The following is a 59334-nucleotide window of genomic DNA, read 5'->3' as shown; positions in this document are numbered from 1 at the left end:
CATATGTTGCATTCATATTAAACGTTAATTTGTCTGTGAAATGTGACTCATTGGAAACTCCATATTTTGATCTTGATGTTAAAATTTGGTCTCCTTTTCATTATCATGTCTCATTCCATAATCAAAAAAGTATACAGGTACAAATCTTAACGTTGGTGCTTGTTAAACGCCATCTGCACATGAGTTATTTTCAGCATCATTATCATTTGTTGGTGTAGCTAAATTGATTATTATTTTATTGGACATATCTAAATCAGCGGACATGTGTTGCAGCTCCATTCTACTTCTGCTGTGATCACTAAAGAAGTTAGTTGATGTTCTTGAAACTGTCTCAGAACTACTGGCGGCTGATATGTCAATAGATGAATGGTCAATAGATGAATGGTCAATAGATGCTGAAGGAAAATACAGTTTAAATAGCACTGTATATTCACCAGTTGTAGGTTCATAATGTTTAACCCAACACGAGATTAATAACACCCTCGTGCGCTATCCAAATGCAGTTTCATTTCATAGGTTTTTTAATTGAACTGATGAGTCTTGATTAATGAATTTAACCCCGGTAGTGTCATCTTCATCTCTGAACTGTCCACTTTTGTTCATGACGTGTGCAAATGTGTTTTTCAAATCTGTACTACCAGTAGACTAATTCACTATGTCATTAACATACTTCTGATGATAGGTAGTCATTAGTGTATCATTATTGTTGATAGTTGTATTGAAAAAATTAGCATAAGCAGGATGTGTGCTTTCATGTGGTTCTGTCTATTTGGCATTACTTATACTTCTGTTGTTCATTTTCAAATTATCAGTCATCACTCTTAGTACTTTGTCGGTTTGCGTAAACACGGTTTTTCAGTTTTTCTTGCTTACGAAGCGCGAAATTTAATTATACTCGGATTGAACAGTCGAGTCGAATGGGAGAAATTGACGAGCGTGTGCGACTATTTCCACTCACCCTTGTTTTTTTTTTTTTAACTCCTTTCGTTGAATTGAAATACGGAAAGAGAATGATACCCATGAAACTACATGAATTAACGACGCGCGAGGCTTCGGACGTTATTACCAGGTTTAAGTCACACGCTAGAGGAAGGAGAATATGAACCTTTTTGTGCACATCGGGAACAGAATCTTATTCACGCAGCGCGAAATTTAAATACACGTACATTAAACAATCGAGCAAATGACGATAGTCTTCTACATGATTCGACAGCGTGGTAGGCTTCGGACGTTAATGCCAGGTTACACATGCTCCATTACCTTTGCATCGCGCAGTGAGCCTCTAATTGAATATATCTTTCGCCAGTTTTAAGCAATATAGAGGAAAAACGGTGACATCTCTTTACTTCAGATACGAAAGCTACAGTCGCCCTACCATCCACCCCACCGTGACTATTTGCATGCTAAAAAATCTACCAGAATCACCCCCACGGGGAGGATTTGTCTTATCATCAGTTTTGCCGATGGTTTAAATCTGCCGCTCGTATGATAATCGGAAATTTTGAAAAATCCCGCGTGTATTTTAAAGCTGTTTCCGCCATTGTTCCAAATTAGCCATATATGGTCATTGTTAATCGTTAAACAAAGCCTGCTTAACTTTAAGCTGATCCGCTTTTCTTAATATGTAGTACTTCGAATGCTGTACCACTGAGCTCTAGGAGACTTGAGGCAAGCTAGCTAGGCCATTTAACAAGATCCGTGGCGACGAACTCCTTGCATTCTGCTTCTTCGTAAGTCAAGTGTGTTACAAATAAGTTGTTATTACGTAAAACAAAAATTCATCCGCAAAACAATATGCAGGTCATGTAAAAAGTTTTATTTGTTTAAAATTATTAGTCGGGTGACCGACTATAGGTTTACCCTCGGGTTTCTCCACAAAGCTCAGTCACGTGCAATGGGGAATACTGCAGACACGTAACGGAGGCCCAACCTTCTTTCCACCATGTCGAACACGGTGAATTTGTCGAATATCTTAACGAATGGTGTCATCTTTTCTACACTCAAGCTTACAGACCCACGCACCGTTCGCGGTAGACCCATTTTAAAAGATGGCTTGTGTAATAAGCGTATAGTTCGAAACGGGTTGTTCCGCGAACTCAAAATAGGAAAAGAATCAAATGATTTAGCGAAGGTCTTACTAGAATTTATAAAAGCGGGAATCTTTAAAACGGGGAATCTTTGAAAGCAGGAATCTTTAAAACGGGGAATCTCTAAAGGCAGGAATCTTCGAAATGGGGAATCTTTGAAAGCGGGAATCTTTAAAACGTAATAATTTGTTTGGCATATGGCAGTGTCACTCGATTATCATTTCTCTTATCAGCCTGAAAGATAAGTCAGTTATCAGCCCAGTAAGCAATCATGATTGAATACTCTGATCTACATCGTTTTCCGGTATTATCTTCAGGGTTCAAAATAAGAGCCGGCTGCCGTTTTAAAAGCTTTCTGGAAACGTAAACAAATAAAAACTTTCGAAATTTTTTGTTTACGGTATTCAGCTTTTACTTACTTTTTTTTTAAACACCACTGCTCCTAGTGCTTGAAGTCTGCTGGGCTAGCTTCTCTACAGAGCTATGTGCTTTGTTTAAGTCCCCCCTTCCCCCTTCCCGTGGAAATGTTTAAATTAGAGGGCTTTAATTAGAAGACGTTTTGAGGCACAATATTAGGTCATAATTTTCTTTGGAAATGTTGCTCAGATACCTTACAGGCACTTCTTAAAATCACGGCCACATATTTTAAAGGTATTCCTCTGTAGAAATATCGTGAGTTAGTTCATCACTCCAGGATTCATTTCTTGTTTATCAAAACGTTAAAAAAATATTTTGACTTTACTTAGTTCTAATTGAATTAAAGATTACTGTGCAACTGAATTGAATGGACAATTTTAAATTCCTTATGGTTACAAGAGAAACTTAAGAAACCTCAAACAAAATAGCTGCATAAAGCTTTCCATAAGAGTAACTCAAAGCGTGCAGGCATAGTGTTTAGGGACATTGAACCGAAATGATTTAATTAGCTTCCGGGTGAGAGTGGACCACCCACTTGATTGAATGGGCACATGCATGAGATTATAGTCTCTTGGCATGTGCTATTTTTGTGTGTTGTGAGAACCTAATGTTGGGTCGAACGAAGGTCTCAGTGACCTGTAGTTATCTGTGAAAGTTCTCAAACACATAGCAAGCATTAAAGTATTCTTGTTCCTCACTCTTTGTGTCTTGTTGGAGATGTTTTCGCAGAAAATGTAAAATCTTTGGCCAGCAGTTTTCTTGTGCTCTGGTATGTGCAACAGTCTCCCCTCCCCAAGCTAGTTACGGGTAATCACACCATTCTTTAGTAGATTTGCTGAAAGAAAAATCACAAAGAGGAGAGTAGGGTGGTTCGATGAGATGTCCTGCTTGGGGATAACGCAAGTTTGTGCACAAATGTTCTTTTCCATTCTCCTTCAAGCGGTCAATTATGAACTTTACTGTAAAATCGGTGGGGTTGTTCAAGTCATCAGTTCTAGAAACCAGCATGACAGGGCAATTGATGTTCTCAACTGGTGTAATAGCTGAGTATTTGGAGACTGTTGTTGGATTCATGTAATCGATGTCAGTTGGTTGGGCGAAACGCCAGATGCTGCCCTTTTCTGAAGACACCACTCTGCTGTTATGAAGGGGTATCATGTCTGAGACTCTCCCTTTTAATTGGAAAGGGAGAAGGAAGGCGATGACCAGGGGTGAAATAACTACAACGGCCTTTATTGGTGCGATCTGATAGCTTGCCATCAACAGCGCAATCCATGACCCATAGCATATAGCGTGCATGCCGATACCATGTGGAAGCACTTTAGGGTGACTTATAAGCCAGTTAACAGCTTCTTCAAAATAATCCAAGTTTATTGAAGATGGACACAATGGTCGATCTTCATAGCCCAAGTAGGCCAAAGCAAGAGTAGCGAATCCATGAGATGCTAAAAGTGAAGCCTTGAATTCCACTATTCCGCCTGCAGCACCAAACAGATCTATGACTCCTGTAAAGATAACATTGACTGATTGAGTGCAAGATATGTCTTACATTTGCAGCAGAGATCGTATGATAAAATAACACGTCAAAGGCGGCTGTAATTAACTATGCAACATGTGAATAACCTTAAACATTTTTGGACCACTCAAAATGGCAGACATATGACGACAAAATCCTTCGCGAGTTTCCTTGTAACACATTTAAAAGGGCTTGTGTTGGTTGCTTTGTAACTTATCAGATTAAAGTTTGTTCCTGTATTACCAGCCAGAAATCAGCCGTAAGCAAACGCTTAACGAGTATCTTAGAAAGAAGTTAAAATGCTCAGTACAGTCCTCGATCTATTTATGGATCGCTCAGTTTTGTTAAGGACTAGATTTTTTAAAAGGATTGTCCGATCACCGCAGGATTCTCTATAATTTACAATCACGAGGAAGTTAGACATATATATTGAAGCTGGAAAATATTAGAACCATGTCTTTTGGCTAAAAATTAAACTGATAGCTTTGTTCATCGGAAATTATTTATTTGGATTGATCCACCGTAAAATACATGACTTGTAATTTTGTTTTGCAGGCGATATTTCACATCATCGATCAGTCGAGATCAATTGGTCAAAATGGCAACGATGCAATCCATCTGCTTTATCTGTTCAATGAAAAGAATGCGCTCCGCCTCGTTTTCTTTGTGGAGCAGTCGTTGCAAGAGGAAAGGAGCGTTCCGCCATTTTCTGAATAAATCTTGATAACCATTACAATTTCCTCAAATATGAATGGTGCATTAGCTGCTTTATTCCTCATTAGTCATTCTATTCAGTTGTAATCGGACAGTTTGCTGTAATCGGACACCTGTAATTGGACAGTTGAAGCAGTCATACTAAGTCCACTGAGCTAAATCCACCAGTCACGGTATTGATCACAATAACCATAGCAATAACGACTTATCCAGAAAAAAAAAAACAAAAAAAAAACTGGGGAATTTCCAAATTGGAGAAGATTTTTCACGTTAGACATTGTTTCTACCGACTGCCATCATGCTGAGGTCCAACGTGGGTAGCTCGGAGATCGCCAGTGAAGCAAGCCTCAGAAATTACACCGACCGCCCTTCGAATGAACAACTAAGAGCTTGCTCTGATGTCATTTCCGATGCGTTGAGTGGTGAAGGCCACATCAGTCACTGCAACCGAGTTTTACGGCTCTGTCATCCCGAGTAATCTTCATGTTCCGGTGATTTCGGCTGTCGTTCTTTCGTAAAACTCGCCTTGAGCAGTTTGTTTACTATTTGTTATGTGGAAAAACTTGTGTGCTTTTGTGAGCCACAATTCGGCCGGATTTCACTGAACATTTCACCTCCACATTGTGTAATAGAGACTAAAAAAAGTTCAAGCAAAAGTGTTGGATTCGATCTGCCAAACTATTTAAGTTTGCAAACAATTGCTGCAGAATGTGAACTTTGATGGTTTGACATTTTTGACAGCTTTAGTCTTGTACAGCCAATCAGATTATTTGAAGTATTAGAACAACGATGATGATTGGCTTATTGTGGCGTGCTTTATGAGAGTATAGAGCATGCTGACAACACTGTGGTTCGCTTTTGAATTAAAATTTATCACTGAGATACCTGTGGTAGCCCAGTCATAAAATGCCTTCGTATTTTTTTTGTCTTTTTTTTTTTCCTCCGCCACAAAATGGGAAAATTGCGCAATAGTACCCAGTGGTCATTGGGCCCTCAACACCATGACAACTAACTGTGTGATCCAATGAGGTGTTCACATGCTAATCACGCGTGTTATCTTGATGATGATTGGCGTTGTCATGCACGGACAGGGCCGAGTCACATGATGAACCACGAGATTTTGCTTATAAAACTCTTTTGTCAGTCGTTTTGTATTTCAACGTGTTTGGATTACGATCACCTGGAACATTATGGCGCAAACGCTCAAAATACTTACAGACGCACACACAAGTCGTATTGGTCGCGGCCAATTCACACTAAAACATGTTATTGAGCGGTAATTTTGGAACGGATCGAGTCGCGAACGCTTGAAAGCCATGAAAGCATTGAATGCCTTGTATGTCTTGTATGCCAAGTATGCCAATGTCTTAGTTGAAGAACGTACACTTTTTGTAAAAGGCAAAATCTGAAATCTGAAACCAAACTGCATATACTCTATGCAATCTATTGAACAACACTCCTACTGTGAGACTGAAGAACAAAACTCTAGCGGATGAAAACTGCTTGTGAAGAAAGGCGCCATGTTGGATTCACTTGATGCCAGGGAACGCGTCACGCGTTGTGTGACTCGGTGTTAAGTTACGAGAGGAACCGTTAAAAATTTGAACACGTTATAAGAAATAGTACAGGGAACGAAATATGGTCGATTTACAATGATAGATATTTCGAAATATTAACATTTTTCTCGTAAAATCAATAAAACTTACTCATACCCTGTGTATCCGTTGTAGTTTCTGGCGATTTCTGCCGTTTTCACTGTTATTCACGTCATCTACTTTGATTACGTTGGTAAAATCTTTACAGACATCACACCAACCAACTCGCGCGCAAAGTAAGAAGACTATATTGAAGGCTTGAAATTATATTACGATCGATTTTCATCAAGAAATGGGCCAGGAATTTTCCACAATAGTGCAAATAATCGTGAAGGCTAATCGCGGAAAAGCGACTGCGTGACGCTCGGTAAGCTGTAAGATGACATGTTATTATATACATGACGTTTAAACTCTTCAGATTCTTAGTCTACATTTTGTACCTACTCTGCTGTCTATATTTTGTATCCGGTCTGCAGTCTGCTGTCTGTATTTTGCACTAACAGGTATCCGTGGCACCAATACAGTTTATTTTTGGTTACATTTATTCGCACAACACACATAATCTACCACAAAATACCTGTGTGTGAGGTAATTCGACATTTTCGTTCTTTTCTGCGTTAATACTCGTCTTTCCTTTTGTAAGAATGTAGACCACTTACAATGTTTCAAGTAAGTCACTCACCTTACAAAAAATAACTCTTGCATGCATAGCATGCCCATGTTTTGAAATAGGTGTATGCCCTTGGCCAGACTTGAGCTCACTATTTCAGTATACTAGTACTAGACACCCGTAGTATCACTACACTACGTCTCGTGTTTCTCCTTTACATTTCCCGCGTGCTCGAACCGCTTCCTGCGTGCTTTGTATAGGTAATCGCATGATTTTGAGTGCAATTTGGAATAAATAAGCACGAGTAAATTTTTTTAAAGACTAACAAAATTCATTAATTTGAAAAAATTAACAAGTGCTTGTTTATTCCAAATTGCACGAGAAAAATCATGTGATTACGTGTTAATAATATAACTGAAAAAATACGAGATGGCTTATCGTAATTAAGCATAAACAAAGCGCGCGCATCAAGTGAAAAAATAATTTATTCAAACCGTGCGTTCGGTCAAAACAACTGCGTTCGATCAAAACAATAATATGCGATGATATCTTACATCTTTAAAGCGCAAAGAAGTTCAGAGTCCGGCTAAACAGTTCAAGGAATTGTTCGGTCTGTGTCCGAATCATTTGCGATGAAATGGAATCGTCGTTTCCGAGGTTTAACCATGTTTGTTTTTAATTTCGGCGTTGGATGGCTCGAGCAAAGTGTTAAGCTGGGTCGGCTCGTAATTTTCCATTTCCTTTGCAATTCCCTTCTCTAAACACCACTTTTTCCGAACCGACAACCAAAAAACAGTGCTTTTGACAGTGTTTTCGTTGTTTGAGCAGTTTTTCAGCTGCGGTGGCGAAAGAAAATCTACTTAAAACGCGGCCATTGTTTCGCTCACAAATTTTCAAATTTTCAAATTTTGTTGCGACATCCAAGGCTCGCGTTTGATTGGCTATCTGTGAGTTTATTTGATTATATATATATATATATATATTAGACGAAATGAGATCATTTTGTTTTGTGCAATTTGGAATAAATAAACACTTGTAAATTTTTTCAAAGACCATAAATTGCACGAGCCACTCAAAATAAATTTTCTCAAAGACCTCAAATTGCACGAGCCGCTTCATGCGTGCTTAACAACAGAACAGAGCTCAGTCATTTGTTAGATGATGAGCTATCTCGTATTTTCATTTTTTTGTCCAATACTGTCAATCGTCCGATTTTGTTAATCACTCGTATGATCACAGACCGAAATGGAGTCCACTTGGTCCCATTACCATTATGTTTAACTGAAGTTGATCCTTTCTTCTTCCACACAAAGCTTTGTACATTTTTCCATGATTTGATAAAATCTCTTTCGCTTTACATCCATCGCGGACCACAAAGGCCACAAATTGCACGAGCCAATTGGTCCAAGTGCTTCATATCTAGATGAATGCACAGCTGACGTATGAACCAATTATTTTATAACATTTTCAACGCGATGGAAATTTTTTTTCTTGAGGGATTTATTTGCTGACGTCATGAGCGAGCACAATAGGAATTTATATAATAAGCTCAGTTATGCACGCGTTCTGATTGGTTCTCACTTATGATCTATTGGAGGACAGACGTATCATTAAAACTTTTTTAATCCTTTATTTTATAACATACGTCATCATTAAAACTTTTTTTAATCCTTTATTATATAAAACAAATAGATTCCAAGTTGCCGTGCGTCTGTTCAGTAATAGATCACAGAGGACGTGAGACGGAAGAACATGAGTGACACACTCGGCTGCGCCTCGTGTGCCACATTTTTGTTCTTACCACATTTTGACGTCATCTGTGATCTATTTCTGAACAGACGCACGGCTACTTGAAATCTATTTCTTTAATGAAGCACGCTCGCGCAATTGAATTTGATCAGACAAATTTACTAGCTATGTTATAATAGTCTTAGAAAAAATTTACTCGTGCTTATTTATTTCAAATTACACTCGAAATCATGTGATTACCTATACAAACTAAATACCTCATAACAAAACAATTTTACCAGTGTTACTTCATGACTTAAAATTAACTTATTAAGCTTAAAATAAAATACTGCTGGAGGCTACGACGCATCTAAACAATAAACTCTAGTGATATTGGAGATTATTATTCTTTCATGTCTTTTACTTCAGCAGGTTTATTGTTTTGTTTACCTAAGTTGTAACTCTTGCATTAAAATAGTAGGTTTTTGGATAAAAATAGTTTTAGATGCCAGATATTGACTCTCCTTTCCAGAAGAATGCCAAAACGTCAGACAGCGTATAAAATTAAATGGTGCGCAAACACCATCCCAAATTGCGAAATAAGCTATACCCAGTGCAAAGAACTCATTTTGATAGTCAATTTTTCCTTATGACCATTATTTTAACTTAACTTCATGTTTGCTGTTATAAATGAGTATTTTAGTATTGGATTATCGAACGGAAACTGCGATGTTGGTCCAAAACCTACACAACCCCAGACAACCTACACAACCCTACACAAGCGAGAGAGATCATTAAGTTCTTTTCCTGGAGTAATTAAAGCCTGAAATTGCAAGATTGCAATTGCAATTAAGATGTTCTAGGAGTACTTGCATTAATGAAAATGGTTTAAACCATTAATAAAACCACATCTCACATCCCTTTATTCTTTCAAGATCACCTTGCAGCATGGAAAGATGGGGTTGGGGTTTCCAGACAAACGTTTGCGGCGTGCGGTAAATGAAATTAATCTTTGCTGATCTGTTGAAGTAGCAGAACAGTAAACTGAAGAAAAGTAATATTTTTTGAATAACGACCCGTAGCATGACAGAGGTGATCAACCCAAAAAGTGACCCTAACCCTAACCCTAACCCTAAAACCTGAACTGTATGTCTAACGCTGTTGTCACTTTAAAGAGATTATGACACATATGGAAAGTTCAATAGCGGATTATGGTTCTTTTCTAATCTTTAACATTAGTATTCTACTCTTGACTAGCAGTATTTTTAAGATAAACGTCAAACTTTTGCTACTCACCAGAAAAAGGTCCATCACCCGGAGGAAGAAAAAGAGTTCCACGGATTCTTCTTTCTCTCACAGGAATTCTCTTTACTCCATCCGTCATGTACTCCTTCTCAAACGTATTGCTAGACAAAGGCTGCAAAGAACTTGATTCCTGCGGATCCGTATGGCCATCAAAACAGTCCAGGACGACTTTGTAAGGTTTAGTGACATCAGATTTCGTCAGTCGAATTCCTTTTCTCTGCCCAGGTGATGGTTTCATGCTCCATAAGAGTCCCATAGCTGAAACTCCGCGATAAGATCCACCAACAGATGGTTCACAACAAACATCAACTCGGCCATGTCTGGTAGCGGTGAAGTGAGCGTGTGACTCGAACACTTGCCCGCTATCTCCAACAACTCGTGCCCCGAGTGTAATCTTCTGCAGTGGTTTCAGTCGAAATACGTTAATCTTAGTTATTTTGTCGATGAGTGAGAATTTTGGCCACAAGGTAAGCATCTTCTTTGAAATTAACGACAAACCAGCCCGAGATTAAGTCAACGAGTCAACGCCTATTGAGTCAACGACCTATTGCGTAAATCATCTCTTCTTGCATAAGTCCTTAACATTCTTGTCAGTGATGCATTGTTCCCGGAAGGGTGGACAATGATTGGTCGCAATTAAAAGAGGTGAGGCAAAAGGGCCTCCTTAAATATTCAAAACACTGACGTCAGACGACTCGGCAACTATTCAATATGGCGGCCGAAAATTACTGCAGTCGATTTCCTCGTTCATTTTAAATCTATATTCTTCTGCAAAGAGTTACCATTCTGTAAGGAAGGTTTGAAGTTTCCATAAATGTTTGCTTTCATATGTTCGTAACGTGTGAAGGTTTTGTCGTGCATATCGTTCAAACAAAGATCTTTTGCCGTCGCTTATAGGGGTCCCTATGAGTCATCCCTTGGTCCTCTTGAGACATCCCGGTATAGAATATGGATTAATTTCTGGAGAAGCATTTTAATATCACATCTGAAGTTTTTGTGACAAAAGTCCTTTTGAGATTAAGCTTTTTCCCTCGTATTTTTCCTACAGTAAACTTCACATATTTTGAAGAGGTCATACACACACGGAGCTATAAAGCTGTTTTTTTTCATTTTTTTATATTAAGCAATGGAATTATCTAGCAACCTTTATGGCATTGCAGGTGTAAAGTTATGGAATCCCTAATGAAAGGGTTTCCAAATCTCCACAAAAATGGTGGGTTAATTAGGGGAAAGGAAGTGTGCGTGTAGAAAGTGTAGTAAGTGTAAAATGATGAAAAATAATACGTACCATTTGGCAGTGTAAAAATAAAAGGCTTAGTCGATGAAAAACACTAATCTTAAGGGACCAACAAATAGCAAGGCAGCTACGTCAACCACAAGGTAGCGTAAAAATAAAAATCATTAGTTGTTAAATTGTGTACTATAGAGTTGAGGGACCAACAGACTGTTAGGTAACCACGTCAACCACAAGGCAGTACAAACATTAATGATAATGATAAGGATGGTTAGAATGAAATGTTTTGAGGTAGTCATAATTGGAGGAAATGAAATGAGGGGATGATTAATAGTACGGTTAGTAGGTGTTAAAAGTAGCAGGTGGGAGTTGGTGTATAGGGGGCTTACAAAATTTTTATGAAAACCATTCCTGGATTGACTATTTTTATTCAGATAAGGGGGGGTTCGTTTTGGGTGGATTGCTTTAAGGCGCTTTCGATAAACAAATGATTTGAGGTTAATGATTGATCAAAGTTTTTGGTATCTACCTTAAATTTGATGGGCAATAAAATAGATACAAAAGTAAATGCCAAAATAATCTAATGCTATAAAAACTTAACCAAGTTATTGTAACGATACATTCAATATTGTAAAATATAAACCAAAGAGAAATTCTTTCTCTCTAATATCATCTTATTAAAAATAATAAAAGTTTACCTGTTGTTAAATTGACAATTATACGTTGTGAAAGGATAGGTATTCAATGGTTCGATATAAAATAAGTGTAGTTGAAGATTGCTTGTGTTCTTAACTTGTCCATTCAAAAAGAGCCATTTTCCTTGGTGTAAATCAAAATAAAACCAAATGTGTGATTCAGAGTCAATATTGTTCATGAAGAAATCTTAATAAAAAACTTGTCTTGCTAGTTTTTCTCCTTTCTTTGCAGTTTCCCAATTTTGTGAAGTGAGGATCCATTTTGTTATAAAATGTAGAGAATAACTATCGCCAAGGCAAAATAACATTAATTAGGAGGTGTCTTGATCGCTTATCGGTTTTTTCCAGAATTTGAGTCGTATGTCATTCAGCCAGGAGGAAAGTGGGTAAAAGGCATTGCCATTGATTAAGGTAACTAAGCTCCTTTCTTTTTCGATCAGTCGTGGTCCTGACAGGTGTCGTATATTAGTGTTGAAGATGTTGATTGCTGAGAAGTTGTTCATGGTAGAGAAGCTGATATCATCGATAGTATTTGTATAAGAAGTGGAAGGTATAATATATTTACTTGGAAAAAAAGTATATCAAGAAAAAGAGTGGCAAGTAGTTCAAAAGTGTAGAATAGGAAATAAACTAAACATCGAAGACATGAATCAGATGCTTAAAATATATCTTTTGTGGTTCAATTTTGCAAAAAAATTGTTTTATTTCGTCAGAAAAAAAAATAATAAAAAAATACACTTTTTCTTTAGTAAAAATAAAAATTAAAAATAGATCAAACCAACTTAAGCATAGTACATTATTACTATAAATTTTATTATGAATCACTTAACATTTTTGTTGTTCAAAATTTGTATTAGTCCAAATTAGCATTGTTTTGTAATAATATTCAGAATTTCCTTATTTAAGCCGAAAAAAAAACCTGATTTAAAAACTGTTTCACATTAAAAAAGGAGATGAGAAATTGGAATAAATAAAAATTATATTAACCATTTGACGTAAAGTAGTTATGAAAGAGAGCTTAAAAGAGAGAGAGAGAGAGAGAGAGAGAGAGAGAGAGATCTAGACGAAAAGGCACTTTTGTAACGTTGATGTGGCACTTTCGCAACGTTAAGTGGTACTTTTGCACCCCTCAAGTGACACTTTTGTAACTAGTGGCACAATTCTAACGTACCTTATGGCACTTTTCTAACTTCACGTAGCACTTTGTTAACCTTGCATGGCACTTTTGTACCATTGTGGCACTTTGGCACCTTTATGGCACTTTGGCAACTTTCATGTGCCACTTTGGGAAAGTCAGGGTTACATGTTATTATTTTTGTTATTATTTTCAGAACCTAACCTTCATAGTGTTGTCAAATCTGCAACCTCTTTTCATGGTTTACACACTTTATAAATAATACACGGTAGGAATATCACAAAATGCTCAAATATAGAGTAAAACACAAGGTGCAGGAGAGAGGTTTGAATACCAAGAATTGGCATCATTTGTATGGCAATTTCACAACTCGTTATCGTTTTTATAACGCACGCACCAGTGTCGTTTATCGGCGCTCTATTAACTTTGATAGTTGACTTGGGCCTTCTTCCCTTGTCAACTATCCTCTTTTTTTGCCGGAACATAAGATAAAGCTTTGAAGCAGTAACAACATTTAACGACTCGATTTCTGGAATACAATAATCAGGCTTCGGATCGGATTCGAAATTCGGATCAATGGTCGTTTCTGGGAAACTGCCCACCTACCCCTCCCCTAACCTAACATTAAAACTTACTTCTTTCTTTGGGCAAAATGGTAGGTTTGGGGAGGGGTAGGTGGGCAGTTTCCCAGAAACGACCATTAATCCAGAAATTCTCTGTCTCTTTTTGTTATTGGGAGATGTTGTCACGATTGCATTTTCTTGCGCCCTTACGGATAGAAAATGCCCAGCAAATTTCCTAGTTCCAATTACCTCAGGCCCTCACGATTCACGTTGGGGAACGTTTTAGTTTGATTGTCATCAGTCGTCAATTTAACTCACGCTATTTCGTTCAGTCGTTATTGAAAACACTGCCTTCGGCAGACAGGCTCAGTCTCAACTCAACATGCAGCACATTCAGTCGTTCGTATATTTTATTTCCCGCGCCTGTTTGATTGACGTCTTTAATTTTGCAACGCAGCATATTACATGTCAACGGGAGCATTAGTTTTTAGTCGCGGATTGTATGTCATTGTTATTTCTGCTTTTAATTTCTCCCTCTTTTCTTCCCCTCAACGTCTTAGCCTTGAAATCCTACCCCCGCCACCCTGTAAATCTTCTTTGGGCATCTTTCTGATCGATTTCTCAGTTTGGCTCCTCTCGTGTTCTCGATCCGCCCTTTCGCTTGTTCACTAAGATGGCCGGATTCTCTGGCTTTTGATTCAATCTGTCGAGGTGCAAGGGAGGAATATAAGGGGAGTAATTAAAGGAGCTACGTCACGGAAATTTTGTGGATAGTTGGTCTAAACTGCTCTGAAATTATTGGTAGACTACTTAACCCAGAAAAACATCCAGAGAAAAATAATAAAAAATAAACAAATTTGCGGAAAGAAATAAGACCCCTACTATTAATTTCGATTTTTTGATGGCCCGAGGAAACAACTTGAAAAGTTTAGCCCAAATTTTTCACGTTGTAATTCATTTCCATCCAAGCCATTCGCAGCCGAAGACAGTTGTAAGCTGTTTCAAAAAAAAAATGGTTATTAGAAAATTGAACTTCTTTTTTTAAGCTCGACGTCATTACTTTGTCGGTAAAAAGAAACAAAAAACGAGCAAAAGCAACAGCCAAAATAATTAGACCTATAGGTAAGCTGAAAACATCTGACTTCTTTTAATTCTGAAGACGTTGTGCAATTTTCTATGCTCGATGAAAAATTCCTTGCCGCCCTTGCCTCTCTGACACAAGTTGTATTATTTTCAGTCTTCAAAGGAATAAAAATTCAGTGAGATTACCTCAAACATTTTAACTACGGCACATTCATGCGAGTGTGCTGACTAATTCGTGCATTTTTCTCTTAAGTGAGGAATTTTATCACGGAACGGAGCTTTTCTGCAGTAGAGATGCCTAGAGGTCATTAACTATTTAACATTCGCTAAAAACCGAATAACTGCCTGTTTTATTATAACAAGCAAACTTAACTGAAGTTTGAACCCCTTACTTCCCCCGCTCATCTTTCTTTCGCTAAAAATAAGCGGCCGATTTCCCGGAGTTTTATACCAGCTCATGGAAATTGGACGACTGGGTATTTTATCATGCTATAAAGTCAGTAGAATTCTAATATTATCAAGTACAAAATATGGTGTTTAAAACTTCCCCTTGACAACAAAATCAGTCGAAACACCAAAAGCATGTGTATGGAGGATGAGCAGGTTTTACCTCTAACTACAGGAATGGGTTATAAGCTGCTAGCTTGGAATTACTAGCAGAACAAGATATATACAAAGAGAGGTTATGTACAAAAGGATTTGAAATCAGGCGCTGTGCAAGGTCATTTCTCCCTTTGTCGCAATTCCTAGCTCAATGTTACCAAATGTGGCACTTTTGCAACGCGGCTTCGCAACAACACATGGTTCCAAAAAAGTGGCTGTAATTGCAAAACAACGCAAGCTGAAAAGCTGTAACTTGGTGAACATAATGCTAAGTAGACAAGGTCAAACATAACGTTTCAGACTTTTTCCTCAAATGCCTTGACTGCAGTAAAACATTCAAGTTCAAAGAGTAAACTTTAGGCCTTTTTCGAAACGGTAAACTTGAATGTAGATGAAAGTTTATACTATTACACCCGACTTTCTTCCAATCTCTTCAATACCCTGTTTAAAATTGGCGGGGTGGTCGGGGGAATATACCAGCGTTTATTAGTCTCTCATCTATCTATTTATTCAACATAAAATTGGATTTTTCTCTTCTTTTGTTTGCGAAACCCCGATCACTGGCACTTTTGTACCTTTTTTGATGTAAAAAGCCATCTAAGATAAAAGCATTTTAAGTTGTGGACGTAAAACTCTGGACAAACATGCACAGTACTCTGCTATTGTAACTCCTAGAGTTTCATTGAAAAGGGCAAGATTTTGAAGAAGTTCTAACAAGGGAGAAAAAAGGTGACTAAAGTGCCACACTTTTCGTCTAGAGAGAGAGAGAGAGATCCTTTTTTCATTTTTACTGACACCACGATTGCGTGATCTCATGACGTAATAGTTTACGTTTTGTTGCCAGCAAGAAAAAAAAATCGTAAAATCCTTCCCCACCCGAAAAAAATGAAACTTTTTTAGTTTTACTGACGCCACGATTGCGTGATCTCATGACGTAATAGTTTACGTTTTCGCGATGACTTCTTACAGCATTTAAACAACCAGCAGCCTTCCATCCGCTTCACCATGGAGACAGAGAAAGACAACAAACTCGCCTTCCTAGACAACGCAGTTTTAAGAGAACTTGAAGGCCGCCTTGCGACCAGCGTATACAGGAAGCCCACGCACACCAATCAATACTTATCGTATGATTCACACCACCCTCAATCAGATCCTTACCCCCACCGAAAAAAAAAGGAAACTTTTTTCATTTTTACTGACACCACGATTGCGTGATCTCATGACGTAATAGTTTACGTTTTCGCGATGACTTCTTATAGCATCTAAACAACCAGCAGCCTTCCATCCGCTTCACCATGGAGACAGAGAAAGACAACAAACTCGCCTTCCTAGACAACGCAGTTTTAAGAGAACCTGAAGGCCGCCTCACGACCTGTGTATACAGGAAGCCCACGCACACCGATCAATACTTAGCGTATGATTCACACCACCCTCAATCAGTAAAGCGCGGTATTGTTAAGTGTCTTTACGAGCGCGCCAAACGTCTCGTAACAAAACCCTCCGACATATCCGAGGAATAAAAACATCTGTCATCTGTTCTGGTTTCTAATGGTTATACTTTTTCTTTCTTGCAGAAACTTACCAAGACCGGAAAAACCGAACAGCAGTGGCGAACCCGCCAACGAGTTCAAAGCTACTGCGGTTTTACCATATGTCAAAGGTCTGTCCGAACAGCTTAGTCGTTGCCTACAACAACAAGGCGTACGCGCTATTTTTAAGTCGGAGACTACGCTAAGATCTCAGTTAGTACGACCAAAAGACGCTGTCGACCCGGCTAAACAAGATGGTGTAGTTTACAGGATTCCCTGCGAATGCAGCAAGGTGTACATCGGAGAGACTGGAAGACCTTTGCAGGACAGAATTAAGGAGCACGATCGAGACATTCGACTCGCGGTACCGAGACCTCCGCCGTTTCAGAGCATGCCCACAACACCGGACACAAGCCACTCTGGAACGAAGTAAAGTTTATTGATCGTGACCCCTATTACTACACGTGCAGGGTCAAAGAGGCAATTCATATAAGACTTCACCCTAACAACATCAACAGGGATAGTGGAATAGAAATTCCAAAAGCGTGGATCCCCACGATCAAAAAACACAACAAAGGAGAGCCGTGCGAGGGAGCAAATCACTGATTGAACAGCAAGGATCGAAAATACACCAATCAGAGCTGTTGAAAAACCACTGATCACAGCAGAGCATCATGCTTTATAAGTTCACGCAGGACCAGTCCACGTCATCGCCTGAAGAAGACCAGCAGTATGGAGTCGAAACGTCTCGATTTACATCACACGTGACTACATCGTGAGACAAACGAAAAACTTAGCTTTTAATGTTAACACTTGTATAAGTTTAAGGGTTAAGCTATATCATTGAATTACACATATTCACGTTAGCACCTTTTTTTACCAATCACACAGAATTAGACATTCTTAAAAAGCTTTAAGAGCAAATTCCTCCCTTGCAGTCATTTTTCTTCCATACCTAAGTAGAGAAAATAGTCAAATTTTGAGTTAATATCTCAATAAAAATTTTGATTGTTGATCTTCGGGTTGCGGAAGGAAAACGTAATGTGCACTGATATAAACAGATGTAGGTAACTAGTGAAAATAAAAAAGAAGAAAGTCTACCAGAATAAGTGGTAAAGTTCTTTTGTTAAAAATAAATGATATGTAGACAGCATTTACGAAATAGAGGACTTTTCCCCTGTTTGAATAATCCCATCCAAGCAGGAAGGGGTTGGCAGGACTCTATGCAGTTATGAAAACCCGAGACGGAGTAGTAAGTGTGCATAAAAGGATTGTCTGGGCCCTCGGATTTGAAAACATGAGGCTATGCAAACATTAAAGAGTACTTCGTTTCTTTCAATAACATATTTCCCCAAAATTACACGCAGCGCTCCTGCTGCGTGGACTCTGCTTGGATAATTCTGTACAGAGCTACGTGCCTTGTATATAAGTCCTTTCCCCCTTCCACCCCCCCCCCCCCTCCTCCTTCGAGTGGAAATTTTAAAATCAGAGGGCGTTTGGACGTTATGAGTCAGAATGATAGTTCATAATTTTCTCTGGAGATGTTGCTCAGATACCCTACAGGTACTTGTAAAAATCACGGCCACCTATTTTTAAAGGCATTCTTCTGCAGAAATATCGTGAGTTAGTTCGTCACTTCAAAAAAAAATAGCCGCATAAAGCTTTGCATAAGAGCAATTCAAAACGTACATGATTGAATGGGAAAATGCAAGAGATTATAGTCTCTTGGCACGTGCTTTTTTGTGTGTTGCGAGAACCTAATGTTGGGTCGAACGAAAGTCTCGGTGATCAGTAGTGAAAGTTCTCAAACACATAGCAAGTATTAAAGTATTCTTATTCCTCACTCTTTGTGTCTTGTTGGAGATGTGTTCGCAGAAAATGTAAAATCTTTGGCCAGCAGTCTTCTTGTGCTCTGGCATGTGCAACAGTCTCCCCTCCCCAAGCTACGTAAGGGTAACCACACCATTCTTTTATGGATTTGCTGAAAGAAAAATCACAAAGAGGAGAGTAGGGTGGTTCGATGAGATGTCCCGCTTGGGGATAACGCAAGTTAGTGCACAAATGTTCTTTTCCATTCTCCTTCAAGCGATCAATAATGAACTTTACTGTAAAATCGGTGGGGATGTACAAGTCAGCAGTTCCAGAAACCAGCATGACAGGGCAATTGATGTTCTCAACTGGTGTAATAGCTGAGTACTTGGAAACTGTTGTTGGATTCATGTAATCAATGCCAGTTGGTAGGGCGAAACGCCAGATGCTGCCCTTTTCTGAAGACATCACCTTGCTCTCATCAGGGGGTATGATGTCTGAGACTTTCCCTTTTAATTGGAAAGGGTGAAGAAAGGCGATTACCAGAGGCGAATTAGCTACAATGGCCTTTATTGGTGCGATCTGATAGCTTGCCATCAACAATGCAATCCATGACCCATAGCATATAGCGTGCATGCCGATACCATGTGGAAGTACTTTAGGGTGGCCTATAAGCCAGTTGGCAGCCTCTTTAAAATAATCCAAGTTTATTGAAGATGGAGACGATGGTTGATCTTCATAGCCCAAGTAGGCCAAAGCAAGAGTAGCGAATCCATGAGATGCCAAAAGTGAAGCCTTAAATTCCACCAATCCGCATGCTGCACCAAACAGATCTATGACTCCTGTCAAGATAACATTGACTGACTGAGTGCAAGATATGACTACGTACGATTAAGATATTGCTTTGATTCAGTAACAATCGTTTATAAAATAACACGTCAAAGGCGGCTTTAACTATACAACATGTGAATAACCTTACACATTTTTGGACCACTCAAAATGGCGGACATATGATGAAAAATTCCTTCGCTAGTTTCCGCGTAACACATCTAAGGGCTGCTGTTTCTGTCTACCTGCCAGGAATCAGACGTGAGCAAACGCTCGACGCGTGTCTTAGAAAGAAATGGAGAGGCTCAGTACAGTCCTCAATCTTTTTGTGGATCGCTCATTTTTGTTAAGGAATGCATTTTAAAATGATTGTCCGATCACTGCACGACTCTCTAGAGCTTACAATGACGAGGAAGTTAGACATATATATTCTTGCTGGAAAATATTGGAACCAGGTTTTTTGGCTAAAAATTAAACTGATACCTTTGTTCATCGGAAATTACTAATTTGGATTCATTCATCATAAAATAGACGACTTGTAATTCTGTTTTGCAGGCAGTTTTTCACATTATCGATCAGTTGAGATCAGTTCATCAAAATGATAACGATGCAATCTATCTTTATCTGTTCAATGGTCGGAATGCGCTCCGCCTCGTTTTCTTTGTGGAGCGGTCGTTGCAAGAGGAAAGGAGCGTCCGCCATTTTCTGAATGAATCTTGATAACCATCACAGTTTCCTTAAATATGAATGGTGCATTAACTGCTTTATTCTTCACTAATCATTCTATTCAATTGTAAACGGGCAGTTTGCTGTAATCGGACAGTTAAAGCAATCATATCAGGTCCTCTCAGCTAAATTCACCAGTCACAGCATTGATCGCAATAACCATAGCAACAACTACTTATCCTGAAAAAACAAAAAACTGAGGAATTTCCAAATTGGACAAAAGATTTTTCTTTAGACATGGTCTCTACTACAATTGTGTCATAAATGTATTCGTTTTCTTTTTTTTTCCGGAAATTGCGAACGGTTATGATTAATTGGAAACGGGACTTTGTGTCGTTCAATACTGTTTATCGCGGTCGTTCGATTTTGTTAATCACCAGCGTGATCACAGACCGAAATGGAGTCTACTTGGTCCTATTACCATTATGTTTATAAGTAGTTGTTGCCCGTCTTAGGCACTTCGTCCCACGTACAACCCTTTTAAATATTTATCAATCATTGATCTTGCCTCATCTGACATGGTTTGGCGGCTTGGGGTCAAGCTGCCAAAACCCATTTAAAAAAAATCCTCGTGCTTCAAAAACGAGCCCTTCGTTTGATGTACTTTTCTGAACCTAGAGCCCATGCTGTGCCTTTATTTATTTCCTCGAAAATTCTACCCCTACAAATGTTATATGCTGAAAAAGTATCTTCTATAATGTTTGACGTTTCCTGCATGAATGCTCCGTCTAACATTTGTGATTTCTTCACTAAAGCTAATTCAAAGCACAGGCATGAGACCAGGTTTTCTTCGTCTGGAAATTATTATGTTCAAACTTCAAGACTGAATCTAAATCAAGATTCTTTTTCCAGGTTTGGAGCTAAACTTTGGAACGCAATTCCTAACGAATTTCATCAACTCTCCAAAGGAGCTTTTAAGAAAAATTTTCATGACTTTTTGCTCTCGATAATGGAAGCAGAGGACGATTATGTTGAAGTGCCCATTCTCCTACAAAAAATGGCAAATTCTGCATCCTCGACTCAATGTATATAATTGATAGTTCTGTTAGTAGTAAATTTGATTGTAATATCATTCTGTGAGACTATATATTTTGTAACTTTAGCTTGTTTTTTTTTTTTTTCCAGTAGTTCTTATTTATCCAGATAGTTTATTTAGTTACTTTACAATTATTATATTATCTGTTATGACTGCTGTAACCTTTCCTCTCCGCCTGCCTCGTCTAGCTTTTGCTATTTGCGGGTGGAGATGGCAAAATGATTTGCATGAAATAAAGTATAGTGTGTTCTGTAGTGTGTTCTGTTTAACAGAAGTTCATCCTTTATTCTTCCATACAAAGCTTTGTGCATTTTTCCATGATTTTATAAATTCTTTTTCGCTTTACATCCCTCGCGGATTTCAATGATTTTTTTAATACTTCAGTGACCTGAGAGTGATCCAATGTTTTATGTAATTGGGAAAGATAGGGTAGCAAATGTCCATGTAATATGCTAGGAATGCTCGTCATCTGTATTAAAAGGATTTTATTTAGAGCTCTGATTTCTTTAAATCTATTTTACATCCTTTTCGTTGGGTTGGATGAAGCCCAAGACGTCAATGATAGTGTTAGCAGCCAAATGTCCTCCTCTAGATATGCTGGTTCGCAATGGTGACGAAAACGAGCACACCACGCTCAGGACTCTCGTACTGTTTCCTTTAATTCCTCGCTTCTCTAATTTAGTTAATTTTAGTAACATCCAATTTTGCTTCATTCTTTGCAAGTCTTTGTTAGTCTCTTTCGTCACTCACACTATGATTCTTACCGACTTGTGCTGCTAGAAACTCACTTCAGCTACGGAATTCTGTCTCTACTTCTGCATGTCTACATTCTTTTACTAAGTGACCTCTAGAGTACATGCTTATGTATTCACTATGGTTTGCTGAAAATTAACAACAACAGTTAAACTTAATGGTTATGATGACTGCTTTAACCAAAACAAGAACTATCGTGTGGGTCCAACTAGGCACGTCCACTTGGAAGTTATACAGGACAGCAAGTCAGGAAACTCATTACCAAATCTCAAGCTTACATAGCTTTGGACTTTTAAATTCATATAGTAACTATAATCTAATTATTAACGAATGACCAAATCACTCTGAATCGACGATAGAAAATGAATGATTAAGCTAATGAGATCCATGAAAAAATTACTCAATTCTTATTGGTTAAGATAAACACAGTTTTGGTCGTACGCGATTGTTTTGACCGAACGCACAATGCCACTTGTAGGGTTTCAATAAATTATTTTTGCACTTGATGCCCGCGCTTTGCTCTTGCATACTTTTATAATAAAGTTCGGATATTACGCATGCTGTCATTGGTTGAAAGAGCGTGCTCTTTGAGAGTATAGAGCATAGAGCTGAGCTAAAGCTGTCACGCCATCTGCCAAATTGTACTATGTTCGACTTTCTCCGGGACTTTTCCCTAGTTTTTTTCTTTAATTGAGAGTAAAATTCCGGAACAGGCAAGTCGGCAACCAATGAATCGACGCCAACGCCACGACTTTTTCCAGTAGTCCAGTGGTCAGTGAACTGACTAGTGAACTCCGAGTTGGACGACCCGGGTTCTATTCCTGGCTGGGGCAAAGCGTTGTGCCTTTGAGACTTGCGGGAAGAAAAATGCGAGTTCCGCTTTTAGGCTTGGCTAAATCTATTTATTATGACTTTTCTCGTGCAATTTGGGATAAATAAGCACTTGTAAAATTTTTCAAAGACCACAAATTGCACGAGCTGCTCAAAGTAAATTTTCCCAAAGACCACAAATTGCAGGAGCCACCTCCTACGTGCTTAACAACAAAACAGAACACAGTCAAGGCTTCTCTATTTGTTAAATGATGAGCTATCTCGTATTTTTCCATGTATATTATTACGTAATCACAAGTCTGTGAAAAAATTTACTCGTGCTTATTTATTCCAAATTAAACTCGAAATCATGTGATTACCTATACTAACTAATACTTCATAGCAAAAAAATCTTATCACTGTTACTTCCTAACATAAAATTTTACTCAAGCTAAAAATAAAATACCGCTGGAGGCTACAACACATCGCTGAATGTCGTTTACTCGACTACGTCTCGTATTTCTCCCTACACTTTTTTCGAGCTCTAGCCGCTTCCTGCGTGCTTTACAACAGAGCAGAGCACAATCAAGGCTTCTCTAATGTTAAATGATGAGCTTTCTCTTTTTTACCACTGTTACTTCATAACATAAAATTTTAGTATCGCTTAATGTAAAATACTGCTGGAGGCAACAACACATCGCTGAATGTCGTTTACTCGAACTGGTTTATTACCTCAATGGTAACTCTTGGATTCAATCAAGAGGTCTTTGGATGAAAAGGAAAAAACGTCAGAAGAATGCCAAAGCATCAGAAAGCGTATAAAATTAAATTGTGCGCGAACACCATGTCGAATTACGAAATGAGTCATACTCAGCGTAACAGACTCATTTTGATCATCGATTTTTTCTTATAGTCATTTTTTAAAATTCACTTCATGTTTGATGTTATAACCGAGAATTTTTGTACTGGATTATCGAACAGAAACTGCAATATTAGTTCAAAACCTATGGAACCCTTTTTCAGCGAGAGAGATCTGTAACTTCTTTTTTTGGATTGATTAAAGCCTGAGATTACCGAGAAAATAAAAAAGAAGCCGTCGTAAGGGTTTGAAACAAATGAGATATTCTAAGAGTTTTTGCATTAATGAAAATGGTTGAAACCATTGATAAAACCACATCTCATATCCCTTTATTCTTTCAAGATCACCTTGCAGCATGGAGATATGGGTTGGGGTTTCCAGACAAACGTTTGCCTGACCTGACCTGTTGAAGTAGCAGAACAGTAAACTGAAGAAAAGTATTATTTTCGAAATCATGACCCGTAGCATTACACAGAGGATACCAACCCAAAAAGTGACTCTTGGTAAAGACCTGAACTGTATGTCATCAGGGCACAGAGATCAGGACACATCTGGAAAGCTCAATAGCGGATTCTGATTCTTTTTAAATTCTAATCTCTAAAAACACTATTCTACTCTTGACTAACAGTTCTTTTTAGATAAACGTCAATCTTTCGTTACTCACCAGAAAAAGGTCCATCACCCGGAGGAAGAAAAAGAGTTCCACGGATTCTTCCTTCTCTCACAGGAATTCTCTTCACTCCATTCGCCATGTACCCCTTCTCAAACGTATTGCTAGACAAAGGCTGCAAAGACCTCGATTCCTGCGGATCCGTATGGCCATCAAAACAGTCCAAGACGACTTTGTAAGGTTTAGTGACATCAGATTTTACCAGTCGAATTCCTTTCCTCTGCCCAGGTGATGGTTTCATGCTCCATAAGAGTCCCATAGCTGAGACTCCGCGGTAAGATCCACCAACAGACGGTTGACTACAAACATCAACCTGGCCATGTTTGGTAGCGATGAAGTGAGCGTGTGAATCGAACACCTGCCCGCTATCTCCAACAACTCGTGCCCCGAGTGTAATCTTCTGCAGTGGTTTCAGTCGAAATACGTTAATCTTAGTTATTTTGTCGACGAGTGAGAATTTTGGCCACAAGGTAATCATCTTATTTGAAATTAACGACAAAATTGGCCGAGATGCACCTACTCAGTCGACGACCTATGACGTCAATTATCTCTCTTTCACCATTGTAGACTAATTTATTCCTTTGGCAGCATAATTTATGTCATTAACATTCGTGACAGTAACGCATTGTTCCCGAAAGGTTCGACGATAATTTGACCCGAGATTGAATGGCGACATTCTTTTTGTAGATTGGATCAAAGGAAGCTGACAACTCAAAATATACAGTTTAAATACCACAGTATATTCACCAGTTGTAAGCTCATACATGTCTAACCCAACACGAAAACGTAGATGACTTCTTACAGCATTTAAACAACTAGCAGCCTTCCATCCGCTTCACCATGGAGACAGAGGAAGACAACAAACTCGCCTTCTTAGACACCGCAGTTTTAAGAGAACCTGACGGCCGCCTCACCACCAGCGTATACTGGAAGCCCACGCACACCGATCAATACTTAGCGTATGATTCACCACACCCTCAATCAGTAAAGTGCAGTATTGTTAAGTGCCTTTACGAGCGCGCCAAACGTTTCGTAGCAAAACCCTCCGTCATCTCTGAGGAGAAAAAACATCTGTCATCTGTTCTGGTTTCTAATGGTTATCCTTTTTCCCTCTCGCAGATACTTACCAAGACCGGAAACCGAACAACAGTGCCGAACCCTCCAACGAGCTCAAAGCTACTGCGGTTTTACCTCATGTCAAAGGTCTGTCCGCATAGCTTCGTCGCTGCCTACAACAACAAGGCGTGCGCGCTGTTTTCAAGTTGGAGAAATGTCGGAGAAAAGATCTTTGGGTCGCGGAAAGAAATTGTAATGTGCACTGACATACACACCACTGCTCCCGCTGCTTGGACTCTGCTTGGATAATTCTGTACAGAGGTACCTGCCTTGTATGTAAGTCCTTTCCTTCTTCTAATGGAAATTTTTAAATCAGAGGGCGTTTGGACGTTATGAGCCAGAATGATAGTTTATAATTTTCTTTGGAAATGTTGCCCAGATACCCTACAGGTACTTTTAAAAATCACGGCCGCCTATTTTAAAGGCATTCTTCTGTAGAAATATCGTGAGTTAGTTCGTCACTTCAAACAAAATAGCCGCATAAAGCTTTGCATAAGAGCAATTCAAAACGTGCAGGCATAGTGTTTAGGGACATTGAACCGAAACGATTTAATTAGCTACCGCGTGGGACTGGGCCACCTACATGATTGAATGGGCAAATGCAAGAGATTATAGTCTCTTGGCACGTGCTTTTTTGTGTGTTGCGAGAACCTAATGTTGGGTCGAACGAAAGCCTCGGTGACCTGTAGTTATCTGTGAAAGTTCTCAAACACATAGCAAGCAATAAAGTATTCTTATTTCTCACTTTTTGTGTCTTGTTGGAGATGTGTTCGCAGAAAATGTAAAATCTTTAGCCAGCAGTCTTCTTGTGCTCTGGCATGTGCAACAGTCTCCCCTCCCCAAGCTAGGTACGGGTAACCATACTCTTCTTTAGTAGATTTGCTAAAAAAAATCACAAAGAGGAGAGTAGGGTGGTTCGATGAGATGTCCTGCTTGGGGATAACGCAAGTTTGTGCACAAATGTTCTTTTCCATTCTCCTTCAAGCGATCAATAATGAACTTTACTGTAAAATCGGTGGGGTTGTTCAAGTCATCAGTTCCAGAAACCAGCATGACAGGGCAATTGATGTCCTCAACTGGTGTAATAGCTGAGTATTTGGAGACTGTTGTTGGACTCATGTAATCAATGTCAGTTGGTTGGGCAAAGCGCCAGATGCTGCCCTTTTCTGAAGACACCACTCTGGTCTCATCAAGGGGTATGATGTCTGAGACTTTCCCTTTTAATTGGAAAGGGAGAAGGAAGGCGATTACCAGAGATGAAATAGCTACAATGGCCTTTATTGGTGCGATCTGATAGCTTGCCATTAACAGTGTTATCCATGACCCATAGCATATAGCGTGCCTGCCGATACCAAGTGGAAGCACTTTAGGGCGACTTAGAAGCCAGTTGGTAGCTTCTTCAAAATAATCCAAGTTTATTGAAGATGGAAGCAATGGTTGATTGTCATAGCCCAAGTAGGCCAAAGCAAGAGTAGCGAATCCATGAGATGCCAAAAGTGAAGCCTTAAATTCCACTAATCCGACCGCACCACCAAGCAGATCCATGACTCCTGTAAAGACAACATTGACTGATTGAGTGCAAGATATGTCGAACATGTGCAATGAAGATCGTATAATTAAGATATTGCTTGGATTCAGTAACAATCGTTTATAAAGTAACACGTGAAAGGCGGCTGAAACTATGCAACATGTGAATAACCTTCAACAATTTTTGGACCACTCAAAATGCCAGACATATGATGAAAAATTCCTTCGCGAGTTTCCTCGTAACACATCTAAAAGGGCTGCTGTTGGTCGCTTTGAAACTTGTCAGATTAAAGTTTGTTCCTGTACTACCTGCCAGGAATCAGCCGTTAGCAAACGCTCGACGCGTGTCTTAGAAAGAAATTGAGAGGCTCAGTACAGTCTTCAATCTTTTTGTGGATCGCTCAGTTTTGTTCAGGACTGCATTTTAAAATGATTGTCCGACTCTCTAGAATTTAAAATCATGAGGAAGTTAGACATATATATTAAAGCTGGAAAATATTAGAACCAGGTGTTTTGGCCAAAAATTAAACTGATAGGTATGTTCATCGGAAATTATTTATTTGGATTGATCCACCGAAAAATAGATGACCTGTAATTCTGTTTTGCAGGCAATATATCACATCGTCGATCAGTTGAGATCAATTCATCAAAATGATAACGATGCAATCCATCTGCTTTATCTGTTCAATGATCAGAATGCGCTCCGCCTCATTTTCTTTGTGGAGCAGTCGTTGCAAGAGGAAAGGAGCGTTCCGCCATTTTCTGAATGAATCTTGATAACGATTGCAATTTCCTCAAATATGAATGGTGCATTAGCTGCTTTATTCTTCACTAATCATTCTGTTCAGTTGTAATTGGACAGTTTACTGTAATCGGACAGTTGAAGAAATCATACTAAGTCCACTCAGCTAAATCCACCAATGACGGTAGTGATCACAATAACCATAGCAATCAATTGGAGAAAATTTTTTTACGTTAGACATTGTATCTAACGCAGTTGTTTTTCCTAAATGTTTTTTTTTCGGAAATTGTGAACGTTTATGATTAATTGGTAACAGGACTTTGTGTCGTCCAATTCTGTTAATCGTCAGATTTTGTTAATCACTCGTATGATCACAGACCAAATTGGACTCCACTCGGTCCTATTTCCATTATGTCTAACTGAAGTTCATCCTTTGTTCTTCCATACAAAGCTATGTGCCTTTTTCCATGATTTGATCAAATCTCTTTCACGTTACATCGATTGCAGATTTCGATGTTTTTTTAATACTTCAGTGACCTGAGAGTGATTCCAATGCTCTATGAAAATAGGAAAAATTGGATAGCAAATTTCCATGTTGAAGTTAGACAAGACAGCCAGAGTTCGGAAACTCATCACCAAATCTCAAGCCTACATAGCGTTGGACTTTTAAACTCATATAGTAACTACATTCTAAATATTAACGAATGACCAAATCATACTGAATCGACCACAAAAATGACTGACTAAAATAAGGTACGTGAAAAAAATTACTCAGTTCTGATTGGTTAAGATAAATCCAGTTTTCAGGTAATTCAATGCAGAAGAGGGTTAATTCAGTGCAAAGAAGGAGGGTCGCAAATAGGTTTTTCGGGATCCGGGATTGGGCTTATTTAAAGGTGGGGATCCGGGAATTTAAAGTAAGAGGGGAACGTGATGCGAGATTGATATCATGAACGGGACTCGGAAATCGGCGATTTTGAGGAGCGGGATTCGGAAAATAATCATTTAAACAAACCGAGAACCGGGATGTCCGTTGACTAGAATTTGTGAAGAAATTGATCATCTCAGTCCACGAAAATCACCAAGCGAACAGGTTCTGAAGCATTTGGTAGGTGGTCGGGCTGTTCAGCGACACTCTTGAGTTATTGCGCGGCAATTAAAATTATATCAGAAGCGAAGTTGCCAATTTATCAAAGATCCTCAATGGCCCGAGGGGTAACGAGGCATCTAAGACTGCTGCCTCGGTTGAAATGCTTAACGGCCTCGAAAACCTCCACGGTTTTAGATTACCCAAGAAACTTTGGAAATGCAGCAAAAGATGGCTTAAAGGGGACAACCCGTTGGGTGGTGTACTATTTTACAAATCCAAATTCTTGGTATCCTACACCTGGACGTGCAATGATCCTGCCGGCCATAACAGCAATTCACCCGTTACCACCTCTACAGGTGACAGTACAGAGCATACAGAAGATGAGGGACTGGGTGCAAACATCAGCGCTCTGTCAAACAGGATGGCAATAGCTGAAATTCCCCGTTTGTACCTCTATCATAAAAAAATTTAGCCTTACATTTTAGCCTGACTTCGAGGAGCAGCAAGAAAACAACGGGAAACAAGAAGAAAAGGAAGATGGACTATTAGTATACGATTCCCCGTGTGATGATGGTGACAACCCATCTTTGGAACAAGAGACTGATTTTCACCTGGGAAGGTTAAAATCAGCTTCGTAAGAAGTATTCACTTCAACAGAAGTGTAATGGCTGCCACACCTTTGCCACCGGACATTAATTCGCTATCACTTTGATTTGTTACGGTATTTTCTCCACCGTCAGAAAGATACAACTCGTACCAACTCAACTACTTTATTAACTGACGTAATAACCTTACTACGGAGCGGTACCAATAACTAGCACAATAACTATTCACTTATCTTAGAGCCCTCTATAAAACTATAATCTCAGTGCACTACTGCACAACTCACAGTTCTCTTCGAAGATCCTTGAAACTTATTGATATCCACACAACTCTTGTCCAACGTAGCCTTCCACACGGCTGACAATTCCAATAACAATAAAGAATCCCAACGATTCACGCTCTCTGGCTCTGTACTAACACTAGCTTTACTCTCAAAAAAAGGCCAACTTTAACAAATCGCGACTCCTTATAAATGTTTTATAAAATGTTCTAGAACATTCCAGAGATCTGTAATACAACTATTTTTAGTAACATTACATTGCTATTTCATGATAGGAAATTATGCTGACTAAGGGTTCTAGAAAGTTCCATTAAGAGTTCTCAATGAGCCAGTATGACTAAGCGTTCTAGAAACCATAACAATGACGTTACTGTTTGTCCGTTAGGGACGTGATCTTTTAAGTTCCACCCAGAACGGCATTTTAGTTGGTTGTCTTGCTTTGAGCTTATGATAAAACGTGTTATCGGAAGAGCGTCTTTTTGCCCACCTTATCTTGAAGTTTGTTTTGGTTAAACTCTTACAAGCGGGACTGTTATGTAGGCGCCTTTGTTTCTTTTTTTGTGCTCGTATAAATATCTAGTATTTTGGTAGTTTCGCCTAGTTTTTACAAACGTTTCCTTATCGCTCGTTTTCGCAACCTTGTAACACGTGGCTTACGTTGTTCACGCTTTCTTTTGAACGCTACACGTTTTTCCCACTTGTTCGTTTTCAAGCGGTTCTCTTTTTATCATTTTTAGAATTTAGCTCATCTTTTTCCTTATAATTTTCATATTTCAGTTTACGATAAGTACTTGGTTACCTCGACTACGTTAAATACAACGATTCATGGCTTGTGCGCAAAATATATCCTCGCTTCATAGTGCGTCTTCATTTGCGAAACTCATAGTGGTCGTCGAAAATTTGCTTTGCTTGTGTCGGCCGCTACAAGCAGAATTGTGTTCAATTGAGTTTTCTTTATCTCCCTTGTTATGAAACTATGGGATTGCCGTCATCTTTTTTGTTTCATGCAGTAATTGAAATTGTCACTCGTTTCTCGATCGAAGTTTAACGGAAGGAAGTCGTTACCGTGTCTGGCGTACGTTATTCGCGCAAAACTTCTAAAATGAACGATATCATTATTTTGATGAAAAGAAATGAAGGTACGTCTTACGGTGACCACCGACTTAAACGGATCAATGCTGGTTGAGGAGATCATCACCTACCGAAAAGGTCCTCCCAAGTTTAGGAAATGGACTTAGACAAAATTGTATGATCGGAATCGGGATTGGCCAGTATAAACCGTCGCGATTACAGTATTGTGAAAAAATTTTAGTCGGGATTGCGGGATTGCAGGATTGAAGAACGCTATTGGATACCCTGAAGGAGTAACAAACCCGACTGAACAATTCCTTGAACTGTTCAGCTGGACTTTTTTTGCGCCTTAAAGGTGTGAAAATATATTTGTATATTATTGTATTGATCGAACGCAGTTGTTTTGACCGAACGCATAATGTCACTTGCAGGGTTTGAATAACTTATTTTTGCACTTGATGCGCACGCTTTGCTTTTGCATAAATATGATGAGCTATCTGGTATTTTCTCATGTATATTATTAACACGAAATCACATCATTTTTTGCACGAGCCGCTCAAAGTAAATTTTCTCAAAGACCACAAATTGCACGCGCCGCTTCCTGCGTGCTTTACAACAGAACAGAGCACAGTCAAGGCTTCTCTATTTGTTAAATAATGAGCTATCTCGTATTTTTCATGTATATTATTATTGCGTAATCATATGATTTTTCTCGGAATAGATAAGCTCGTGCAAAGTTTTCAGAGACCACAAATTGCACAAACCCATAGGGCGAGTGCAAAGTTTGTCAGTCTTTGAAAAAATTTACTCGTGCTTATTTATTTCAAATTACACTTCAAATCATGTCATTAACTATACTAACTAAATACCTCATAACAAAAAATTTGACCAATGTTACTTCATGACATAAAATTAACTTAGGCTTAAAATAAAATGCTGCTGGAGGCTACGACACATCTAAACAATAAACTCTATTGATATTGGAGATTATTATTCTTTCATGTCTTTTACTCCAGCAGGTGTATTGTTTTTTTTTAACCTCAATAGTAACTTTTGCATTAAAATAATAGGTTTTTGGATAAAAATAATTTCGGATGCCAGATGTTGACTCTCCTTTCCAGAAGAATGCTAAAGCATCAGACAGCGTATAAAATTAAATGGTGTGCAAACACAATGCCGAATTGCGAAATAAGCCATACTCAGTGCAAGGGACTCAATTTGATAATCAATTTTTCCTTACCATTATTATTTTTATTTAACTTCATGTTAACTGTTATTAACGAGTATTTTAGTATTTTTGGCCGAGATGCACCTACTGAGTCAACGACCGATGACGTCAATTATCTCTCTTTCACCGTTGTAGAGGCAGCATTTTGGGTCCTGTTACAATATGTACGCGATTACATGCGCCATCAATGTCTAACTAGACTGAGATCAAGTTACATCTGTATTGTCTTACAACGCTGTATGCTACTGAATGGTTGATAAAAACGGATCTTGAAACATGGTGGCAGCGGTGGGATAACGAATCCTCCGCCTACCACTTACGGAGTCGAAAACAGTTGAAATCATCTTGGTGTAGTAATGTCCGACTCAGAAACGGCGCCTGAAGCGCCACCACCTGGCTCTTCGCAACAGACCCTAACACAACTGGGAGTTGTGCAACACCCGCCTTTTGGCGCGATGGCCGGGATAATGCCTCCTGGAAAACTAGTTACGACTGGGAATGTGGCGGACAACTGGAAAGTATGGAAACAAATGTGGGGTAACTACATGGTCATTGCTCAACTCGAGCTGAAACCGCCGGCGTACAAAGTCGCATTGTTTCTCCACTGTATCGGTGTTGATGCGTGAAAGATTTTTAACGGCTTCCAATTCGACACTCCAGACGATAGACATGATCTGGCAAAGATAATACAAAAGTTCGACGAATTCACCATCGGCGAACTGAACGAAACCTTTGAAAGGTACACTTTCAACTCCAGAACTCAACAGGAAAACGAAAGCATTGATGCTTATGTCACCGCCCTTCGCACACTAGCGAAAACATGCAATTTTTGTGACTGCATGCGTGATTCGATCATTCGCGACAGGATCGTCCTGGGCATTCAAGATCACCGCACTCGCAAACGGCTTCTACAAGAACGGAGTCTCACCCTGGCGAAGTGTATCGATCTTTGCAAGAGTTCTGAGGCAACAAATTTGCAATTGAAAACGATCTCGGGCGCCCAGAACGAAGATGTTCACGCTGTGCAAGATAAACACCCGCCTTCCAGCCGCCGTGATGACAAGTCTAGGAAAAGCCGCGCGGGGAAGACGAAGACCTGTAAATTTTGTGGCAAAGCACATCCTTTCAAAAAAGGAAAGTGTCCAGCGTGGGGCGCGAAATGTACGAAGTGCGGTGGCAGAAATCACTTCGCAACAATCTGCACTACTCCGACCAGAAAAGTGTACAACTTGAGAGATGAATCCTCCGATGACAGCGACATGGAGTACATTACAAGCATTGTTGCACGACCGGACATGATACACGCTGTTACACAAGAACATGATTACCCAAGAGTAATCTACATTGAGATGCTTGTGGGCAAAGCAGAAGTGAAATTTCAAGTAGACAGCGGCGCCTCGGTGAATGTCATTTCCGCCGATCTTGTGGCTGATAAGAAGCTTGAGCCCACCACAAAGACACTACAAATGTGGAACGACACAACATTAAAGCCACTGGGTTCCTGTCGATTAATTCTCCACAATCCAAAGAATAAGAAGAAGTTCTCGGTGGAATTCCTTGTCGTTGATAGACAACTGACCCCACTCATTGGAGCAAAGGCAGCTCAACAGATGGGCCTAATTACTGTCAACACTCAAAACTTCACGATCGCAAAACCACCTGAACGATCAAGGGCAAAGGTTAAGAGCGTGCAGACGGCTGACGAAATAGTGGCGGCCTACCCAGAGGTGTTCCAAAGAGAGCTAGGAGCACTACCAGGAACAGTTCACCTTGAAGTCGAACAAGGCGCAACTCCCGTCGTCGCACCTCCACGCCGTGTCCCAACGTCACTCAAAGAGAAACTGAGGAAAGAACTGGATCGACTACAGCAATTGGAGGTCATAGCTCCAATCGATGAACCCACTCCATGGGTTAGCAGTCTTGCCGTGGCTGTGAAGAAATCTGGAGCGCTGAGAATCTGTATCGACCCCAGGTCACTTAACACCGCCCTGAAGAGAGAAAGATATCAACTTCCTGTTCTTGAGGACATACTCCCGGAGCTCTCAAAAGCAAAAGTATTCTCGACAGTTAACCTCAAGTCGGGATACTGGCACTGTGTCCTTGCCCCTGAGTCCAGCGTACTCACGACCTTCGCAACACCCTACGGAAGGTACAGATGGATTCGTTTGCCCTTTGGTCTCTCCGCCTCGTCCGAGATTTTCCAGAAGCACTTAACTCACGCACTGGAAAGCTTACCTGGTATTCTGTGCATCGCGGACGACATCCTCATTTATGGCACTGGAGAGACCGACGAAGAAGCCACTGCAAACCACGACAGGAGTCTCCAAGATCTCCTACAAAGGTGCACGAACCGCGGCATTGTCCTTAACCCAGACAAGATGAAGCTCAGGATGAGCGAAGTAAATTTCATGGGGCATCTCCTGACGAACAAGGGACTGAAGCCTGATCCTGCCAAAGTAGAGGCGATCACAAAATTGCCGAAACCACAAGATGTGGAGGGCGTTCAGCGCCTCAACGGATTTGTCAATTATCTAGCCAAGTTCCTTCCGAAACTGTCTGAAGTCATGGAACCGATTCGTCGCCTGACTCGGAAGGACGCTCCATGGAACTGGTCTTCGGAACAAGACCGGGCGTTTGAAAACGTGCAGAGGCTAGAAACAGAAGCGCCTGTTCTACGTTACTACGACCCTTCCCTAGACCTCACCATACAGTGTGATGCGAGCCAGAGTGGCCTCGGTGCAGCATTACTTCAGAACGGCAAGCCTATAGAGTACGCAAGTCGCTCCCTTACCGACACAGAAACCCGGTATGCTCAAATAGAGAAAGAGATGCTGGCGATTGTCTTCTCTCTTGAGCGTTTCAACCAGTATACATTTGGTCGACATGTACACATCGAAAGTGATCACGAGCCACACCCTGAAGGGGTGACTGTTCCGGAACAATGTCGGAGGTCAGAGCGAGTCAGGAGGAGCCCAGCATACCTCAAGGACTATATCCGTGACTAGACTCGTGACTTTAAATCCTTCTTCGCGGTTATCATAGGGTTCAGTGTTCTCGTTTACCAATTCTCTCATGTCGAACTCACCAGCTGATAGATTTTGTCATATGGCATTGATTCTGAACTGAACTAACATTGACACTTTTATTGGTTAATTTTCTTTTTTTTTTTTCTTTCTTTCTTTTTCTCTTTTTTCCAAGCTTTTCTTCACAAAAAAAAAAAAAAAAAAAGGGGAGGATGTTACAATATGTACGTGATTACATGCGCCATCAATGTCTAACTAGACTGAGATCAAGTTACATCTGTATTGTCTTACAACGCTGTATGCTACTGAATGGTTGATAAAAACGGATCTTGAAACAGGTCCCTTGCTATTTAATGTGTACATTAACAGCCTGCCAAATGCTGTAAAAGAGACCCGGATGATTTTGTATGCAGATGATGCTGTTCTCTTTTGTGACGCATCAACACGTCAAGAACTTCAAATTGTTCTGAAACGTGAATTCACTGAAATCAGTAACTGGTACACTGATAACAGGTTGACTATAAATGTCAAGAAGACCAAATTTATGCTGGCAGGTAGTAAAATGATGCTATCCTTATTTGAAGACTTTGAGTTGTAACCAAATGGTACACAAATCGATCGCGTGCAGTCATTCAAATATCTGGGAGTAACAACAGATGCAAAATGGAGCTGGAAGCCACATATCAGCAATTTTCTCAAGAAACTAGGTCATCGTCTTTCTTTGTTTAATCGCATATTTCATATGTTAGACAATAGAACTCGCAAAGCCTTCTACAATGGGCTAGTGCTGCCACACTTAGACTATGCCGACACAGTGTGGGGAGATGAACCCGGTCTAAAGTCAGAAATGGAAAAATTGCAAAGTTTTCAGAACAAATTTGCGAAGAAAATTAAATTAGGCAAGATGTCTTCTTCAGAAGCTCTGAAGTGTCTGAATTGGCTCCCTCTGGCTGGAAGACGTCTATTTCATCGTTGTACCACCGTAGAAAATGCAATCAAAGGAGACATTCCGCAACATTTTGAAAGTTTAAAATCGACATTGAGAAGTTCGCATGGCTACAACACTAGAAATGGCTACTTACCTAGACTGCCTAAACTTAAAACGGAATTCGGAAAGAGGGTGTCCTACTTCCGTTTTACAAATGACTGGATGTCCCTCCCAGTATTTTTAAGAAGGCCAATGCCATGCACAATTTTTAAGGAAAACCTTACAAGATTCTTAATGGATAAATATTTTAAATGATGGATAAAAATTTTTAGATATACGCCATATATTTTATATTTTAGAGCTGTGACATTTGTTTTTCTTATTTTAGCTTTTAATACTTCTTATTTTTTACGGAGGACCTCCCTGAAAACCACGTATTTACGTGACGGGCGCTTCTTCCTTAAAGATTGTTTATTATTATTATTATTATTATTATTATTAGACTAATTTATTCCTTTGGCAGCATAAGTCATTAACATTTGTGGCAGTGACGCATTTTCCCGAAAGGTTGGACAATAACTTGACCCGAGATTGAATGGCGACATTATTTTCGTAGGTAGGATCAAAAGAAGCGGACAATTCAAAAGTGACTGATAAACAGAGGCAACTAAGAGAGACAACTTAAGACAAAAAATTCTAGGTTCAAACACATGCCATATCATGAGGTCATGAAGAGAAAAAGCCCCGGAAAAAGTTCGCAGCATTCATTCTACAGAGGCGCTATCATTTCTGTCATCAATGTAGAGAATTACATTAACACTTGCAGTCGGTAGGTGTGTATGCGGTTACTTAAACCTGTTGAGAATGGATCCGAAAGTATCATATCCTTTATAGTAGAAATGCGTCGCAGGCACTCTGTAACCATCTCTGAAATGAAATTCATATGTTCCATCCACATTAAACGTTAATTTGTCACTTTGTACTGTGAAATGTTACTCATTGGAAACTTCATATTTTGATCTTGATGTTAAAATTTGGTTTCCTTTTTATTATCATGTCCCATTTCATAATTAAAAAAGTATACAGGTACAAATCCTAACGTTGCTGCTTGTTTAACACAATCCACGCATGAGTTATTTTCAGCATCATTATCATTTGTTGGTGTAGCTAAATTGATTATTATTTTATTGAACATATTTAAATCAGCGGGCATGTGTTGCAGCTCTGTTCTACTTCTGCTGTGATCACTAAACAAATAATTATTATTTATTATTATTAGTTGTATAGCCCTATTTACATGTACAGATACAGAACAAATAAGTTGATGTTCTTGAAACTGTCTCAGAACTACTGGTGGCTGATATGTTAACAGATGAATGATCAATAGATCCATACCAGTCTTAAGTTTATACATGTTTAACCCAACACGAGATGAATAGCACCCTTTTGCGCTATCCAAATGCAGTTTAATTTCATAGGTTTTTTATTGAACTGATGAGTCTTGATTAATGAATTTAACCCCTGTAATGTCATGTTCGTCACTAAACTGTCCACTTTTGTTCAAGATGTATACAAATGTGTTTTTCAAATCTGTTCTACGATCTACTACCAACAGACTGATCCATTATATCATGAACACACTTCTGATAATTAGTGGTTATTAGTGTCTTATTATCGCTGATAGTTGTATTGACAAAATTAGCATAAGCAGCATATCTGCTTTCATGTGATTGTGCCTGTTTGGCATTAATTATACTTCTGTTGTTCATTTTCAAATTACCAGTCATTACTCTTGTGCCATCGGTTTTCAAATAATTGCTCGCTTTTGTGTCAACATGCCTTTCATTGCTTCCAACTGTGGCACATGTTGGGTCTGCTACATTAATCACCTTATTACCTTTCATATCAAGACCTTTTGATACACTCAAAGTAAATGTTTTACTGTCAACGTATTTCTTATTAACCACATCTTTATCACTAGTGTCACTACTATCATATCTGGTATTAATAACCTTCTTTTTCATGTTTGGGGTAAAAGATTGTCCATATCTATTTTCTTAGTACTTCGTAGTACTTGAGATGCTGTACCACTGAGCTCCGAGCAGACTTGTGGCAAGCTAGCTAGGCCATTTAACTAAATCCGTGGTGACGAACTCCCTGCATTCTGCTTCTTCGAAAGTCAAGTGTATTACAAATAAGTTGTTATTACGTAAAACAAAAATTCATCCGCAAAATAATATGCATTTTAAACTGAGTGGGAGAACTGAACGGGAAAATGGTCGGTTCGAGCTCATGACGTTTTCTTCTTTTAGCTCGCTGGGGCTTTACGGCTTTGTGTGGCCCTGGTTGCGCCAACAGGTATGGCCCTCATACGGGGATTTTTGCCTGATATATTACAACATAAAGTACGTGGAGGGCAGTGCAGGTCATGTAAAAAGTTTTATTTGTTTGAGATTATCTCTATTAAAAGTGAGGCTAAGTGAAAGCTAGGAAGGATTTCTGTTCTTATCAGACAGCCGATATATTGATAGAAAACAACAACGACAACAACAATAACGATAACAACCAGCTGCATGTATTCCCATGTACGTCACTGGGAATTTAAAAGCGATTTTGCTCCCTGTTAATCCTTTACCTCCCTAAATCTGATTGTTAATTCTCCCCGCAAGCTAATACACATTTCCTTGAATATTGGTTACGAGACTTTGGTGAATTCTATCTGATGAGTGAGAGTATTCTCATTTCCTGTTTGCTGGATAGTGTGTGGATGCCAAAGGAAGAAATTAGGGAGCAAATCACTGATTGAACAGCAAGGATCGAAAATGTACCAATCAGAGCTGTTGAAAAACAACTAATCACAGCAGAACATCATGCTTTACAAGATCACGCATGACCAGTCGACCTCATCGCCTGAAGAAGACCAGCAGTATGGAGTCGAAACGTCTCGATCTACATCACACGTGACTACATCGTGAGACAAACGCTTTTAATGTTAACACTTGTATAAGTTTAAGGGTTAAGCTATTTCAATGAATTACACATATTCACTTTAGCACCTTTTTTTTTTTTACCGATCACGCAGAATTAGACCTTCTCAAAAAGCTTTAAGAGCAAATTCCTCCCTTGCAGTCATTTTTCTTTCATACCTAAGGAGAGAAAATAATCAATTTTTGAATTAATATCTTAAAAATTTTGACAGTTAACACTGATTTAAGCAGATGTAGGTAATTGGTGAAAAGAAAAAAGGAAGAACTGTATCCCGAATAAGTGGCAAATTTCTTTTGTTAAAAATAAATGATATGTAGACAGTATTTACGAAATAGAGGACTTTTCCCCTTTTCAAATAGTCCTATCCGAGCAGGACAGGGTTGGCAGGACTCTATGCAGTTATGAAAACTCGAGACGGAGTAGTAAGTGTGCATAAGAGGATTCTCTGGCCCCTAAGATTTGAAAAGATGAGGCTATGCAAACATTAAAGAGTACTTCGTTGCTTTCAATAACATAGATCCCCAAAATTACACGCAGATCCTTAAAATTCAAATGGTCAGGAAAATTTATTTGTAACACCACTGCTCCCGCTGCCTTGTATATAAGTCCTTTCCCCTCCCCCCCCCCTCCCTTTGAGTGGAAATGTTTAAATCAGGAGGCATTTGGACGTTATGAGCCATAATGATAGTTCATATTTTCTTTGGAAATGTTGCTCAGATACCCCACAGGCACTTCTAAAAATCACGGCCGCCTATTTCAAGGCATTCTTTTGTAGAAATATCGCGAGTTAGTTCGTCACTTCAGGATTCATTTCTTGTTTATCAAAACGTTAAAAGAAAAAAAATTCATTTTACTGGGTTTAAATTTTAGTTAAAGATTACTGTGCAACTGAATTGAGTGGATAATTTGCAATTCATTATGGTTATAAGAAAAACTTAAGAAACCTCAAACAAAATAGCCGCATAAAGCTTTGCATAGGAGCAATTCAAAACGTGCAGGCATAGTGTTTAGGGACATTGAACCGAAACGATTTAATTAGCTACTGCGTGGGACTGGGCCACCCACGTGATTGAATAGGAAAATGCAAGAGATTATAGTCTCTTGGCACGTGCTTTTTTTGTGTGTTGCGAGAACCTAATGTTGGGTCGAACGAAAGCCTCGGTGACCTGTAGTTATCTGTGAAAGTTCTCAAACACATAGCAAGCATTAAAGTATTCTTATTCCTCACTCTTTGTGTCTTGTTGGAGATGTTTTTGCAGAAAATGTAAAATCTTTGGCCAGCAGTCTTCTTGTGCTCTGGCATGTGCAACAGTCTCCCCTCCCCAAGCTAGGTACGGGTAACCACACCCATCTTTAGAAGATTTGCTGAAAGAAGAATCACAAAGAGGGGAGTAGGGTGGCTCGATGAGATGTCCCGCTTGGGGATAACTCAAGTTAGTGCACAAATGTTCTTTTCCATTTTCCTTCAAGCGATCAATAATGAACTTTACTGTATAATCGGTGGGGACGTTCAAGTCATCAGTTCCAGAAACCAGCATGACAGGGCAATTGATGTTCTCAACTGGTGTAATAGCTGAGTATTTGGAGGCTGTGCTTGGATTTATGTAATCAATGTCAGTTGGCTGGGCAAAACGCCAGATGCTGCCCTTTTCTGAAGACAACACTCGGCTGTCATTCATGGGTATCATGTCTGAGACTTTCCCTTTTAATTGGAAAGGGAGAAGGTAGGCGATCACCAGAGGTGAAATAGCTACAATGGCCTTTATTGATGCGATCTGATAACTTGCCATCAACAGTGCAATCCATGAGCCATAGGATATAGCGTGCATGCCGATACCATGTGGAAGCACTTCAGGGTGACTTGTAAGCCAGTTAGCAGCTTCTTCAAAATAATCCAGGTTTATTGAAGATGGAACTAATGGTTGATCTTCATAGCCCAAGTAGGCCAAAGCAAGAGTAGCGAATCCATGAGATGCCAAAAGTGAAGCCTTAAACTCCACTAATCCGCCTGCAGCACCAAACAGATCTATGACTCCTGTAAAGATAATATTGACTGATTGAGTGCAAGATATGTCTAATATGTGCAGCTTAGATCGTACGATTAAGATATTGCTTTGATTCAGTAACAATCGCTTATAAAATAACACGTCAAAGGTGGCTTTAATTACGAACATGTGAATAACCTTTAACTTTTTTGGACCACTCAAAATGGCGGACATATGATGACAAATTCCTTCGCTAGTTCCTCGTAAGACATCTTAAAGGGCTGCTGTTGCTGTCTGAAAGGGCTGCTGTTGGTCTTGTTAGATTCAAGTTTTTATACTACTAGGAACCAGTCGTGAGTAAACGCTTGACGCGTGTCTCAGAAAGAAATTGAGAGGCTCAGTACAGTCCTCAATCTTTTTGTGGATCGCTCAGTTTTGTTAAGGACTGCATTTTAAAATGATTGTCCGATCATCACACGACTCTCTAGAGCTTACAATCACGAGGAAGTTAGACATATATATTGAAGCTGGAAAATATTGGAACCGAGTTTTTTGGCTAAAAATTAAACTGATAGCTTTTTCATCGGAAGTTATTCATTTGAATTGATCTACTGTAAAATAGACGACTTGTAATTCTGTTTTGCAGGTAGTATTTAACATTATCGATCAGCTGAGATCAATTCATCAAAATAATAACGATGCGATCCATCCGCTCTATCTATTCAACGAAAAGAATGCGCTCCTCGTTTTCTTTTAAAGAGTCGTTGCTGATTTTCTGAATGAATCTTGATAATCATTACAATTTCTTCAAATATGAATTGTGCATTAACTGCTTTATTCTTCACTCATCATTCTACTCAGTTGTAATCGGACAGTTTGCTGTAATCGGACACTTGTTTCTTTAGACATTGTCTCCACCGCAATTGTTTGTCCTAAATGTATTTGTTTTCTTTGTTTTCGGATATTACGAACGTTTATGATTAATTGATAACGAGACTTTGTGTCGTCCAATACTGTTAATCGCGGTCGTCCGATTTTGTTAATCACTCGTATGATCACAGATCGAAATGGAGTCCACTTGGTCCTATTACCATTATGTTTAACTGAAGTTCCTTCTTTTATTCTTCCATACAAAGCTTTGTGCATTTTTCCATGATTTGATAAAATCTCTTTCGCTTTACATCCGTTGCGGATTTCAACGATTTTTTTAATACTTCAGTGACCTGAGAGTGATCCAATGTTTTATGTAATTAGGAAAAATAGGGTAGCAAATTAATAGTAATATTCTAGAAATGCTCGTAATCTGTATTAAAAGGATTCCATTTAGAGCTCTGATTTCTTTAAATCTACTTTACATCCTTTTTGTAGGGTTGGATGAAGCCAAAGACGTCAATGATAATGTGAGAGGCCAAATGTCCTCATCTAAATATGCTGGTTCGCAGTGATGGCGAGAACTAGCTAACGAACACACCACGCTCAGGATTCTGTCTTTTCAACTTTTTCCTTCAATTACTCACTTCTCTAATACACAGTAGTTTGTAGTTACATCCTATTTTGCTTCGTTTTTTGTAAGTCTGGTTGGTCTCTTTCGACACTCACACTTTGATTCTCACTGACTTGTGCTGCCAGAAACTCACTTCAGCTGCGGAATTTTGTCTCTACTTCAGCACAATCTCTACATTCTTCTACTAAGTAAGCTCTGGAGTTTATGCCCTTATATTCACTATTGCTTGCTGAAAATTAACAATTTAAATAAAACTTAATGGTTATGATTAACTGAATCAATCTCTGACTGCGTTAGCCAAAACAAGAACTTTCGTATGGGTCCAACTAGGCATGTCCACTTGAAAGTTTCACGGGACAGTCAGTCAGGAAACTCATCACCAAATCTCAAGCTTTCATAGCCTTGGACTTTTAAATTCATATAATAACAATATTCTAAATATTAACGAATGACCAAATCACAGGGAATCGACTGGAAAAAAAAAACTGACTAAACTAATGAGATACATGAAAAAATTACTCATTCTGATTGCTTAAGATATATGCAGTTTTGATCGTACGCGGTTGTTTTGACCGAACGCACAATGTCACTTGCAGAATTTGAATAAATTATTTTTACACTTGATGCCCGCGCTTTGCTTTTGCATAATTTTATAATAAAGTTCGGATATTACGCACGCTGTCATTGGTTGAAAGAGCGTGCTTTTTGAGAGTATAGAGCTTAGAGCTGAGCTAAAGCTGTCACCCCATCTGCTAAATTGTACTGTGTCCGACTTTCTCCGGGACTTTCCACTAGTTTTTTTTCTTTAATTGAAAGTGAAAATCCGGAACAGGCAAGTCGACAAATAGCAATAAAAGAACCAAACAAAGTTTGTAAACATGCCAGGCGCCGTATTATAAAGTGAGCAGAGACGAAAATCCTCAAAGAGTAAACGAAATGGAGTCCGAGTTTTGATGGTTTTCACACTCAGTTGGATTTCAAGCTTCTGTACGATAATAAAAGTCAAACACAGCTAACACTCTTGAAGTGTATATAGTTTCGTGTTCAAAAAAAAAAAAAAAAAAACAGAACAAAATAGAAATGATGAAAAATATAGCCAAACTGGCATAACTGTTGAAACTCGTACTAATCATGACGGTGTGATGCTGAGGTCCAACGCAGCTAGTTCACCATGGCGATCTGCTGTCATCGCAGTCAATAAAACCTCATTAATTAGGTAAACAACTTTTTTCAAAGACCACAAATTGCACGAGCCGCTTCCTGAGTGCTTAACAACAAAACAGAGCACAGCCAAGGCTTCTCTATTTGTTAAATGATGAGGTATCTCGTATTTTTCGATGTATTATTACCTAATCATATGATTTTTCTCGTGCAATTTGGAATAAATTAGCTCGTGCAAAAGACCACAAACTTTGTTAGTCTTTGAAAAATTTTACTCGTGCTTATTTATTCTAAATTAAACTCGAAATCATGTGAATTAAAATTATTAACATAAATATTTTACTTAAGCTAAAAGTAAAATACGGCTGGAGGCCACAACACATCGTTGAATGTCGTTTACTCAACTACGTCTCGTGTTTCTTCCTACACTTCTTTCGTGCTCTAGCCGCTTCTTATGTGCTTTACAAGTAAGACGAGAAATTTTGTTAGTCTTTGAAAAAATTAACTCGTGCTTATTTATTCCAAATTAAACTCGAAATCATGTGATTACCTATATTAACTAAATACTTCATAAAAAAAATTTTACCAATGTTACTTGATAACATAAAATTATACTTAAGCTTAATGTAAAATACTGCTGGAGGCTACAACACATCGTTCAATGTTGTTTACTCGAACAGGTTTATTTATTATTTGTTATTATTTGTTATTATTTTTTTTACCTCAATGGTAACTCTTGCAATCAAACAATAGGTCTTTGGATGAAAATAGAATAGAAAAAAAAAAGGAGAATAAAAAAAGAAGCCTTCGTAGGAGTTTCAAACAAATAAGATATTCTAAGAGTTTCTGCATTAATGAAAATGGTTCAAACCATTGATAAAACCACATCTCACATTCCTTTATTATTTGAAGATCACCTAGCAGCATGGAGAGATGGGGTTGAGGTTTCCAGACAAACGTTTGCGGTGCACGGTGAATGAAATCGATCTTTTCTGATCAGTTGGAACAACCAAAAAAGTGATTCTTGGTAAGAACCTGAACTGTATGTCTAACACTGTTGTCACTTAGAATAGCGGATTCTGGTTCTTTTCAAAATCTTATCTCGGAAAACAATATTCTACTCTAGACTAGCAGTTGTTTTTTAAATAAACGTCAATCTTTCGCCACTCACCAGAAAAAGGTCCGTCACCTGGAGGAAGGAAAAGAGTTCCACGGATTCTTCCTTCTCTCACAGGAATTCTTTTCACTCCATTCGCCATGTACCCCTTTTCAAACGTGTTGCTAGACAAAGGCTGCAAAGACCTCGATTCCTGCGGATCCGTATGGCCATCAAAACAGTCCAAGACGACTTTGTAAGGTTTAGTGACATCAGATTTCATCAGTCGAATTCCTTTTCTCTGCCCAGGTGATGGTTTCATGCTCCATAAAAGTCCCATAGCTGAAACTCCGCGGTAAGATCCACCAACAGACGGTTGACTACAAACATCAACTTGGCCATGTTTGGTAGCGATGAAGTGAGCGTGTGAATCGAACACCTGCCCGCTATCTCCAACAACTCGTGCTGCCAGTGTAATCTTCTGCAGTGGTTTCAGTCGAAATACGTTAATCTTAGTTATTTTGTCGACGAGTGAGAATTTTGGACACAAGGTAATCATCTTATTTGAGAGTGACGACAAAATTGGCCGAGATGCACCTACTGAGTCAACGACCTATGACGTCAATTATCTCTTTTTCACCGTTGTAGACAAATTTATTCCTTTGGCAGCATAAGTCATTAACATTCGTGACAGTGACGCATTGTTCCCGAAAGGTTGGACAATAATTTGACCCGAGATTGAATGGCGGCTTTATTTTGGTAGGTAGGATCAAAGGAAGCTGACAACTCAAAAGGGACTAATAAACAGAGACAACTAAGAGAGACAACTTAAGCCATAAAATTCTAGGTTCAAACTCACGCCATATCATGCAGGCATAGGAGAAAAAGCTTCGGAAAAAGTTCGCAGCATGCATTCTACGGAGGCGCTATCATTTCTATCGTCAATGTAGAGAGTTACATTAACTCTTGCAGTCGGTAGGTGTGTATGCGGTTACTTAAACCTGTTAAGAATGGATCCTAAAGTATCGTATCCTTTATAATAGAAATGTGTTGCAGGCACCCTGTAACCATCTCTGAGATGAAATTCGTATGTTCCATCCTCATTAAACCTTAATTTGTCACTTTGTATCGTGAAATGTTACTCATTAGAAACTCCATATTTTTATCTTGATGTTAAAATTTGGTTTGTTTTTCATTATCATGTCCCATTTCATAATTAAAAAGTATACAGGTACAAATCCTAACGTTGCTGCTTGTTTAACACCATCCACGCATGAGTTATTCTTAGCATCATTATCATTTGTTGGTGTAGCTAAATTGATTATTATTTTATTGGACATAATTAAATCAGCGGGTATGTGTTGCAGCTCCGTTCTACTTCTGCTGTGATCACTAAACAAATTAGTTGATGTTCTTGAAACTGTCTCAGAACTACTGGTGACTGATATGTCAACATATGAATGATCAATAGTTGCTGAAGGAAAATACAGCTCAAATACCACTGTATATCCACTAGTTGTGAGCTCATACATGTCTAACCCAACACGAAAACGTAGATGACTTCTAATAGTATTTAAACAACCAGCAGCCTTCCATCCACTTCACCATGGAGACAGAGAAAGACAACAAACTCGCCTTCTTAGACACCGCAGTTTTAAGAGAACCTGACGGCCGCTTAACCATCAGCGTATACAGGAAGCCCACGCATACCGATCAATACTTAGCGTATAATTCACACCACCCTCAATCAGTAAAGCGCGGTATTGTTAAGTGCCTTTACGAGCGCGCCAAACGTCTCGTAACAAAACCCTCCGTCATCTCCAAGGAGAAGAAACATCTGTTATCTGTTCTGGTTTCTAATGGATATCCTTTTTCTTTCTTACAGAAACTTACCAAGACCGGAAAACGAAGAACAGTGGCGAACCCGCCAACGAGTTCAAAGTTACTGCGGTTTTACCTTATGTCAAAGGTCTCTCCGCACAGCTTCGCCGTTACCTACAACAGCAGAGCGTACGCGCTATTTTCAAGTCGGAGACTACGCTAAGATCTCGGTTAGTACGACCAGAAGACGCTGTCGACCCGGCTAAACAAGATGGCGTAGTTTACAGGATTCCCTGTGAATGCGGCAAGGTGTACATCGGAGAGACCGGAAGACCTATGCAGGACAGAATTAAGGAGCACGGTCGAGTCATTCAATTCTCGCGGTACCAAGACCTCCGCCGTTTCAGAACATGCCCACAACACCGGACACAAGCCACTCCGGAACGAAGTAAAGTTTATCGATCGTGACCTTTATTACTACACGTGCAGGGTCAAAGAGGCAATTCATATGAGACTTCACCCAAACAATATCAATAGGGATAGTGGAATAAAAATTCCAGAAGAGTGGATGCCCACAATCAAAAAAAAAACCAAAGGGGAGCCGTGCGAGGGAGCAAATCACTGATTGAACAGCAAGGATCGAAAATGCACCAATCAGAGCTGCTGAAAAACAACTAATCACAGCAGAACATCATGCTTTATAAGATCACGCATGACCAGTCGACCTCATCGCCTGAAGAAGACCAGCAGTATGGAGTCGAAACGTCTCGATCTACATCACACGTGACTACATCGTGAGACAAACGCTTTTAATGTTAACACTTGTATAAGTTTAAGGGTTAAGCTATTTCAATGAATTACACATATTCACTTTAGCACCTTTTTTTTACCGATCACGCAGAATTAGACCTTCTCAAAAAGCTTTAAGAGCAAATTCCTCCCTTGCAGTCATTTTTCTTTCATACCTAAGGAGAGAAAATAATCAATTTTTGAATTAATATCTTAAAAATTTTGACAGTTAACACTGATTTAAGCAGATGTAGGTAATTGGTGAAAAGAAAAAGGAAGAACTGTATACCGAATAAGTGGCAAATTTCTTTTGTTAAAAATAAATGATATGTAGACAGTATTTACGAAATAGAGGACTTTTCCCAGTTTCAAATAGTCCCATCCGAGCAGGACAGGGTTGGCAGGACTCTATGCAGTTATGAAAACTCGAGACGGAGTAGTAAGTGTGCATAAGAGGATTCTCTGACCCCTCAGATTTGAAAAGATGAGGCTATGCAAACATTAGAGTACTTCGTTGCTTTTAATAACATATATCCCCAAAATTAAACGCAGATCCTTAAAATTCAAATGGTTAGGAAAATTTATTTGTAACACCACTGCTCCCGCTGCCGTGTATAAAAGTCCTTTCCCCTCCTTTCCCCCCCCCCCCCCCGTGGAAATGTTTAAATCAGGGGGCATTTGGACGTTATGAGCCATAATGATAGTTCATATTTTCTTTGGAAATGTTGCTCAGATACCCTACAGGCACTTCTTAAAATCACGGCCGCCTATTTCAAGGCATTCTTTTGTAGAAATATCGCGAGTTAGTTAGTCACTTCAGGATTCATTTCTTGTTTATCAAAATGTTAAAAGAAAATAAATTCATTTTACTGGGTTTAAATTTTAATTAAAGATTACTGTGCAACTGAATTGAGTGGATAATTTGCAATTCATTATGGTTATAAGAAAAACTTAAGAAACCTCAAACAAAATAGCCGCATAAAGCTTTGCATAGGAGCAATTCAAAACGTTCAGGCATAGTGTTTAGGGACATTAAACCGAAACGATTTAATTAGCTACCGCGTGGGACCGGGCCACCCACGTGATTGAATGGGCAAATGCAAGAGATTATAGTCTCTTGGCACGTGCTTTTTTGTGTGTTGCGAGAACCTAATGTTGGGTCGAACGAAAGCCTCGGTGATCAGTAGTTATCTGTGAAAGTTCTCAAACACAAAGCAAGCATTAAAGTATTGTTATTCCTCACTCTTTGTGTCTTGTTGGAGATGTTTCCGCAGAAAATGTAAGATCTTTGGCCAGCAGTCTTCTTGTGCCCTGGCATGTGCAACAGCCTCCCCTCCCCAAGCTAGGTACGGGTAACCATACCCTTCTTTAGTAGATTTGCTGAAAGAAAAATCACAAAGAGGAGAGTAGGGTGGCTCGATGAGATGTCCCGCTTGGGGATAACTCAAGTTAGTGCACAAATGTTCTTTTCCATTTTCCTTCAAGCGATCAATAATGAACTTTACTGTAAAATCGGTGGGGACGTTCAAGTCATCAGTTCCAGAAACCAGCATGACAGGGCAATTGATGTTCTCAACTGGTGTAATAGCTGAGTATTTGGAGGCTGATCTTGGATTCGTGTAATCAATGTCAGTTGGCTGGGCAAAACGCCAGATGCTGCCCTTTTCTGAAGGCAACACTCGGCTCTCATTCATGGGTATTATGTCTGAGACTTTCCCTTTTAATTGGAAAGGGAGAAGGTAGGCGATCACCAGAGGTGAAATAGCTACAATGGCCTTTATTGATGCGATCTGATAACTTGCCATCAACAGTGCAATCCATGAGCCATAGGATATAGCGTGCATGCCGATACCATGTGGAAGCACTTTAGGCTGACTTGTAAGCCAGTTCGCAGCTTCTTCAAAATAATCCAGGTTTATTGAAGATGGAACCAATGGTTGATCTTCATAGCCCAAGTAGGCCAAAGCAAGAGTAGCGAATCCATGAGATGCCAAAAGTGAAGCCTTAAATTCCACTAATCCGCCTGCAGCACCAAACAGATCTATGACTCCTGTAAAGATAACATTGACTGATTGAGTGCAAGATATGTCTAATATGTGCAGCGGAGATCGTAAGATTAAGATATTGCTTTGATTCAGTGACAATCGCTTATAAAATAACACGTCAAAGGTGGCTTTAATTACGAACATGTGAATAACCTTTTAAATTTTTGGACCACTCAAAATGGCGGACATATGACGACAAATTCCTTCGCTAGTTTCCTCGTAAGACATCTGAAAGGGCTGCTGTTGCTGTCTAAAAGGGCTGCTGTCGGTCTTGTCAGATTCAAGTTTTTATACTACCTGCCAGAAACCAGCCGTGAGTAAACGCTTGACGCGTGTCTCAGAAAGAAATTGAGAGGCTCAGTACAGTCCTCAATCTATTTGTGGATCGCCCAGTTTTGTTAAGGACTGCATTTAAAAATGATTATCCGATCATCACACGACTCTCTAGAGCTTACAATCACGAGGAAGTTAGACATATATATTGAAGCTGGAAAATATTGGAACCGAGTTTTTTGGCTAAAAATTAAACTGATAGCTTTGTTCATCGGAAGTTATTCATTTGAATTGATCTACCGTAAAATAGACGACTTGTAATTCTGTTTTGCAGGTAGTATTTAACATTATCGATCAGCTGAGATCAATTCATCAAAATAATAACGATGCGATCCATCCGCTTTATCTGTTCAATGAAAAGAATGCGCTCCGCCTTGTTTTCTTTCAAAAATTCGTTGCTGATTTTCTGAATGAATCTTGATAATCATTACAATTTCTTCAAATATGAATTGTGCATTAACTGCTTTATTCTTCACTCATCATTCTACTCAGTTGTAATCGGACAGTTTGCTGTAATCGGACACTTGTTTCTTTAGACATTGTCTCCACCGCAATTGTTTGTCCTAAATGTATTTGTTTTCTTTGTTTTCGGATATTACGAACGTTTATGATTAATAGATAACGAGACTTTGTGTCGTCCAATATTAATCGTGGTCGTCCGATTTTGTTAATCACTCGTATGATCACAGACCGAAATGGAGTCCACTTGGTCCTATTACCATTATGTTTAACTGAAGTTCATCCTTTATTCTTCCATACAAAGCTTTGTGCATTTTTCCATGATTTGATAAAATCTCTTTCGCTTTACATCCGTTGCGGATTTCAACGATTTTTTTAATACTTCAGTGACCTGAGAGTGATCCAATGTTTTATGTACTTAGGAAAAATAGGGTAGCAAATTAATAGTAATATTCTAGAAATGCTCGAAATCTGTATTAAAAGGATTCCATTTAGAGCTCTGATTTCTTTAAATCTACTTTACATCCTTTTTGTAGGGTTGGATCAAGCCAAAGACGTCAATGATAATGATAATTCTTTGTAAGTCTGGTTGGTCTCTTTCGACACTCACACTTTGATTCTCACTGACTTGTGCTGCTAGAAACTCACTTCAGCTGCGGAATTCTGTCTCTACTTCAGCACAATCTCTACATTCTTCTACTAAGTAAGCTCTGGAGTTCATGCTTTTATATTCACTATTGCTTGCTGAAAATTAACAATTTCAATAAAACTTAATGGTTATGATTAACTGAATGAACCTCTGACTGCGTTAGCCAAAACAAGAACTTTCGTATGGGTCCAACTAGGCATGTCCACTTGAAAGTTTCACAGGACAGTCAGTCAGGAAACTCATCACCAAATCTCAAGCTTACATAACCTTGGACTTTTAAATTTATATAATAACAACATTCTAAATATTAACGAATGACCAAATCACAGGGAATCGCTGCAAAAAATGACTGACTAAACTAATGAGATACATGAAAAAATTACTCATTCCGCAATCCGCGCTTTGCTTTCGCATAATTTTATAATAAAGTTCGGATATGACGCACGCTGTCATTGGTTGAAAGAGCGTGCTCTTTGAGAGTATAGAGCATAGAGCTGAGCTAAAGCTGTCACGCCAACTGCTAAATTGTACTGTATCCGACTTTCTTCGGGACTTTTCACTAGTTATTTTTCTTTAATTGAAAGTGAAAATCCGGAAGAGGCAAGTCGACAAATAGCAACAAAAGAACCAAACAAAGTTTGTAAACATGCCAGGCGCCGTATTGTAACGTGAGCAGAGACGAAAATCCTCAAAGAGTAAACGAAATGGAGTCCGAGTTTTGAAGGTTTTCACACCCAGTTAGATTGCAAGCTTCTGTACGACAATAAGTACAGTGTAGTGTATATAGTTTCGTGTTCAAAAAAAAAAAAAAACAGAACAAAACAGAAATGATGAAAAATATAGCCAAACTGGCATAACTGTTGAAACTCGTACTAATCATGACGGTGTCATGCTGAGGTCCAACGCGGCTAGTTCACCATGGCGATCTCCGGTCATCACAGTCAAGAAAACCTCAGTAATTAAGTAAACACTTTTTTCAAAGACCACAAATTGCACGAGCCGCTTCCTGAGTGCATAACAACAAAACAGAGCACAGCCAAGGCTTCTCCATTTGTTAAATGATGAGGTATCTCGTATTTTTCGATGTATTATTACCTAATCATATGATTTTTCTCGTGCAATTTGGAATAAATAAGCTCGTGCAAAAGACCACAAACTTTGTTAGTCTTTGAAAAAATTTACTCGTGCTTATTTATTCCAAATTAAACTCGAAATCATGCGATTACTTATATTAACTAAAATTGTTAACATAAAATTTTACTTAAGCTAAAAGTAAAATACGGCTGGAGGCCACAACACATCGTTGAATGTCGTTTACTCGACTACGTCTCGTGTTTCTCCCTACACTTCTTTCGTGCTTTAGCCGCTTTTTGTGTGCTTTACAAGTAAGACGAGAAATTTTGTTAGTCTTTGAAAAAATTTACTCGTGCTTATTTATTCCAAATTAAACTCGAAATCATTTGATCACCGATATTAACTAAATACTTCATAAAAAAATTTTTACCAATGTTATTTGATAACATAAAATTATACTTAAGCTTAATGTAAAATACTGCTGGAGGCTACAACACATCGTTCAATGTTGTTTACTCGAACAGGTTTATTTATTATTTGTTATTATTTGTTATTATTTTTTTTTACCTCAATGGTAACTCTTGCATTCAAACAATAGGTCTTTGGATGAAAATAGAATAGAAAAAAAAAAGGAGAATAAAAAAGAAGCCTTCGTAGGAGTTTCAAACAAATAAGATATTCTAAGAGTTTCTGCATTAATGAAAATGGTTCAAATCATTGATAAAACCACATCTCACATTCATTTATTCTTTGAAGATCACCTTGCAGCATGGAGAGATGGGGTTGAAGTTTCCAGACAAACGTTTGCGGTGTACGGTGAATGAAATTGATCTTTATCTGATCAGTTGGATCAACCAAAAAAGTGATTCTTGGTAAGAACCTGAACTATATGTCTAAGACTGTTGTCACCTTTAAGAGATCAGGACACATCTGGAAGTTTAATAGCGGATTCTGATTCTTTTCAAATTCTTATCTCGAAAAACACTATTCTACTCTAGACTAGCAGTTTTTTTTTAAAATAAACGTCAATCTTTCGCTACTCACCCGAAAAAGGTCCGTCACCCGGAGGAAGAAAAAGAGTTCCACAGATTCTTCCTTCTCTCACAGGAATTCTTTTCACTCCATTCGCCATGTACCCCTTTTCAAACGTGTTGCTAGACAAAGGCTGCAAAGACCTCGATTCCTGCGTATCCGTATGGCCATCAAAACAGTCCAAGACGACTTTGTAAGGTTTAGTGACATCAGATTTCATCAGTCGAATTCCTTTTCTCTGCCCAGGTGATGGTTTCATGCTCCATAAAAGTCCCATAGCTGAAACTCCGCGGTAAGATCCACCAACAGACGGTTGACTACAAACATCAACTTGGCCATGTTTGGTAGCGATGAAGTGAGCGTGTGAATCGAACACCTGCCCGCTATCTCCAACAACTCGTGCTGCCAGTGTAATCTTCTGCAGTGGTTTCAGTCGGAATACGTTAATCTTAGTTATTTTGTCGACTAGTGAGAATTTTGGGCACAAGGTAATCATCTTATTTGAAAGTAACGACAAAATTGGCCGAGATGCACCTACTGAGTCAACGACCTATGACGTCAATTATCTCTCTTTCACCGTTATAGACAAATTTATTCCTTTGGCAGCATAAGTCATTAACATTCGTGACAGTGACGCATTGTTCCCGAAAGGTTGGACAATGATTTGACCCGAGATTGAATGGCGGCATTATTTTGGTAGGTAGGATCAAAGGAAGCTGACAACTCAAAAGAGACTAATAAACAGAGACAACTAAGAGAGACAACTTAAGCCATAAAATTCTAGGTTCAAACTCGCGCCATATCATGAGGGCATAAGAGAAAAAGTTCGCAGCATGCATTCTACAGAGGTGCTATCATTTCTATCATCAATGTAGAGAGTTACATTAACTCTTGCAGTCGGTAGGTGTGTATGCGGTTACTTGAACCTGTTAGGAATGGATCCGAAAGTATCGTATCCTTTATAGTAGAAATATGTTGCAGGCACCCCGTAACCATCTCTGAGATGAAATTTATATGTTCTATCCTCATTAAACCTTAATTTGTCACTTTGTACTGTGAAATGTGACTCATGGGAAACTCCATATTTTTATCTTGATGTTAAAATTTAGTTTGTTTTTCATTATCATGTCCCATTTCATAATTAAAAAGTATACAGGTACAAATCCTAACGTTGCTGCTTGTTTAACACCATCCACGCATGAGTTATTCTTAGCATCATTATCATTTGTTGGTGTAGCTAAATTGATTATTATTTTATTGGACATAGTTAAATCAGCGGGTATGTGTTGCAGCTCCGTTCTACTTATGCTGTGATCACTAAACAAATTAGTTGATGTTCTTGAAACTGTCTCAGAACTACTGGTGACTGATATGTCAATAGATGAATGGTCAATAGATGCTGAAGGAAAATACAGCTCAAATACCACTGTATATTCACCAGTTGTGAGCTCATACATGTCTAACCCAACACGAAAACGTAGATGACTTCTAATAGTATTTAAACAACCAGCAGCCTTCCATCCGCTTCACCATGGAAACAGAGAAAGACAACAAACTCGCCTTCCTAGACACCGCAGTTTTAAGAGAACCTGACGGCCGCTTAACCATCAGCGTATACAGGAAGCCCACGCACACCGATCAATACTTAGCGTATAATTCACACCACCCTCAATCATTAAAGTGCGGTATTGTTAAGTGCCTTTACGAGCGCGCCAAACGTCTCGCAACAAAACCCTCCGTCATCTTCGAGGAGAAAAAACATCTGTTATCTGTTCTGGTTTCTAATTGTTATCCTTTTTCTTTCTTACAGAAACTTACCAAGACCGGAAACCGAAGAACAGTGGCGAACCCGCCAACGAGTTCAAAAATACTGCGGTTTTACCTTATGTCAAAGATCTCTCCGCACAGCTTCACCGTTGCCTACAACAACAGGGCGTACACGCTATTTTCAAGTCGGAGACTACGCTAAGATCTCGGTTAGTACGACCAGAAGACGCTGTCGACCCGGCTAAACAAGATGGCGTGGTTTACAGGATTCCCTGTGAATGCAGCAAGGTGTACATCGGAGAGACCGGAAGACCTATGCAGGACAGAATTAAGGAGCACGGTCGAGACATTCGATTCTCGCGGTACCGAGACCTCCGCCGTTTCAGAACATGCCCACAACACCGGACACAAGCCACTCTGGAACGAAGTAAAGTTTATCGATCGTGACCTTTATTACTACACGTGCAGGGTCAAAGAGGCAATTCATATGAGACTTCACCCAAACAATATCAATAGGGATAGTGGAATAGAAATTCCAGAAGAGTGGATGCCCACAATCAAAAAAAAAACCAAAGGGGAGCCGTGCGAGGGAACAAATCACTGATTGAACAGCAAGGATCGAAAATGCACTAATCAGAGCTGTTGAAAAACGACTAATCACAGCAGAACATCATGCTTTATAAGATCACGCATGACCAGTCGACCTCATCGCCTGAAGAAGACCAGCAGTATGGAGTCGAAACGTCTCGATCTACATCACTCGTGACTACATCGTGAGACAAACGAAAAACTTAGCTTTTAATGTTAACACTTGTACAAGTTTAAGGGTTAAGCTATTTGAATGAATTACACATATTCACTTTAGCACCTTTTTTTACCAATCATACAGAATTAGACATTCTTAAAAGGCTTTCAGAGCAAATTCCTTCCGCGCAGTCATTTTTCTTTCATACCTAGGGAGAGAAAATAATCAATTTTTGAGTTAATATCTCAATAAAGATTTTGATTGTTGATCTTCGGGTTGCGGAAGGAAAATGTAATGTGCAATGATATAAACAGATGTAGGTAACTAGTAAAAAGAAAAAAGAAGAAAATGTACCAGAATATTTTGTTAAAAATAAATGATATGAAGACAGCATATACGAAATAGAGGACTTTTCCCCTGTTTAAATAGTCCCATCCGAGCAGGACAGGGGTGGCAGGATTCTATGCAGTTATGAAAACCCGAGACGGAGTAGTAAGTGTGCATAAGAGGATTCTCTGGCCCCTCGGATTTGAAAAGATGAGGCTATGCAAACATTGAAGAGTACTTCGTTGCTTTCAATAAGATATTTCCCCAAAATTACACGCAGATCCTTAATATTCAAATGATCAGGAAAATTTATTTGTAACACCACTGCTCTCGCTGCTTGGACTTCGCTTGGACAATTCTGTACAGAGTTACGTGCCTTGTATGAAATTCCTTCCCCCCCCCCCCCCCCCTTTGAGTGGAAATTTTAAAATCAGAGGGCGTTTGGATGTTATGAGCCAGAATGATAGTTCATAATTTTCTCTGGAGATGTTGCTCAGATACCCTACAGGTACTTGTAAAATTCACGGCCGCCTATTTTAAAGGCATTCTTCCGTAGAAATATCGTGAGTTAGTTCGTCACTTCAAACAAAATAGCCGCATAAAACTTTGCATAAGAGCAATTCAAAACGTGCAGGCATAGTGTTTAGGGACATTGAACCGAAACGATTTAATTAGCTACCGCGTGGGACTGGGCCACCTACATGATTGAATGGGAAAATGCAAGAGATTATAGTCTCTTGGCACGTGCTTTTTTTGTGTGTTGCGAGAACCTAATGTTGGGTCGAACGAAAGCCTCGGTGACCCGTAGTTATCTGTGAAAGTTCTCAAACACATAGCAAGCATTAAAGTATTCTTATCTCTCACTCTCTGTGTCTTGTTGGAGATGTTTTCGCAGAAAATGTAAAATCTTTGGCCAGCAGTCTTCTTGTGCTCTGGCATGTGCAACAGTCTCCCCTCCCCAGGCTACGTAAGGGTAACCACACCATTCTTTTATGGATTTGCTGAAAGAAAAGTCACAAAGAGGAGAGTAGGGTGGTTCGATGATATGTCCCGCTTGGGGATAACGCAAGTTTGTGCACAAATGTTCTTTTCCATTCTCCTTCAAGCGATCAGTAATGAACTTTACTGTAAAATCGGTGGGGATGTACAAGTCGTCAGTTCCAGAAACCAGCATGACAGGGCAATTGATGTTCTCAACTGGTGTAATAGCTGAGTATTTGGAGACTGTTGTTGGATTCATGTAATCAATGCCAGTTGGTAGGGCGAAACGCCAGATGCTGCCCTTTTCTGAAGACATTACCTTGCTCTCATCAGGGAGTATCATGTCTGAGACTTTCCCTTTTAATTGGAAAGGGTGAAGAAAGGCGATTACCAGAGGCGAAATAGCTACAATGGCCTTTATTGGTGCGATCTGATAGCTTGCCATCATCAATGCAATCCATGAGCCATAGCATATAGCGTGCATGCCGATACCATGTGGAAGCACTTTAGGGTGGCCTATAAGCCAGTCGGCAGCCTCTTTAAAATAATCCAAGTTTATTGAAGATGGAGACGATGGTTGATCTTCATAGCCCAAGTAGGCCAAAGCAAGAGTAGCGAATCCATGAGATGCCGAAAGTGAAGCCCTAAATTCCACCAATCCGCCTGTAGCACCAAACAGATCTACGACTCCTGTAAAGGAACATTGACTGACTGAGTGCAAGATATGTCTAATATGTGCAGCAGAGATCGTACAATTAAGATATTGCTTTGATTCAGTAACAATCGTTTATAAAATAACACGTCAAAGGCGGCTTTAACTATACAACGTGTGAATAACCTTACACATTTTTGGACTACTCAAAATGGCGGACATATGATGAAAAATTCCTTCGCTAGTTTCCTCGTAACACATCTAAGGGCTGCTGTTGCTGCCTAGAAGGGCTGCTGTTGGTCTTGTCAGATTCAAGTCTTTAAACTATCTGCCAGGAATAAGACGTGAGCAAACGCTCGACGCGTGTCTTTGAAAGAAATGGGGAGGCTCAGTACAGTCCTCAATCTTTTTGTGGATCGCTCAGTTTTGTTAAGGACTGCATTTTAAAATGAGCGTCCGATCACCACACGACTCTATAAAACATACAATCACGAGGATGTTAGAAATTTATATTGAAGCTGGAAAATATTGCCATGGGCTAAAAATTAAACTGATAGCTTTGTTCATCGGAAATTACTAATTTGGATTGATCCATCGTAAAATAGACGACTTGTGATTCTGTTTTGCAGGCAGTATTTCACACTATCAATCAGCTGAGATCAATTCATCAAAACGATAACGATGCAATCTATCTGCTTTATCTGTTTAATGATCGGAATGCGCTCCGCCTCGTTTTCTTTGTGGAGCGGTCGTTGCAAGAGGAAAGGAACGTTCCACCATTTTCTGAATGAATCTTGATAACCATTACAGTTTCCTCAAATATGAATGGCATATTAGCTGCTTTATTCTTCACTAATCATTCTATTCAATCGTAATCGGACAGTTTGCTGTAATCGGACAGTTAAAGCAACCATATTAAGTCCACTCAGCCGTATCCACCAATCACAGTATTGATCACAATAACCATAGCAACAACTACTTATCCTGAAAAAAAAAACTGAGGAATTTCCAAATTGAACAAAAGTTTTTTCTTTGGACATGTTCTCTACCACAATTTTGTCCTAAATGTACTCGTTTTCATTTTTTTTTTCGGAAATTGCGAACGGTTATGATTAATTGGAAACGGGACTTTGTGTCGTCCAATACTGTTAATCGCGGTCGTCCGATTTTGTTAATCACTCGCGTGATCATATACCGAAGGGGAGTCCACTTGGTCCTATTACCATTATGTTTAACTGAAGTTCATCCTTTCTTCTTCCATACAAAGCTTTGTGCATTTTTCCATGATTTGATAAAATCTCTTTCGCTTTGCATCCGTCGCGGATTTCAATGATTTTTTTAATACTTCAGTGACCTGAGAGTGATCCAATGTTTTATGTAGTTAGGAAAAATAGGTTAGCAAATGTCCGTGTAATATGCTAGGAATGCTCGTCATCCGTATTAGAAGGATTCTATTTCGAGCTCTGATTTCTTTTAATCTATTTTATATTTTTTTCGTTGGGTTGGATGAAGCCTAAGACGTCAATGATAGTGTTAGCGGCCAAATGTCCTTCCCTAAATATGCTGGTTCACAACGATGACGAAAACTTGCTAACGAGCACACCACACTCAGGACTGTCGTACTGTTTCCTTTAATTACTCGCTTCTCTAATTTAGTTAATTTTAGTAACATCCAGTTTTGCTTCATTCGTTGCAAGTCTTTGTTAGTCTCTTTCGTCACTCACACTATGATTCTTACCGACTTGTGGTGCTAGAAACTCACTTCAGCTACGGAATTCTGTGTCTACTTCTTCGTGTCTGCATTCTTTTACTAAGTAACCTCTAGAGTACATGCTTACATATTCACTATTGCCCGCTGAAAATTAACAACAACAGTGAAACTTAATGGTTATGATTAACTGAATCAACCTCTGACTGCGTTAGCCAAAACAAGAACTTTCGTGTGGGTCCAACTAGGCACGTCCACTTGGAAGTTTCACAGGACATTCAGTTAGGAAACTTATCACCAAATCT

At 39.2% G+C, this 59334-nt stretch overlaps 4 protein-coding genes and 5 pseudogenes across 4 annotated transcripts; 3 read left to right on the top strand and 6 right to left on the bottom strand.

Moving 5' to 3' along the window:
* Positions 1–3305: 3305 nt before the first annotated feature.
* On the bottom strand, positions 3306–10447 carry LOC136282703 (bile acid-CoA:amino acid N-acyltransferase-like). The gene is made up of 2 exons (XM_066170412.1): positions 9964–10447; positions 3306–4009 (listed from the first exon to the last, which is right to left on the bottom strand). Exons 1-2 carry the CDS (start codon positions 10445–10447, stop codon positions 3306–3308), a joined length of 1188 nt encoding a protein of 395 aa, XP_066026509.1.
* A 5843-nt stretch (positions 10448–16290) lies between these two features.
* LOC136282615 (uncharacterized) lies at positions 16291–17247 on the top strand. The gene is made up of 2 exons (XM_066170299.1): positions 16291–16409; positions 16860–17247. Exons 1-2 carry the CDS (start codon positions 16291–16293, stop codon positions 17245–17247), a joined length of 507 nt encoding a protein of 168 aa, XP_066026396.1.
* Positions 17248–18602: 1355 nt separating this feature from the next.
* On the bottom strand, positions 18603–24783 carry LOC131769981 (bile acid-CoA:amino acid N-acyltransferase pseudogene; annotated as a pseudogene).
* A 1372-nt stretch (positions 24784–26155) lies between these two features.
* On the bottom strand, positions 26156–27017 carry LOC136282614 (bile acid-CoA:amino acid N-acyltransferase-like; annotated as a pseudogene).
* Positions 27018–40073: 13056 nt separating this feature from the next.
* On the bottom strand, positions 40074–45206 carry LOC131769979 (bile acid-CoA:amino acid N-acyltransferase pseudogene; annotated as a pseudogene).
* A 1047-nt stretch (positions 45207–46253) lies between these two features.
* Positions 46254–46936, top strand: LOC136282613 (uncharacterized). The gene is made up of 2 exons (XM_066170298.1): positions 46254–46407; positions 46533–46936. Exons 1-2 carry the CDS (start codon positions 46254–46256, stop codon positions 46934–46936), a joined length of 558 nt encoding a protein of 185 aa, XP_066026395.1.
* Positions 46937–48444: 1508 nt separating this feature from the next.
* LOC131769983 (bile acid-CoA:amino acid N-acyltransferase pseudogene) lies at positions 48445–53345 on the bottom strand (annotated as a pseudogene).
* Positions 53346–54380: 1035 nt separating this feature from the next.
* On the top strand, positions 54381–55063 carry LOC136282612 (uncharacterized). Its single transcript, XM_066170297.1, has 2 exons — positions 54381–54534; positions 54660–55063. Exons 1-2 carry the CDS (start codon positions 54381–54383, stop codon positions 55061–55063), a joined length of 558 nt encoding a protein of 185 aa, XP_066026394.1.
* Positions 55064–56541: 1478 nt separating this feature from the next.
* LOC131775220 (bile acid-CoA:amino acid N-acyltransferase pseudogene) overlaps positions 56542–59334 on the bottom strand; it is a 6186-nt pseudogene continuing 3393 nt past the window's right edge.

Source organism: Pocillopora verrucosa, chromosome 7 (assembly GCF_036669915.1).
Source record: "Pocillopora verrucosa isolate sample1 chromosome 7, ASM3666991v2, whole genome shotgun sequence".
Lineage (NCBI taxonomy): Eukaryota > Metazoa > Cnidaria > Anthozoa > Scleractinia > Pocilloporidae > Pocillopora > Pocillopora verrucosa.
The sequence above is the reverse complement of the archived record's forward strand: the minus strand, read 5'-3'. Positions and strand labels throughout refer to the sequence as shown.

Bases quoted from the DNA above. Each gene is read 5' to 3' on its own strand.
- LOC136282703 (XM_066170412.1), bottom strand. From the start codon at position 10,447: ATGCTTACCTTGTGGCCAAAATTCTCACTCATCGACAAAATAACTAAG. The intron at 4,010-9,963 runs GTGAGTAGCAAA...TTATCTTTACAG, and splicing joins GGGTGATGGACCTTTTTCTG to GAGTCATAGATCTGTTTGGT.
- LOC136282615 (XM_066170299.1), top strand. From the start codon at position 16,291: ATGGAGACAGAGAAAGACAACAAACTCGCCTTCCTAGACAACGCAGTT. The intron at 16,410-16,859 runs GTATGATTCACA...TCTTTCTTGCAG, and splicing joins CACACCAATCAATACTTATC to AAACTTACCAAGACCGGAAA.
- LOC136282613 (XM_066170298.1), top strand. From the start codon at position 46,254: ATGGAGACAGAGAAAGACAACAAACTCGCCTTCTTAGACACCGCAGTT. The intron at 46,408-46,532 runs GTATTGTTAAGT...TCTTTCTTACAG, and splicing joins CCCTCAATCAGTAAAGCGCG to AAACTTACCAAGACCGGAAA.
- LOC136282612 (XM_066170297.1), top strand. From the start codon at position 54,381: ATGGAAACAGAGAAAGACAACAAACTCGCCTTCCTAGACACCGCAGTT. The intron at 54,535-54,659 runs GTATTGTTAAGT...TCTTTCTTACAG, and splicing joins CCCTCAATCATTAAAGTGCG to AAACTTACCAAGACCGGAAA.